We start from the raw sequence: 72,089 nt of genomic DNA on the forward strand, positions 1-72,089 counted from the left end.
AAACAAACATAACAAACAGAAAAACTTAAAAAATAAAAATCCTTCTTTGTTTATATGGTCAGCAATTCGTCAGCAAATCTCTTCTATCCCTATATGGTCAGCTAATTGGTCAGCAGTTTAGCACGAGCCGTCCGGAATTGGTCGGTCCGGCCAGTCTTTTTTCCCAACCACTTTAACTGCACATGCGCAACTTCACTAGCAACCGTGTAAACATAAATGGCGATCATGAGAGGTTCATGAAGAAATTATACGTGAAATAACTGCGTTCTAGTGAAAAAATGACTCTCAATCCATTAGCAAATCCTAAAGGGATTAAACTTCTTTGTGAACTGTGTCAAAAACCAGCTTTTATTCAATGCACAAAATGTAGAGTGACATATTACTGGTAAGTAATATATTTTCGCGAATTTTAATAAATCCTGTTTTATTTACATGCCATATGTAGATATCGATAGCAGCTTATACATTGTTTCAAAGAAACTTCAAGCGTAAGGCCTTTTGTGTCATTGAGTGACTGACCAGGGCTCTGCACAGGCAGTAATCTATTCGGGAAGATCTATTTGTTAAATATAATTAGTTTTCCAATATAGCTATAATAAGAGCTAAGAATTAAGCCATTTCCTCAGAATGTGTGGCCAACCTGAATAAATATTGGAAGTGTACATAAATATTTTCTCTTTAATAAAATATTGATTAGTTATTATTTTGGGCTTTTTGAAGTTGGGTTACTATATTAGGAGACTGTTAACTATTTCAGTTAGGATTTTCTAAGCAAAACTTTTCTCTTTATGAGCCAGATGAAAACTCACAAGAGGAACTTGCACCAAGATTAGTCAAAGGTTGGGTGTTGGAAATCATGGGCTGTCTTAAGTCCCTTAAATGCTTGCAATGCATCCACCGTGCTGTGCAAACAATTACCAGTGCATTACTTTCCTTTCTGTTGTAAACTTTTCATCCAATCCAATTAATTACATTTTACAGTGGTGTTGAACACCAAAGAGCAGACTGGCTTGGAATCCATGAGAAGATATGTCAGAATCTCATTCCGCTCCGACAGAGTGCCCCGTTCCTCCCTTCAGAAGAGGAGAGACAAAACAGGGAAAGACAGCTAGAAACTAAAAAGGTTCAGACAGAATTTTATCAAAATTATTCAATTAACCCTTTCCTTCAACTATTTTAACCTTTTTGTTCCTCAATCCATATCCTCATTGATCCACCTCTATTCATAGCCTCATAGCTGTTTTAGTTTAGGTTATATAACCACGGGATTAACTAACGGCAGCTGGTGTGGCCACTTCTCTACGAAGAAAAAGTTTAATTCATGTTGTTATGTCAAAGACTGTAGACATTACAATAATCAAACGACAAAGCAATGATAGATGCAAAACTCAGTATTACCAGTTGAATTTTTTAAGTATATATGATTTTAAAACTCTAATTCCATTTGATTACGGTATATAATTTTAAATGATAAACGATACTGTTAAAAGTATTGATGATGACTTTTCCAAATATAGTGTATTAACAAAGGCATACTTCATGCATTATTTGAGTTTTAAATGTAACCCATATAGTTGTATGTAGAGGAGCTAAAAGTAAATAGAAGCTTCTTAGATATTTTATAACTGGTAATGCTGAGCAGAAAGAGTTTCAGAATTTAATAAGGTATCTTTTTACTTGGACATTTCAGAGGACCATGATAGACTTAACAAGAACTACAGGCCAGAAGTTATTATTTGAGGGAAAACATGACCAGGCTGTGCCAGCTGCAATGCAGTCATTGAGGTTTGCCATTGATGTACATGGCTTAGCAAGCATAGAGCTGGTTCCCTCATATTTGATACTAGGGGAGGCAAGCATAGGTAAGTTCAGATAGCGTCTAACCCTTTCGGTGCCAAATATATATAGTTATATGTACATACTATTTTATTCTATGTCGTAATAATTTGACAACAGCAGTCTCCAAGGCTATCACATGTTTTGGACTGTACAACAACGAATGGGTTAAATTTAAAAAAGGAATGTTGCTAGGTGTTAGAAGGTGGCCCCTGCCTGTCGCATTTTTGCAACTTTGTCGGCAAAAGGGTTAAAGAAGTATTTCATTGGAAATGTTGTTGTTTTAAATAATCTTTGTTTGAAATTAGTTTAACTACAGGCAAAATTCGCCTTATCAAAATTGTTGGGAAATACTTCAAGATAACAAACGGTTGATATAACCGAAATACAAAAAATGTATAACTAAACCTAAAACATTAAAAAAGTTTGACATTACCAGTACATCGAGATAACAGAGTTTGACATATATAGCGAGTTACAACTGTACAGTCCAACCTCGTTGGCTCGAACATATTGCTGTGCATATTTTTTCAAATGTGTTGGAAAGGGTTAATTGTTATAAATTACGGTGTGTTTTAAAAGACAATATGTATTAAGATACATGCATAATGGTAAACAGTGTTAACAGTTATGAAGTTTAATGTTAATGCATGTAACAAGTTAGTAACAGGAAGTTTAGACATGCTGAGGTAAATGCAGTCTGTAAAATCAAAATTTGTTGCTCCTCATTTTCTGAAGAAGAAAACACATAGTGTAACAATTTATACCAATCTTGATCAATAATGGTTTGAAACACTTATACAACCTAGCCCAGGCACATTGCCATCAATTTTAAACAGGTTAGTGTTCCTAGCTGAGGCAGTTAATGGATCTGAGGTCCCCAGAATGTTCCAAGGCCATCAGCCTTAAATTGTCTTGCATTAATTTCGATGATTAGTAAGAATTTTAAAGGCTGAGGAGACAGTCAACTGTTCTACAGACTCTAGAATAATTCAATGCCGTCACCCTAATGTTTTCTTACATTATTTTCCAGGCTTAGGAAGACTTGAACAGGCTGAGGAGTACCTAGCTCAGGCACAGTGGACAGTTCTGAAGACCCCAGAATGTTCCAACGCCATCAAATCTAAACTGTACAGAAACTTAGGGCTGCTCTATGCTGCCAAGGGGGAATATGATGAAGCACTAAGGCAGCTGGCTAATGATGTAAGAAACAATATGAATTGTGGATTAATACTGTTTTCAAAGAAACTGATATTTGAAATTACTTGGACGGCTCTCAAAATCTCTGGAAAGCTTTTTATTACAGCTATGTACAAGTCATGTCCATGATTGGTTTAACTCTAAATTTTAAGAAATTATTTGTCATATAATTATGTCAATAGAATCATAAATCAGAATTCAATCTGTTTATATAACTTTGCTAATGAAATGACTCTGCTTATTTTGCAATCTGTAATGGAGATTGTAATACTACCGTATATGAACTCATAATATGAAAAGCACATTTCATCAACTTAATGCAATAACTTAATATGTGCATCTATTTTTATATGCAGTTTTCTCTGGTAGAATGTATGTGTTTTTGTTGTATTTACCAACGCATAATTATCTTTTCAGATATATCACGCTAGCGAGGAGTTTGGCACGGATGATATCCGTACATCTGGCGGATATTTCCACATGGGCAATGTATTCTTCCGGCAAGGGAGAATGGACATTGCTGACACACTTTATAGACAGGTAAGTGTAACTGTGATTCTAATAATTCTTAAAGGGACATAATATAGGTTGATTCCAAAAAATCCTTTTTAAATTTTAATGCATTATCGCCTATCATGTTTAATTCTTTGACTTTCAATTATCAAACCAAAAAACAACATTTGATTTGTGTACTGATAAAAAAAATATGAGCAATATTCTGGCACTTTTTTAATTGGGCAATTTATGGCCACTTACCTATTAATGGATTTTTTTTTATAAAGGCTGATATTTTTTATCTTTCCACAAATCATATGGGTTTTTATGCCCCCGAAGGTGGGCATATTAAAATCGCACCATCCGTCCGTCCGTTTGTCTGGCTCAATAACTCGTGTCCGGGCTGTAACTTTCCCTTGTATGGACAGATTTTAAAATAATTTGCCACATGTGTTCGGCATACCAAGACGACGTGTCGCGTGCAAGAACCGTGTCCCTACCTCTAAGGTCAAGGTCATACTTAGTGTTTATTCACAATGGAATGCTACATATAATGACATAGAGTATAGATTATCGTGTCCGGGCTGTAACTTTCCCTTGTATGGACAGATTTTAAAGTAACTTGCCACATGTGTTTGGCATACCAAGACGACATATTGCGTGCAAGAACCGTGTCCCTACCTCTAAGGTCAAGGTAACACTTAGGTGTTTATTCACAATGGAGTGCTGCATATAAGGACATAGAGTATAGGTTTTCGTGTCCGGGCTGTAACTTTCCCTTGTATTGACAGATTTTAAAATAACTTGCCACATGTGTTCGGCATACCAAGACGACGTGTCGCGTGCAGGAACCGTGTCCCTACCTCTAAGGTCAAGGTCACACTTAGGTGTTTATTCACAATGGAGTGCTGCCTATAAGGATACAGAGTATTGGTTGTTATGCTGTAACTTTTTCTTGTATGGACAGATTTGAAAATAACTTGCCACATGTGTTCGACATACCAAGACGACGTGTCACGTGCAAGACCCATGTCCCTACCTCTAAGGTGAAAGATACACTTAGTGTTTATTCACTATGGAATGCTGAATATAAGGACATAAGAATGTAGGTTGTCAAGTATGGGTGGTATTTTTTATGTTCAGAGGCAATTTAAAATAACTTGCCATATGTATTTGTTTGATCTTTAACTTTTCATGTACTGACCTTGTTCATAAGTCAATGTCACATTCAGGGGCATTCGTCACATACTGTGACAGCTCTTGTTTCAGATTATTTTTTGTTTGTTTGGCATCAACCTCTGTTGCAACCCTTTAAGTGTGAATGGCAGTTTTTTTTTCTTCATGAAAATGAGCAAATAATGAGTACCGGTAACATAATTATACTGTACATAATTTACTATCAGGTTGTTTTAAAACAAAAAGGATTAAGGTTTTTTTCCTGAAGGATTTTTTCTTTCAAGGAAAAAGTTCAAAATTAGTGGCTACTTTAAGCAACCTGAAAATGAAGCATTGATATTTGATATAAATTTGGATGCTTTCAGGTGACAGATATCTGGTACTCCCACCTATTCAACATTGTCAAGGTGCGCACGAGAACCCCACCCACTCCAAAAGGTGTGGGGCCACTTATTGTGGAAATGTTCGATGAACAAGAGGACAGCCTTGGTAGGTTCATAAAGATTTTTTTTTTGTTACAAAGTTTACATTTGAATCTTATTGTACTTGTAATTATGTCTTTAAAACAAAATAATTGTTATTTTTTTTTTTTTTTAGCAACAATTTGAAGAAAAAAATGTTTTGACATCTAATATTACTTCATTGGCAAATTTCATATGATTTCTGGTTTTATCAATATAATATTGTCATATTCCTTATGATTCGAGGTCTTGCCTTATTTAGAATTTGCCTGTAATCCTATAATCCAAGGCCTTGTTAATCATGATCTTTTACATTTTCAACCTTTTCTGATCTTTTTGTGAATTTTCCCTTGTTCATCATGGCCTAAACCATTACTATGATTTTTTTCCATGTTGATCATGGAATTTCTCATGCTCATGAACAAAGGTTTTTTCTTGGAGTTGTCCCATGTAAATCATTATGATCTTTGACATTTTCCCCATATTCTTAATGGTCTATTAAAGGCTTTTTTTTAATTTCCCCATATTCATCATGATCTGAACCCTTACCAGGATTTTTTTGTTGATCATGGAATTTTCCCATGCTCATAAACAAAGGCATTGTTATGAACATTTCCATGTTCATCATGATCTAAGGCCTTACTAGGAATTTTTCCATGTTGATCATGGAATTTTCCCATGCTCATGAACAAATGCCTTATTTGAAATTGTCCCATGTTGATCCTGATCTTATACGTAATTCCATGTTCTTGATGGTTTAAGACCTTTTGGGGGATTTTTTCTCATTTTTTTCATGGTCTAACATTATACAAGGCTTTATGATCTTATTATTTCACATTTTAGTTACATTTAAATTTCAAGATCATGGTTTTGAAACTAATTACTTGTCAAATATATATTCCAATTTCAAATGTTTTTACATGAAAATAACCTTAGGCAAAGAAACACAATTATGTAGTTAGGGTTACATCTTGTCCAAAAAATGTTGGGTAGATTACAGATTTTTTATTACCGTAGGCTTATTAGAACGTTATTGTTATCATTGAATTATCTTTATTAAAAAGCTTTTCAAACAACAAAATAAAGTACACATTATTATTTATTTTTTTTAACCAAAAACCTATAAAAAACAAACCCAGAAAGGTCATCGCCTTATTCCTGAATCAGAAGTATTTGTTAGCCCTGATTGTTAAAAATTCCATATTTCAGACGAGGCCCAAGAAGCGGAAGCTGTTCAGGTGCTCAACTCTATCTACGATATGCGGGAACACCAACCTAACCGTCAACCTGAAGATATGGCCAGGGTTTGCCACGGCCTTGCAATGCTGTACTTTGTACTCACAGATATTAGCAAGGTAGAAAGGGTTCATAAACTGAGGTCCATGCATAATTGTGATACAGAAATCAAATGGAAGGGCTATATGGCAAATAATTAAAGCCTGAAGATAGAGCAAGTGTTTGCTGTGTGTCTTGCTCTTGTCATGTTTTTTCATTTTGCTGAAAGACAATCAACATACAAAATAGTTCCTTGTTTTTTCCCCACCATTTTGTGACATGGGCTGGGGAAAATATGTATAATAGATGTAAATAGCTGTACACTAAAATTTAAAACAAAAACCCCAGATCTGTTGATCAATAAATATTAATACAAGTGTCAGTATATCAAAAGTAGAAATTATTGCTTTTTGATTAGGACGCCAGTATTTTGTTTTGTATTCTGGTGACAATTATTTTTCTATGGTCAGTATTAAGATAAATTTAAAAGTCTTTCAGTTTGTACATTTTTTATTTAAAAAAAAAAATACATTTGTATAATCTGTTTGTTTCATTTTTGGTAATATCTGAAACAGTGATAAAAATAATTTATTATCTTAAAATCGATTTCATTTGCTTAAGTAAAGTCAACCTAAACATGAAATCGAACATTTGTTTTTATTCGTTTATTTGTTTCTGTATATAACAATATGGAAGGGCCTCGTTGTTTTACTTCATTGATGGTTCTTTATATGAATCCTAATGGTCAAACTGTCCAGTTAGTGCAGTGGTTAACAAAGGTTTGTTTCCCACCCTGGTCATATATGAGTTTGGTTTGTGGTAACCAAGCCGGGCAAGTGGGTGGGTTTTTTTTTTGGCTACTCTGGTTTCCCTTACAGCACTAGAACACTCACGCGACATCATGCCAACAAGATTGACTTAGCATAAATTATAATAAACTTTATCCACAATCGTAAAGTTTAGGTTTGTGTTTAACATTTTGTTTTTTCTTCTTTTTCAGGCCAAAGAGTTTGGTCGTAAGGCAGTAGTGGCAAGTGAGAGCCACCCAGATGACTCCATGTCTCGCTCCATTATTGAGTTCATGAAAAACTGTGACCGAATATCCATGCTGACTGTCTCTTAGCTTATGTAATGCTGCTGAATATCTTTGGAAAATTGATATATAAAAACAAAAAAAAACATGAAAAACTCAAAATTTCAAAATTCATTTTAGGAATGATTAATATAAATCGTTCGTATTCTCACATGGGTCCGTTATACACTGAGGGACTTTAAAAACGCAACACATGTATTTTGTACATGGCAATTCTTGAGGCTTAATTTACAAGGAAATTACTAGGTTGTTTTTTTTGCTTATCAAAAATAATTTTCAGAGTGCATGTTTTGCTTTTTTAAAGTCTCTCAGTGTATAAGAATATTGGTAAATGTGAGGATAATAAAGAATAGAAATGTAACAGTTTCTTTGAATATTTGCATATCTTTGTTAAGAGATATGATACAAATCCATGTGTCTGGAGGTATTACCTATGCACCAAAAGTATTAAAAATCGTTGTGAGAGACAACCATACATTGAGAAATAAATTGATTTTTTCGTATCTATTTTACTTATTAACGAAATAGATGGGTCTTTGAACTGTACACCAAATAAAATATCCTTTATAGTAAAAATATCTATGTAATAAACCCTGTGATATTTTATGTTTACTGTATTAATGTAACTGCTATTTGTGTCAGCGTATTTTCATGTTTAATATGATTTTGTTTATTTTGATGATTTTTATGTCATTAAATCAATAAAATGATGATTTTGTTCCTTTATGAGTGCCTAAAAATGGAGCAATCTGGGGGATGTATTCATAAGACAGTGTAGTTATTTGAAACCATGACCTGCTACTTTTCATAACATGTATTCTTATGCATTTACTGATAATGTATTATGCAGCCCCAATTAATCGTATTTAAACTATATGCGTTTGGGGGAGGGGACGCGCGTCAGCAGTAATGCAAACAACTCTCGTCTCCGGCGTTTATGCGAACAACTCTGCTCTCCAGCGTTGATGCAAACAACTCTCGTCTCCAGCGTTGATGCTAACAACTCTCGTGTCCAGCGTTGATGCTAACAACTCTCGTCTCCATCGTTGATTCAAACAACTCTCGTCTCCAGCGTTGATTCAAACAACTCTCGTCTCCAGCGTTGATTCAAACAACTCTCGTCTCCAGCGTTGATGCTAACAACTCTCGTCTCCAGCGTTGATGCTAACAACTCTCGTGTCCAGCGTTATACAAACCACTCTCGTCTCCAGCGTTGATTCAAACAACTCTCGTCTCCAGCGTTGATGCTAACAACTCTCGTGTCCAGCGTTATACAAACCACTCTCGTCTCCAGCGTTGATGCTAACAACTCTCGTCTCCAGCGTTGAGGCAAACCACTCTCGTCTACAGCGTTGATGCTAACAACTGTCGTCTCCAGCATTGATGCAAACAGTTCTAGTCTCCAGCGTTGATGCAAAAAGCTCTAGTCTCCAGCGTTGATGCTAACACCTCTAGTCTCCGGCGTTGATGCAAACAACTCTCTTCTCCTCTCCAGCGTTGATGCAAACAGCTCTCGTCCCCGGCGTTGATGCTAACAACTGTCGTCTCCAGCGTTGATGCAAACAACTCTCGTCCCCGGCGTTGATGCTAACAACTGTCGTCTCCAGCGTTGACGCATACACTCTTGTCTCTGGCGTTGATGCAAACAGCCATAGTTTTCGTAATAAATGATCATTTTCAAATCATTTTTGGTTTTGATTTATTTTGGGAGACGGTGAGGGCGTCGCAGGTCTTGTCAACGTAGCTGTCGCCTTTGCGTCAGCTATGATTAAAATTGTCTTCAGGTATATCATTAATTGTAACAGCAATCCGTGTTGGACATCATTAATGAAACGAATAAATAAAATTTAACTATGATTATGCCCCCCTTCGAAGAAGAGGGGGTATATGGCTTTGAACATGTCCATCGGTCGGTAGGTCGGTGAGTCGGTCGGTCGGTCCGTCGGTAGACCAAAGCTTGTCCGAGTGATAACTTAACAATTCTTTGGTCTGTTGTCAGATAACTTGACATGAAGGTTGGGCCTGACCAGTAGATGGCCCCTATTGATTTTAGGGGTCATCGGGTCAAAGGTCATAGTGACATTAAATTGGGAAAAATTGTCCGAGTGATAACTCAACAATGTCTGGACCTATGGCCATCAAAATTGACATTGAGGTCGGGCCTGACCAGTAGATGACCCCTATTGATTTTAGGTGTCATTGGGTTAAAGGTCAAGGTCACAGTGACATTGAATGCTTAAAGGATGTCCGAGAGATAACTCGACAATGCCTGCACTCATGGCCCTCAAACTTGACTTCGAGGTTTGACCTGACCATAAGATGACCCCTGTTGATGTTTGAATTGAGTTGAGTTGACTATGGTTTTGTACTATTATGATCAACTTTTTTTGGAAAAAACTGTATATAAATACTTTTTTACTTCATACGTCTCTTTATATTTCATAGGGGTAATATATTCATCTCTGTATTTTAATTGAAACAACAGCTAAATTAAATTAGTTGAAATTATTTGAAATAAAAGAAGAGAAAAAAAGAACAACAACACAGTTATCTCAGAAAGATGATGTACGGTTTATCTAACGTTTTAATAATTTAATAATATAATAATATATTATTATATTAATACAGGTCAGCAAAAATCAAAGTATTAGTCTATTAATAGAATAAAACCAATTTGAATTGAAAAAAAATACACGAACATAAGATAGGCAATTTCTGTTATCTTCAGAAATCTTATAATGAGAGTGTTTCAAGGTGTCAGCATCTTTCACAAGATTTCCTTAACCAAACCTGTGTAGCGGAAACTATTTATTTTATTTTCGTGTATATGATGATGATGATGATGATGATGATGATGATGATGATGATGATGATGATGATGATGATGATGATGATGATGATGATTGACATTGCATTTTAACTTATTACTGAAACACATTTGTCGTATCATTAACAAAAACATAATAACATATAAAATATATCTCAACATGTTTTATGTGGTATTATTATAAGATTTTTGAAATGTTTTTTTTTGCTTGTTTCTTTTTTATATAATAAACAATACTGAAGAATAAAACGATACATTAAAATGATTTTCAATTACTTTAATAATAGTAATTAAAACGTAGCACAGGAACAGCCCTGTCTTAACGCACTGCCCGAATGCATCACACTGGGAACCATTTAGCTCTTGTATATAAAGGCTAGCTGGCCTCTAAATTGTGGTGGATCCGTGGTCTAGTGGTAACACACTTGACTATCAAGCACGGGGTTCGATTCCCCGTCGCATCACTAAAAATACGAATCGTTTTCCGGGAGGGACGTTAAATGGGGGTCCCGTGTTACAGTGTTATACACTGGTGCTCGCTAAAGAACCAGGATAGCTCTATCCAGGGTTACATTCTGTCGCGCACTATGATCCCAAAACCTAAAATGACTAACAATCTTAACGGAGCACTCGCCGAATGGACAAGGCCCGAGTGCAAGTATAAGGACACGTATCACAACGAAAATGCTCTTCTTGTTCTATGTAAAATCACTCCAGTTCACCACTTTATTATGAATTTGCAGAATAAATTTGAGCTATGACACTATTTTCCAACAAATTATGAACACTTTGTCTGTTGATTTAACACCAGAAAACCATATCAAGATAGTTTTTGAACAGGGTTGTTTTCAGTGTAGCTACAAACTCGACACTCACAACAGAAAATTCCTATTAATAGTTACAAATGTCGCCAGCCGATTTACCACCAAAAATATAGTTTTTTATAAAGTGCAGACTATATAAATTGCAAGCTATGTTTCAAATAACCGAGGTAGATTTGACAAAGCAAGAAGCAATCATAACGCAATATCTATTCAAATAATTTAATCTGTTGAACTTAGATAAAGATAACATTAAAGTTGTATCCCTGCACCAAAAGATGAATGAACATCGAAACGTCAACAAAGAATTACTATCCACTCTAAGCGCATCATTCAATCGCGTGACACAATGATGAAGCCAAGTGAATTTACAGTCGAAGAGAGATAATCCTGTAATGAGATAATGCAGTAAGTTTATCAGGTTTCTCTCCCTTGCCCTTGTAAAGTAAAAGCGGGAAATCCAAGCTTGATTGATTGTCGTGCACATCTGAAGTCTACAGTGATGTTTGTTTTACTTTGTTTTAGAAAACTTGATGGTTTCACTTGGAATCTGATGTTCTGATGGTTAGTATTGATTTGCATTTGTAGTCTTTTGTGTTTGTTTTGGGTTAGCAATGGATTAAAATGATCATTATTTCATTCAGCTGCATTTATTTAGTTTTGTCATGTATTTTTACGACATCAACAGATTTTGTATTTAAACTGAGAATGGCATTTCCGTGATTTTCTTTTAGCCTCTTTCCATTTACTAATATATATGGGTTTGGTTACAGATCATAACATGCATGGATAACAGAAGTCACCATGGGAGTACGAGGGAGTAGGAGTGTTTGATTCCATAAATCAGTAAGTTTCATGTCAATGATTTGTTTTATGATGTACTGTGTTGTTGTTGTTGTTGTTGTTGTTGTTGTTGTTGTAATCGCTTGTATTATATGTGTGTTTTATATGCTTTAGCTATTTAATTTAATCTGCCACTGCACACGATTAAATCATATAAGATATTAGACTGTTTACGATGTTAACTTATAAACATGTTATTATTCATTATCTTATGATTGTTTATATTTATATTTTCAGGACGCTCCGTATTATATCTACATTCGATAATGTTGAATATAGAGATATTGAGGAACACTGTGTTTGTTGTTTGAACTATTAAACTGCTACATATGGTAACCTGGACATATAGAGCCACCCTCGCTTAGGAATTACATATGTATTCTCATCTTAAAACCTGGAATGACCTAGAAAGTTCAATGGCCTCATTGATCTCAATGATCATAAAGTTTCCCTGCTTAAAACATCACGTGATAGCCCACGTGGGAATAACAAACGTGCTAAAGTGCTGATGACTTACCTGACGATATAGAAATAGAAGAGAGTTGGTGACATTATAGACAATAAAGGAAAAAAAGTTTTGAAATTAAAGATTTTATGCTAACTTGATGATGTATGAATATATATAGAGAGTGTACGTCTAGACGGATGTTTGTGCAATTATTTTTGAAAATGGAAATTTATTGAAATGAATCGATTTCTATTGTTGCTGATTTGGTATAAATATGAGAAAATATCGAGGATTTAATAACTTATTTAGGTGTTTCATCTACAACTGTTTGAAATTATTTAAATTTTACATCAATTTAATTAAGAAACTATTTCTCTTTAATCTGTTGTATTTTCGAAGTATTTTTGTGAATAACAAGGCAAACATAGGCAAACTCTTTCTAATGAGTACAGTTTGATTAGTATATATATATATATATATATATATATATATATATATATATATATATATATATATATATATATATATATATAATGGTGAAAACCCGTATTAAACCCTGTTCATACAGCGCTATCAGCGCTTTGATGTTTTTCTGCTATCATCATTTCTGTACAATCACTATCTATAACGTCCATGTGCCACATTCATGGCCGCATCTCTGTGGTCATCTCTCTGAATCCATCCACCCAAGAAAGAGATCCTGCCAAATATCATTCAAAACCACATAATTATCTTCAAATATGACATAAATCATGTATAAACTTGAAAATACATACAAAAATACAATGTACACATCATCAAATGCTACCTGAATGGGGAGAAACATTTTTTTAAGAACTACTTGAAGGGGTACTACGACCCGGAAGCAATTCGTTGTGGGTCGACACCATAAATAAGCTTACATACACACTCAATAGAGTCACAGTGTTGCGGATATGTGGTCTAGTGGTACTTTGCTAGCTTCCGGTCTAATGCAGTTGTGTTGATTTTCTTAGGAGAACCATGACATACCTTTGAATTGATTAAATCAATTTGATTTGAACTGAATTGTAAACAAGTGTATGATTGTCATTTACATGAATGTCTGCAGTTTTCGTTTTTATTATTATTATTGAAACATAAAAGGGAAATAATCAGAATAGTATAGCGTTGTCGCCCCTGTCCTCCATGGCACCTTCTCAATAGTTTCCGTATTGATTCCGCCAGCCTTTAACTTATCGAGCAAACTGGATTCGGATTCCATCGGATACCCCGATGGGTAACATTGGCTAACAACGTGTTAAATCGGGTAAGCCGATGGGTAACATCGGGTAACGTCGGGTAACATCGTGTAACATCGGGTAACATCGTGTTACATCGGGTAACAAGTAAACACACATATAAGTGACACCAAGATATTTATATTCACACCAAATCGTCGATTAGGACACATTTCTTATTTCTAGAGTAAACTCGAATGATTAAAAAGTATCCTGAACGCTCTTTAAGGTGGCTAAATATTATCGCAGAACACGCTCCCCTATATTTACATTTAAAACCTATATTGTCTTCCACCAATCTACCTACTAGAAGGGAGAGATGTTCTTCCGCTCCCCACCAACAAATGTTAAATGCGCTTTTCTATCAAGAAATTTAAACCATACATGTGTTATTTAACTTCTTTAAATTCGACTTGTTAAACATTCTTGAAGAATGACGTCGGTATTTCAATGGGACGCCACATCATAATTTGAATTACCGTCTTTATATGTTGGATTCAATTACGCAAAAATGAGCCCGATGATTCCCATTTTTATTTACCCAAATTACAAATATAAATATTAGCGATACTCTTACGTTTTATTTACCTGGGTAATTTGAAGAAATATTTTGAACTGTACACATATCATACGCTTTTCTATTTGATCATTGAAGTCAAAATGTCATGATATTTTACATAACATCGAAACAATCTTTTGATGTCAAAAGGTTTGAACATATGTTAAGCTTTGTCATGGGTATTCAAACAATTAGATATTTTCACAATAAATTTTCATTTGTAATATTTTAGGTTTTCCCTTGCATCAGCATTAGCAGTTGCAGCTCTAGCAGTAGCATCAACATCAGCAGCAGCACCATCACCACCACTACCAGCACTTTATCATTGAATCGAATAACCTTATCAAAACGAAATTAAATCAAATAGCTGCGTTGTATAAATGCTCCCATTATTTCTGACAGGAACGCCCGGGTAGCTCAGTCGGTAGAGCGTTGGACTATGAATCGGACAACCCGGGTTCTATTCCCAGGCGGACCAGGTCACTTCTGTTGTGATTGATTATGAAATCCTTTCTACCACCATTCGCACTGTACCACTGACCCTGGCATGTACAGAAGTTGTCAGTTCCTTGCAGGGGTGAAGGCACCTAGTACTGGTTAACGACCCAGGATAGGTGTTCTGTAGTTGAACTGTCACTCTGGGACCCTTCAATGTGCTCACGCCGGGACCCGGAGTATAAACTACTAACACCACCACCGAAAGGAACACCTGCATTGTGGACAGACATGGCTGTCAGTTCTGCTCTTAAGGATTCAGGATAGAAGTTTCATGCAGCTTCGAATTCTTGGTAACATGTAATTTACTTTGTAAGGCTTAGTCATTTTCAAAAGATTTTTGTCTCAAAAGTTTCCGACAATAACAAATGACCGTTTTCGGGTTTTCTATCAGTAAAAACTTCACCGTAAAAATCCATATACAGAATATATATTTTCACTTATCCATTTAAGCCAAGAAGGAGTAGTACGTATTACATGGACTCATGTTTCTGGACTAAAATGAGTTATTTTCTGATATTACTCGACAAGATTTCCCTGATCCTGTTGACCTCTTTACGTATAATTTCGCAGCTAAATTATTATCTTGAATTATCCTCGGGTCTTTTTGTGCCAAGTCTTTGTGTGTCCGGCTTGGTGATCACGCACCAAACTCACAAGCGGACATGGGGGTATGCTGCTTTATCTGATGACTCGGTGGAATATATCTAAAATTGTTGATAAGATTGTTATTATTTTCAGATCTTTTTGATTTGATTGTTTAATACTAATTAAATTATTGATATGTTGAAGTATAAATAAACATTGGTTAGAACCCCAAGCTAGGCATAACTTTTCCTCACAACTTTATTTATTGAATAAGTAACTGCAGCAAATTGAAAAACCAAAACAAAGTTGTCGAAAAGAGTTCTGCTTATTTTCAGATCTTTATGATTTGATTGTTTAATACTAATTAAATTATTGATATGTTGAAGTATAAATAAACATTGGTTAGAACCCCAAGCTAGGCACAACTTTTCCTCACAACTGCAGTTTATGGTAAAGAAGAACACTGGCTTATATCATTTATTCAACCGCATAGCCCAGGCACAACACAATGCAAAAGGGATTCTACGGAAGAAAAGACTCTCTGATGTTGGAATAAACTTAGTTGTGTTGTGTAAATGTCCCCAACGGAAGAGACGACTTTCTCTTTTGCCTGAGAATCCAATCAATGTTGGAATAGACTCGGGCGTAACCGGTGAAACCCGCGCAGTTACCGAATGAGGTAAATCCAATCTGGACATGTGTTCCCTGTTTGGTTTTGCACACAAGTGGTCCTCCACTGTCGCCCTGTTGAGTTAAAAACAAAGGTCAGAGGTACCCGTGTGTGGTAGCTGTTTAATAATGATATGAACGGGAAAACATTACTTAGTGTTAGTTCGAGTTCTTACACATACACTAGCTTAAACCGTATTAAATATGCTAGCTGTAGAATATTTAAAGAACATGTGGATTTCGGGGATTGCTTCTTTCCTTATTGAACATGTGGATTGATTTCGGGGGATTGTTTCCCTCCTTACAGAACATGTGGATTTTGGTGGATTCTTCTCTTCCTTACAGAACATGTGGATTTCGGAGGATCGATTGCTTCAGTACCAAACATGTGGATTTCGGAGGATCGATTGCTTCCGTACCGAACATGTGGATTTCGGAGGATAAATTGCTTCCGTACAGAACATGTGGATTTCGGAGGATAAATTGCTTCCGTACCGAACATGTGGATTTCGGAGGATAAATTGCTTCCGTACCGAACATGTGGATTTCGGAGGATGAATTGCTTCCGTACCAAACATGTGGATTTCGGATGAGTGATTGCTTCTTTATCGATCATGTGGAATTCGTTGGATTGATTCCAAAATGGGGAAATTAGGGGATTGTTTTCCTTACCGAACATTTTGATTTTGATGGATTGTTACTTTCCGAACATGTGGACTTCGGGGGAGTGTTCTTTACCGACCATGTGGAATTTAGGGGAGTGTTTCCTTAACAAATATTTGGATTTTGATTGATTGTTACTTACCGAACATTTGGATTTCGCGGATTGTTTTTTTACCGAACATGTGGAAATCGGGGGATTGTTTCCTTACCGAACATGTGGAATTCAGGGGAGTGTTTCCTTACTGAACATTTGGAATTCAGGGGAGTGTTTCCTTACCGAACATTTGGAATTCAGGGGAATGTTTCCTTACCGAACATTTGGAATTTAGGGGATTGTTTCCTTACCGACCATTTGGAATTCGGGGGAGTGTTTCCTTACCGAACATGTGGAATTCGAGGGAGTGTTTCCTTACCGAACATTTGGAATTCAGGGGAGTGTTTCCTTACCGAACATTTGGAATTCAGGGGATTGTTTCCTTACCGAACATTTGGAATTCAGGGGAGTGTTTCCTTACCGAACATTTGGAATTCGGGGGAGTGTTTCCTTACCGAACATGTGGAATTCGGGGGAGTGTTTCCTTACCGAACATTTGGAATTCAGGGGAGTGTTTCCTTACCGAACATTTGGAATTTGAGGGCTTGTTTGCTTCTTGTACTTTTTATGTGTAGGGTACGAGTTGGACCATATTGAGAGATTGTTTTAAATAGCATATGCTAAAACATACTGTGACTGTTGTTGCTGCCTTTTAATTTTATGAAAAGTATTGCTTTATTATTTTTTTAAATTCCATATTTTAAGCTCCTAATTCTTGTCAGGTAATTTTTAAATCAAATTAATTGTTAAAGTGACACTCTTATTCAAAATCAATGCATACATATGTATAAAAACATATGTTTGAGTGATAAACCTTTAACTACTTACTAAATAATGCATTGATGGAACATATTTATTACTGGTAGCAAGTTTGTAACCCTGTATTTAATAACAGAAAACGCAAAAATATTAATGATTGATGAATGCTAAAGATTTACTGTGATCTACTTTAATAGTCTCATAAGGTAGATACACCATGTTTTATGCACATTTCTTTCAAATCAAAATCGGTATCCTTCATGAGAACCATTGCTTTCAACATTCATTAATTCTTTTCACAATATTAAACAATAGTATTAGTAGTGGTAAACCTTTTTGGGAGTAAGAGTGCATCTTTAAAAAATGTGTTTAATGTGGATATATTATGATCTATGTGTCTTTGCACGTATGCACTTGCTAGTATTGCCTAAGAATTTGACCTCTGATATTTTATGTAGTAGTTAGATGATATGAAGTAAATTCTGTCAGAGTTAGTGGAACTAATGATCCATTCTTAATCATTGAAATGTACTAACAAGGCATCTCACAGTCTTATGTCTTTGTATGCCTTTGAGGTTATGTCTCCACAAATCTTTATCATGGCCTGACAGTCTGCTTTCTTTAATTTGTGTCTTTGTATTAAAAATATGTATTATTTTTAATACATATTTTATTTATAGTACTGCATTTATCTCCTATCGATTTTCATGTTTTATGTAACTTGAAACTTTCATTAAGTTGTAAAAACATTAAATCTGTGAGAGTGTAGCTTTAAGAGAAACATTAGTGATTTTAGCATCAAACTTGTTTTATATGTTCTTTTTAAGTTCTAGGTTATTCTGTAATCATTAACCATCATTGTGCCATAGATAGACCTGTGAAAAATTATTATAATGTACTATGTTATATTATTGAATAAAATACTGAACATGTTACGGTATGTTTGAATTTGGCTGATCATTGAGTAGTTGAGGGATTTTTATAGTCATATTTAGATTCCCACTGAACCTGAAAAGGTATACCATGAGGTTTTTTCATATCTACATTGTATATAACAGCGAGTGCTTTCCAATGCTTTAAAAAGATATTTCCATGAAATAAAACAGATATCTGATCATCTCAAACAGTGCACATATAAAAGATAATTTTTCGAAATTTTCCTGTTCTCGCATTATATTGAACTTTAGTATGTACAGGGCTGGGACACAATATCATCGGTGCAATATCCTTAATAAAATCACTTTCATATAGAATGTACATTAAGTCATTTTATAGCCATCTTTTTGTGGATATAGTAAAAGAAAAATGTTTATTTCAATATCATGTTGCATGATGTTTCACCTTGTGAAAGAAGTGAATTTTGAGAATATCATTTGAATATGATATTTCATTGTTTGAGAAAGTGACAATATCAAAAAAATATTTCCATTTTTATGAAATTCAATCCCCTCAGTGACAATTAAACAGTGCAGTGATACCTATTAATTGGTGACACACTTTATTGAAAGAAGAAGAGAGGTAAGCACAGAGCTTAAACACAATGTCGATGACATAATTTCTGAAATGACACTACAGTTTCTGCATACGAATTGCTGCCTTTATATATAAAAGTGATTAAATGGCATTCAACTTAAACCCCCGTTTCAATGTAAGAAAACAATATTGTACCTATGGCTACATGAATTTGGCAGTCGAACGTTTTTACTTATAGGTACAAATTTGACTGACAAATAACAATTTGCAAATCATAGACTAATAGAATATTTTATTTAAAAAATAAGGTAATGTAATGTAACTTTGTGAAAAGTTGTGTATACAGAACCTCATTTTATAATTCTGTCGGCCAATTCATCATGCGAGTACGCTGAGGGTCGATCTAACGTGGAATTATACTTTGTATAATCTTTGCTTGACCGACCACAGACTTTTTCATTGAAATTTCCAGCAGAACAGAATAAAACAGATTTTCATGATCTTTTTTGACACCGAAAAATACAGAGAATTTCCGGTAAATGTGTATAACCCGGTTCCCGGTAGCAGTTGTTACTCCAAGAGAAAGTGGCATTCATGGTAAAACTCATTGCACTTTTTTTCTGCAAAATCCATAACGGCGGATTTTCTAGCGTCCAAATGACCTTTCTGTCGGCATTGGATTATCATATCTATTAAGACCTGGCAGTTTGTCCAAATCCAGGTGTAAAATAGTGAACAATATTACAAAAAAGGGTTTTCACCAGCCGCAGTCAGCGTTGAAAGCCTATTTTACTCGTACAGACGGACGACCGCACTTCAATTAAGCAGACATGAACGTTTTTGTAACATGATGTTGTTTTTTCTCAGAGAAAATGCCAAATATTATAGCATTTAAGGCTATTTGGGCTTTCATCTTTTGTCCAATGTGTTCTTAACCGCTCTTGAATACGCACCGAGATGGTACATCGGTTTAAACCGTTTCTACTCTTTAGCTGGTGCCTAGGAAAAGCGGATAGCCCTCCAACTCAGTTGTTATTGCTGTAACCATTCCGATAGCATATGACTGATTAGCCTTAAACTTGTTTATGAGTTAAACGATACATTTCCAAAATGCCCATTCCCCCGTTTATTGGCCAGGTTTTAGAACCCGCTCTTGAACCTTTTCTGCACGATCCGGGTGTTCACGACTTTTAGCAATCTACCATTCGAAGCATCTTGTAAGACCATACTTTAGCCCATTTAATTCGTGTGCTTATCCCTCAAATTGGCCATAAAAAGTTAAAAACCGTTATCGGGACTTTGCCGTGTATGTCAATTATACCGACACAAGACGTAAAAAACACCTTTTTCTCAATATTTTAAAGCGGCGGCACCTGAGATGACACGGATCAAGAGTGTGCGTCCGTCCACAAGTCTTGAGATCAAAATGGCCATATTTGAACAGTGCAAACCTTATAGGTGAACACATTTCCAACCAGCAGAATTTAGTTAGTACAAAATATACACTTGGATCGAAGTCTGATTTTTTTTTTAACGTGGGATATTTAACATAAATATGGAAGTTGGTCAAGGTCACGAATGTTGTCATGGTCAAGTTATATTGACCTTCAAGCATGACCACAGCCATTACTTTATCTGATCGAGGGTCTAGTTTAATAAAAAGGAGTTAGTCAAATATGACAAATCTACCACAAAGCGGGAAGTTTACTCGGATCGAAGTGATTTGCGTGACTTTAAGGGTCGAGAAACCCTAGATCTACCTCCCTATGGTAAGTTTCAAAACAATCTCTCGAGGGACCAGACTGATCAAAACGGACATTGGGATATCAATTTTCAGAATTTGTACCTTGCTAAAATCATATGTAGCTGAGAGGCCTGTTGTAAGTTTTTCGGTATCGGAAGTAGAGGATTACCTTATATGGAAAATGCTTAAAATAGCACATGACGTATTGCAAAGGTTACGATCTACGCACACTTCTGGAGAAATGACCCGGAAACTGATGCTTTCTGTCACGGAAAGCTCACGAGAGAGATTCGATTCGAATTTCTTGAGATTGAAACTGAGATTTAAGCTTGCTTAGATATCATCGCTGACCAAACTTTAAATCAAAATACTACTCGCGCCTTTTTTTTGAATATAATTGTGACTGAATTAAGTTCCTAGAATTATTTATCGCGTTTTCGCTTGTATTGTGAATCGTCATTTGATTTCGCGACTTTATTTTTAAAAAAACCCAGCAGTATTTGTCTATATTTTCTTTTCTGTCGAGATGCACATCCAGGTCGAGGAGCGTGTGTTTTCTTCCATTGCAGATTCAAGTGGATGTCTTGGTAGTGCGCTTGTGGCAGGTGATTCCAACGTACATCGTATCCAAGCAGCGATTCAAAATTGGTCCACTATTCGATGCCTCCCAGTATCAGGTACACACATTTTTAAAAGGCAAATGGATGTTATTTAAATGATTATGGCGAACTATTTTGCTTCAATATTGCATAAAGATGTTAGTGAATGTATTATGACCCAAATAATCTGCCACAATATTCAACTTATAGTCTCCTTCAGTTTTGCAGACGACATATTTCATCAACCCGAAGACCTTAGCCTTATAGTATCCAATTTGCCCTGGTATATTTGATGGTTATTACTGTAAACACTATGTTATGCACCAGTAAATTGTAACCCCCCCCCCCCCCCCCCCAGGTCCGGGGGAATACCAGGGATAGCCGGTGAAAAGGGCCATGTTTCTACTTTCCAGGTGGCCCCACAGGGCCGGGTGACTGCGGTGTTTTTGTCATAGCGCCAAATTAAGCCGAGATTGGGCTTCATGTAGAGTCTCTGAGGTGCGAGGGCATTTGGCCGGGGTTTAACCATCAGTTCGTTCCCGCAGGGCAGGGATTTTACCCGGGGTTGGCTGGACCGAAAGTCAAAGTCCCGGCTATTCCCCTGACCCTGGGGGCCAAGGTTACAATATTGACTGGTGAATTAGCGTAGCACTATTATCTCAAGGGTATTCTGTGAGGAAAAGTGTGTCCATGCAGTGTTGGCTTTCAACCCAGAACTGCTCGAACCAACTGAGCTTTCCGGACATGAAGGATTTCGTATCCAAACACTCTCTAATTTTCCCCATATTTACATTTAAGGGTGATTCTGGCACTCGGTTCTTTCTTTTCTGACACCAATAAAGACATCCGTGGAGGTAGTGAAAGTACCCAGTGTGGTGGCTGGACACATGAATACCAGAACAATAGCACAGCCCTCTAACCAATTGGCTAGCTGGGCAGCTGGTTTTTACACATGCACACACACACGCATATACACATGCTTCATGCCTTCCACCAATAACCTTTTAGGCTGATCCAGAGATTCTTGCATTTTACTTTTGATATATCCGTATATAAGTAGTCCTGCGAGAAAGAGTGCATCCTGTGTGTGGCTTGAACCCATGATTTGATTGCACTAGCATGGCATTCCAGTGATTAATTTTGTGCAAAGGCTTCTCAAGGCTGTTTCACTGGACCATAAATTTTATTTTTCCCAAATTTTTTTGTCCAATTTCATATTTGCAAATTATGTTGATTTATACAAATTGCAGTGAATTTTATAAAAAAAATCTTGACATGACAAACTTGTTCACAGCATAATGTTTGCATAAAGAAGTGATAACATGTCTATTTACCATTACCCACACACTGTTTACTCCACTCCGCCATTTATTTTGTAGCTTGTTCTTGCTCACACATTTTACACTCCTTGGCCCCAATTAACCTATAAGCTGATTCTGGCATTTTTACCTTTTATTGACACAAGTAAGGAAAACAATTTGGAGGAAATATTGTTTGTTTGAATAATAGCCTTCTTTTGGACTCAAACCCATGGCGGCAGGAACATTAGCACAGTTCTCTAACCTATTGAGCTGGGCTGGTGGTTCTTACCCACACAAGGTACAGATACATGTAGGCCAATATATTGCTAGAAGTAAAAATGTCATATATTGCCTTGTTTCTCAGCCATTTCATCTAAAGGTCCCTGTTAGCTCAAAGTACTTGTTAAAGTGATTGGTGTATACAAAATGTTTTTCTTAAGTTTCTAGTTAAAGACCTTCTTTCTTTTCACTTTTCCTGTTTAAACATCCCACATATCAGTCAAGCTAAACTGAATAAATTTTTTACGTATATGGACAAACAAGAACTCCACACGACCACTTTTTAAACAGTGTATTATGTGAAAAGAAAAGGAAAAATGTTTTTTTATTTAATACCAATTAAATTCCATGCGCCAATCATATCACAAGATATGGTACTGCATATTCCATTCCATATTAATTATTGAATCAAATGTTTCTTGATTGATTTGAACCATCCAATACCAAAATAATATTATTAATACATCAGTCAATTGTAACCACGCCCCCCCCCCCAAGAAATGGTCCTTACCGGGGTTAGGGTTAGCAGTTTGTCCCCACAGGGCTGGGGTTAAACCTGGGATTTGCTGGACCGAGAGTGAAAGTCACCGGTATTCTGGACCCGGGGGGGGGGCGGGGGTCGTGGTTAAAGAAAACATAAAAACAAAAGCTACCATTGTTCAGTTTACCTCAATTGTAGGAGCCAAGTTTGTGAATGACAAGAAGGGATTTGTGGCAGTTCTGCAGCTTTCATTGAAGAAGGAGTTTTACCCATGTGTCTATATTCATCTTGGCTCCAATGATGTTCAAGCCAGAGAGGATGTGTTTTATAGGTACACATTAAATATGTTTGATTCTATTACGTACGAAGCAGTCTTTTCAATAAGCTTCGTCAAGGTACCAGTTTTTAAAAACTCCCTTTGGCGTACTCTATTTCAATGACACACATTTTGTCTACTAAGTAACAAAACAATTTATGAAATTTTATTTAATCTCCTTTTCCTCAAGTTTTAATGTTATGAAATATGCCTGATTCAAGAAAGTTATGACAAAGTGTTATTACGACTTTATAATGCTTTATTTGAAGAAGTCACTACTTGTTTGCCTTGGCTTTATTAATAGTCTAATAATGTATGTTTATTTCAAAGGAGAGTCACTGAGGTATGTGATAGTATCCACGAGACGAGTCCGGAAACTGAGATTGTTTTATGTTCTATTCTGCCACGAAAAAAGAATGACAGACGAGTATCTTCAACATTAGCGAGAGTCTTCAACAGATGGATCCAGAATGCTAACACCATGCTAATGGACATTTCAGAGGCCATCCCATACATCAGATTCCTTGGATATGGAGCTCAGGTATAAATCAACAAAATAAGTTTATGCAATACAGAAATAAAAGTTGTAGATATTTGGCAAATTTAAGATGATCCTTATTTATATAGACAGGTAGAAATATGTAACTGTAATGCATTTTTATGCCTTTGTGGATATGGGTTGTCATAATGATATTGTTTATTTCATTGGTATACATATATCATTATTATAAGTCACGTGACCTGCCCATGTTAATTTCTCATATTCCCATCATGGGCAATTTCGTACTGTCACACACTGACAGTATCGTTTTGACCGGTTGACATGATACTGTCACATAGCACGCACGTCTTAAAACAGGCATTTTTTGGTTTCCCAAGTCTGAGGTGGTAAGCGCTTATTAAAATGTATTGTGAATCTGGTTACAACCGGTGTTTGCCTTATTTCTAAACAACATTTGCAACAAAATGACAGCTAAAGTAAACAAACAATAATTACAGAATAAATTGATTAAACTTGAAAGTTGTGTTATTGTAAAAATCTTATATATCATGTATATAAATGTAACTGTGTTCGGTATAATAAAATAAATATTGCATGGCTTCCAGTGTGACAGTACATATTGTCAACATTCGGGTAAATACTGTTACCCTCGGCTTCTCCTCGGTAACAGTATTTCCCTCATGTTAACAATATGTACTGTCACACTGGAAGGCATGCAATATTTATATAATATTCACCAACTTTTTCAAAAACAGTATATGAGCAATATCATTATTTTTGTTTCTGTATCTCCGTTAACAAGATAGTATATTGAAAAGCAAAGATGAAGACTTAATATTCCAATGATTGAAAAGTTTGTTAAACCATGCATTCTGTTTTTATATACAATTAAGGAATGTGCTGATGTGTTGGGTCGTGATGGACTTCATCTGAGTCGTGTTGGTGGTAGACATTGTAGTCAGGTGATTGAGGAGGATGTGTATTCCTGGAGTGAAATAGCCTATCAGCAGGATGTACATTGGAATGAAGACATACGCCAACCACATTCAGCAGAGATTGATGCATCAAGCTTTGACCAGTGGTATTTGTTTCAAATATATTACAATTCAGCTGAGTTAATTAGTTTTTTGCCTGTGTAAAATATCCGAATATTGTCATTACCTCAGTGTTGTTTAAGGGTATAAGATGAACATGTCGTGTTGATGAATTAACATGAAATATTTTACAATGATAAGAATTATATTAAATGTTGGCATTGTTCGATACTGTCTCACTTAATTGCTTGTTGTATGATGCAAGGTTAAGTATGACTCTTGTTCGGTTTGTAATATGTTAGTCAGTTAAAAGAAGGATGTCCATTTAATTATAGTTCATATGGTGTTCCTAACTCCCTACGTCTGAGATATTAAAAACAATATTTTCCTGGTGCCTTATTTTTAGCTCTGACTATTTTCAAAGCCTGGCAGCTGCTGTTGAACCAGTCAGTGACCAGAATGTCCAGGCCAGCAAGCAGCCTCTGTACTCGGAAATAGTCCGTTTGGTAAATACAACACTTGCTCTAAATGGATGTCATTTGCTAGATGAATAGTTATAATTTATCAAAAGCATTGAATTCTCTGATAAGATGCTTGTGTTGGTTGGTAGATATAGGATGTTCATTCATAAGTTACCATTAACAGGTAATTCAAACAATTATGAACCTTTTCTAATTTGATATTCGTAACATTTGGTCAGTCATCAAGTTAGTCTTTCGGATGAACAAGCCCGAATTCATGTATAAATGCTTGGCATTTGATTTTTTTAACAAGCCCTGCAGTATAAAACCCAGAAATTGAGGAAGCCAAAACACATTTTACCAGTGCAGGGATGGGGCTTGTGCTAATATATATTTTATCTATTTTGTGTCGAAAGTAAATTAACACTTATTTACTAAGGCAAAAGTGGTCAATGTCAAGTGTTTTAACCTTAGCATGGAAGAATCAAATATGTTGTGTGTTTTTTGCCTTAATTCCTATTTTGTACCACTGTTCTTTTTATTTTGAAAATGCCTCTATTCAGAGGAGATAACAAAGGTTATTCTTAATTATAGTGACTTCATAAAACAGATGAACTGAACTTCATATTATGAGGAAAAGGAACATTTGTTTTATTCTTACAGCCAGCAGCTGAAGTTCCAGATGTTACCTCAGTGCAGCATAATGTGAAGTTACCAAGGCGCAATGTATTGAAGGTCTCTGTTATGTTTGTTTTGTACTTAAAATATATATTATAACATAATTATTTAATAAATATAGGTAATAGTGCAAAAAAAACTTATGTCAATCTGAGATTCCTGTGCTGGTGTTCTTTTTGAAAGCCTGTTAAGCTGTTTCAGATGGGCAATGCAACAATTTTAATAAAATTTAATGAGCATTTACATAACTAAACTTAAATACATTCATTGATGAAAACATTTAAAGCATGTCTGTTTCTTGTCTACCTTTGGTAGGGACAAGGGTTAAACAACCTGAAACCGCAATTAATACAATTTTCACTAAGTATAGAACATATTACCCAGATTTAAATGCGGTTCAATGTGAGGTTTTAGAAATTCCTGCACTAGAGAGGCCATCTAAGAAGAGGAAAAGCACAGCCTCTGTGAAGGTGACAAAAGATGTGGAGCCATTGAGTGTTATGCAGGAATCAAAAAAATCTATGTATGAACAATTTTCTATTGATTTAATAGAGGATGGAAAGATATATATTCAGGTAGCTGAGGAAGACACCATGATATGTTGTATGAATGATTATAATGATTCTGGTTCTTTAAGAAAAGAAGTGTATGTTTATACCACTTGGCTAAAGCAAGAATCTGGAGACTACTTCCATTGTACCTGCAGTATATATAGAACTTTATTTGATATAGCTCATAGCCAAACTCTAAATTATTCAAACAGGAATAGCTGCATGCACTGTACATTCCTTAAGTGTATTGTTCTTCCAAATCTACAGATAGATGAAAGGGCTACAGAAACCAAAACCCGTAAATTTGTTCAGGAGGGAAAGCAGTGTGCTGGCAAGGATTTGATTGAATTAAGTGACTTTAATGGTACACGGAAATTTTCAGTTTTGGCAGAAGGAGAGACTAAACCTGTTTTTTTATCACTGAGTCACAACAAGGCCAAAGCAAATTATACTGTGACCTGTCACAATGGCGAGTGTCAATCAAAGAAGGGACACAAACGATATTTAAATAACTTGAATTCTTCCAATCTTTGCAGACATTTATTTGTGCTGAAACATAATCCAGAATCCTGGATTGATTTGCATGAAAGAAATGCCACTAATGAAACTTTTTTAGATGACCAACTACTAGATGATGAAACAAATGATGATGCTGGTGATGGTGATCCTGTTGATACTAATGACAATTTTGATCCTGAAACAGGTCTATGGAAGTATAAGTGTGAGAGCAGCCATCCAGCAGCAGCTAGAGAGAGTGATATGTTGAGGCGTAACATCATCAAACGCGACGGATGGAATGATTTGACCTTGAGTAGGCAGGCTGATGGTTCATTGAAGGGTCCCAATTTCTATCCAGATATGCCAGACAATACATGCTGCTGTGGATCTGGATGGTTGAAGCGAGATGATGATCCAGATTACTCTGAAAACGGGAAATTGATTCCTTTAGGTCGAGTTCTTACAGTTTACACACAGTTTGCGCCTGTGCAGTGTGATGTTTACAAAAGAGTCTGTTACAACCCGATAGACGACAGTCGCTGTGAACTTGCATGGAATGAAGGCCAGAGTGAATCAATTCATGTTTTTAGTAGTAAAACAGCTGCAGGTGACGAAATAGGATGGGAGTTTACATCATCAGTAATGAAAACTGGTTGCACTTTTTCAGCATACTGTCAGATGAAGGATGAACTTTACAGAACTCGTGACCCAAAGGCCAAGTTTATGGATGCAACAGTTTTTTTAAAATGGTGGTTTAGTTGGGCAGCTAATATGAACATTGATTTCAGACAACCATGTGACATTTGTAGGTATGAGCCTAATAGACTGTGCTGTGATGGAACCAGAGTAGGCGTAGGTTTCCGTCATTCAAATTTCACAGAAATAAGTAAACCTGATAGTTCTTTACAGACACAGCAAACATTGCATCGACGGATGGACAGATGTTACCTGAAGAATAAGCCTGGAGTTGAAAAGAGACAGATGATCGCTTATCGTGAAGCATTGGATAATATAGCCCGAACTACAGTTGCAGAATTTGAACCGTTAGATATTCCAGAAAATAATGATAGAATTAATTTACTTATGCAGGCTCTACCTGAGGAGGCTCATCAATCATTCCAGCGATTTACTCGAGGGATGTCAGAATTTGAAAGAGTAGCTTATGCATCTGTCCTTAAGATGTTGGCTACAACAGCATCTGTGACAAGCATTTTGTCACCAGAATATGCACTTTTCTTGCAGGAATTTCTAACTAATGAAAATCTTTCAGATTTTGAGTTTAACAGACAGATGTATGAGATGAGATCATTTGCTCCAGAAATACGGGACTTGATCGCAGAATCGATGTTGAACAATAACAACATTCTACCTGATGACATTAAACTTTTTCTAGTTCATCTTACTAATGAGTCTCTAAACTTACCAGTTTATGCCCCAGAGGATGCTACTTTTCAATTCGGAACATACAACCCTGAGAAGCTGGGCCGGGCTTATTACTTCAATGAACATGGTGTTAAACTGAGGAATGTACGCAAATTTCAGATAGATGAGGACCGAGCAGGCAGAAACAATGACCATGATGATGAAGCTATGGACTTTGAGCGATGCAGAAAGATTTACTCAAAAATACAACAATCAGCACCCGGCACATCTAACTTGTTTCTTTGGTTTTGTCCAGATCACGGTCATTGCTATGGATTCCACATGACAGTGGCTGAAGGCAGAAAAGATCCATCAGCTTCATTATACTCTCATCTAGCCAAACCTCCACAAGCAGTGTTTTATGACTTTGCCTGTAACTTACAGGAATATTGCCTCAACAGAGAGAGTGGGTACTACAAGAATGTTAGATTTTTTCACGATATTTTTCATGGTTATTCACACAAATGCTCTACTTCTTTTAGAAGCTCTCGACTTCAAGGATTTGAAAGTGTGAACTCAGAAATCTGCGAACAGTTCAACAGCTTCATCCAGATTCTGAAGAAATCAGCAAGACAAATGACACAATCTCATTTCTGTTTCTATCTTCAGTTCTTTATTCATGAGTGGAACAGGAGAAAAAGAGTTGCTTACAAGAGGAAAATCAGCACTGCACTAGCTGGGCTTTTATGAAATGTATAACAACTTTGATTTTCAGAGAGCTGTGCATCATAAAATGATCAAATGAACTATGTTTAATTTATATTTCATTCACTTCTTATATATATTTGTTTGACTTTCTCATTTGCGTATACTTTTGACTAGTAATTATCACTGCATCTGCAATTGTTTTCGGTTTCTGCTGTGTTTGTTAGTATGTTTCAGTTTGAGCGAACAGACTCCAACTTTGGCTTCCAGCTTTGCTGTTGAGAAAGGTCAACAAGTTCCACCAGAAGTTCCACCAGAAATACATCACGTCTTTAATGTATGTTAATAATTATTTACATGGTTGTAAACTAAAAGTTCAAAGCATAAATATCTTATATATATAATTACATAAAGAAAAATGTTGATTGTTTATAAAGCTATGAATTAATATGTTTGTTATAGAAATTCATATCCCTCTTTCAGGTTTGAGGCAGATTTTCCACAGCGTCTTCATCCAATCTACTTGTGTCGGCATGTGCAACTACTTAATCTGAAGGCTTGGAGGGAATTGTAGCTCAGTGCTTCATCCTTTATGTGGATAAACAAAAGGGAACCAGAAGGATCGATCTAAAGACATTCTTTTCATAAATCTGTTGGTGTCAAACAATATAATTTTGATTGATCAGTCTTCTTAGTGCCTGTAGTGAACAGTATGTATTGTATTATATGTAGTATAATAATCAATTAAGTGTTGATAAATGTCTTACAATTATCGTATAACCCTTTATATCAAGTTTTGTTATTTAATTGTAGAACAGCAAAAGAAACATTTGTGGATTTTAAAAGATAAGGCAGAGGCTATGTTTACACTGTAAATGTTCAACTGGTGAATTCCATTATTTGTTGCAATATCTAGATTTTGATAATGTAAGGAATGATTTCTGATTAAAGTATTACAATAGGAATCCAATCTCTGTTATGCTTAAAGATGCACTTTTACTCCCAAATTAGATATTCCACAGTTTATATGATTGTTTTTTATATAAAAAAATAAGATTCTTATGAAGGATACAGAGTTGAATTTGAAAGAAGGTTGCAGGAAACATAAAGATCATAATCTTTTAGCACTCATAATCTTTTAGCACTCACCAATCATTTAATATTTTTAATTTTAGGAATTAAATACACAGTTACAATATTGTTATCAGGAATCAATATTTTCCATAAATGCATTATTTAGTAAGTAGTTAAAGGTTTATCAGTCGAAATGTATGTTTCATACATGTGTATATTTTGATTTTGAATAAGAGTCACTTGAAAGATTTAGCTAAAAATGTTAGAAGAAGAAACTGAAATTGCCCAATTCTGTACAAATAATTAAGGTCATACATTCGCTTATACACATTTTATCAATGTGGAATGTTAACTTAAATTGTTTCTTAAGTATGATATAACAATCTATATTGCATAAGTAATTGAAGATATTGTTAAATACCACTTGTATGTGTACATGCTGGGTACCCCTTGCACATAATGAAAGCTAGGTATGAATAATATACGATTTTAAAATAATTGCAGTAAAAGACGGCAGTAAACTGAATGGAAGCTGTACACACACTTATAAGTACACCTTCACGTGCTGTTACACAACATCTCATGTAACTACTGAGAACACATGTTTACAGTACATATATTACACTGCTTTATTTGGACTCATTTTATAAAAAAAACCCATTTAATTCCTGTTTTGTTATTATTTGTTATAAATCAAATGCTTGAAGTCATGTTTTATGATCTTATAATAAAATTTTATTACGGGTCTAGTTGTTCGTTGTAGCATTGTTGAGTGAACGTCTCTGATTTTGCCTCATAATTAATGAATTTCACACGAACATGTGTATGGAACCTTCTGTAATGTTTGTGATGTATGAGATTTGCTGTTTGGAGACTTTCAGACGGAATTCTTTCCTTAGAATTAGAATGTACCATTGTTTATTATCGCAATGTCTGTTAACATTGCCAGCAAAGCACAATAGTAGAATATGGAGTCTGCAAAGAAACTGGAGCAAGTAAATGAAATGCTAATTATTACAAACTTTCAGTCGTTTATGGAACAAAATGTAATAAATGCCTCATTGGCCAAAGTCAAAAGCTAATACACAAAAAGGTAAAAGGTAAGCCTGATAGATACTTTTTATTCCTCCATGAAATGAAGAGCAAAACATTGATATATATACTAATAATGACACATATTATGAATTACATTTAACACAATAATATTCAAACAATACGAGTAAACCAAACATGCATATTATGTACACAAGTAGACAAACAGAATAAAATATCAAGTACTCTCGAAAGATAACAAAATTAAGCATTGGTAAGAAATATTTAGATTTAGAGCAGCCCTCTAATCCTAGGTATAATTACACACATGAATGCAAAGCTAGTACGAAAAACGAAATAACTAGGAAAGCAAAGTGTGATTTTACAATATACCTAATTCTGGATCAACTTAATTCAACAAGTTATTGACACAAGCTACATATGATTTTAGCAAGGTACAAATTCTGAAAATTGATATCCCAATGTCCGTTTTGATCAGTCTGGTCCCTCGAGAGATTGTTTTGAAACTTACCATAGGGAGGTAGATCTAGGGTTTCTCGACCCTTAAAGTCACGCAAATCACTTCGATCCGAGTAAACTTCCCGCTTTGTGGTAGATTTGTCATATTTGACTAACTCCTTTTTTATTAAACTAGACCCTCGATCAGATAAAGTAATGGCTGTGGTCATGCTTGAAGGTCAATATAACTTGACCATGACAACATTCGTGACCTTGACCAACTTCCATATTTATGTTAAATATCCCACGTTAAAAAAAAATCAGACTTCGATCCAAGTGTATATTTTGTACTAACTAAATTCTGCTGGTTGGAAATGTGTTCACCTATAAGGTTTGCACTGTTCAAATATGGCCATTTTGATCTCAAGACTTGTGGACGGACGCACACTCTTGATCCGTGTCATCTCAGGTGCCGCCGCTTTAAAATATTGAGAAAAAGGTGTTTTTTTACGTCTTGTGTCGGTATAATTGACATACACGGCAAAGTCCCGATAACGGTTTTTAACTTTTTATGGCCAATTTGAGGGATAAGCACACGAATTAAATGGGCTAAAGTATGGTCTTACAAGATGCTTCGAATGGTAGATTGCTAAAAGTCGTGAACACCCGGATCGTGCAGAAAAGGTTCAAGAGCGGGTTCTAAAACCTGGCCAATAAACGGGGGAATGGGCATTTTGGAAATGTATCGTTTAACTCATAAACAAGTTTAAGGCTAATCAGTCATATGCTATCGGAATGGTTACAGCAATAACAACTGAGTGGAGGGCTATCCGCTTTTCCTAGGCACCAGCTAAAGAGTAGAAACGGTTTAAACCGATGTACCATCTCGGTGCGTATTCAAGAGCGGTTAAGAACACATTGGACAAAAGATGAAAGCCCAAATAGCCTTAAATGCTATAATATTTGGCATTTTCTCTGAGAAAAAACAACATCATGTTACAAAAACGTTCATGTCTGCTTAATTGAAGTGCGGTCGTCCGTCTGTACGAGTAAAATAGGCTTTCAACGCTGACTGCGGCTGGTGAAAACCCTTTTTTGTAATATTGTTCACTATTTTACACCTGGATTTGGACAAACTGCCAGGTCTTAATAGATATGATAATCCAATGCCGACAGAAAGGTCATTTGGACGCTAGAAAATCCGCCGTTATGGATTTTGCAGAAAAAAAGTGCAATGAGTTTTACCATGAATGCCACTTTCTCTTGGAGTAAACAACTGCTACCGGGAACCGGGTTATACACATTTACCGGAAATTCTCTGTATTTTTCGGTGTCAAAAAAGATCATGAAAATCTGTTTTATTCTGTTCTGCTGGAAATTTCAATGAAAAAGTCTGTGGTCGGTCAAGCAAAGATTATACAAAGTATAATTCCACGTTAGATCGACCCTCAGCGTACTCGCATGATGAATTGGCCGACAGAATTATAAAATGAGGTTCTGTATACACAACTTTTCACAAAGTTACATTACATTACCTTATTTTTTAAATAAAATATTCTATTAGTCTATGATTTGCAAATTGTTATTTGTCAGTCAAATTTGTACCTATAAGTAAAAACGTTCGACTGCCAAATTCATGTAGCCATAGGTACAATATTGTTTTCTTACATTGAAACGGGGGTTTAAGTTGAATGCCATTTAATCACTTTTATATATAAAGGCAGCAATTCGTATGCAGAAACTGTAGTGTCATTTCAGAAATTATGTCATCGACATTGTGTTTAAGCTCTGTGCTTACCTCTCTTCTTCTTTCAATAAAGTGTGTCACCAATTAATAGGTATCACTGCACTGTTTAATTGTCACTGAGGGGATTGAATTTCATAAAAATGGAAATATTTTTTTGATATTGTCACTTTCTCAAACAATGAAATATCATATTCAAATGATATTCTCAAAATTCACTTCTTTCACAAGGTGAAACATCATGCAACATGATATTGAAATAAACATTTTTCTTTTACTATATCCACAAAAAGATGGCTATAAAATGACTTAATGTACATTCTATATGAAAGTGATTTTATTAAGGATATTGCACCGATGATATTGTGTCCCAGCCCTGTACATACTAAAGTTCAATATAATGCGAGAACAGGAAAATTTTCGAAAAATTATCTTTTATATGTGCACTGTTTGAGATGATCAGATATCTGTTTTATTTCATGGAAATATCTTTTTAAAGCATTGGAAAGCACTCGCTGTTATATACAATGTAGATATGAAAAAACCTCATGGTATACCTTTTCAGGTTCAGTGGGAATCTAAATATGACTATAAAAATCCCTCAACTACTCAATGATCAGCCAAATTCAAACATACCGTAACATGTTCAGTATTTTATTCAATAATATAACATAGTACATTATAATAATTTTTCACAGGTCTATCTATGGCACAATGATGGTTAATGATTACAGAATAACCTAGAACTTAAAAAGAACATATAAAACAAGTTTGATGCTAAAATCACTAATGTTTCTCTTAAAGCTACACTCTCACAGATTTAATGTTTTTACAACTTAATGAAAGTTTCAAGTTACATAAAACATGAAAATCGATAGGAGATAAATGCAGTACTATAAATAAAATATGTATTAAAAATAATACATATTTTTAATACAAAGACACAAATTAAAGAAAGCAGACTGTCAGGCCATGATAAAGATTTGTGGAGACATAACCTCAAAGGCATACAAAGACATAAGACTGTGAGATGCCTTGTTAGTACATTTCAATGATTAAGAATGGATCATTAGTTCCACTAACTCTGACAGAATTTACTTCATATCATCTAACTACTACATAAAATATCAGAGGTCAAATTCTTAGGCAATACTAGCAAGTGCATACGTGCAAAGACACATAGATCATAATATATCCACATTAAACACATTTTTTAAAGATGCACTCTTACTCCCAAAAAGGTTTACCACTACTAATACTATTGTTTTAATATTGTGAAAAGAATTAATGAATGTTGAAAGCAATGGTTCTCATGAAGGATACCGATTTTGATTTGAAAGAAATGTGCATAAAACATGGTGTATCTACCTTATGAGACTATTAAAGTAGATCACAGTAAATCTTTTAGCATTCATCAATCATTAAATATTTTTGCGTTTTCTGTTATTAAATACAGGGTTACAAACTTGCTACCAGTAATAAATATGTTCCATCAATGCATTATTTAGTAAGTAGTTAAAGGTTTATCACTCAAAACATATGTTTGTTATACATATGTATGCATTGATTTTGAATAAGAGTGTCACTTTAACAATTAATTTGATTTAAAAATTACCTGACAAGAATTAGGAGCTTAAAAATATGGAATTTAAAAAAATAATAAAGCAATACTTTTCATAAAATTAAAAGGCAGCAACAACAGTCACAGTATGTTTTAGCATATGCTATTTAAAACAATCTCTCAATATGGTCCAACTCGTACCCTACACATAAAAAGTACAAGTTGTATTTAAAGATAAATTCATGGTAAGTAAACAGCTACAAATTTAAAAGAAGTGACACTCTTATTCAAATTAACATTTTCTGTTTTTTTTTTAACAATGTATCTTCTTACATTATGATGTAATATGTGCTTGTCAAAAGCAATAGAAAAATCAATTTAAAAAGTAAACAAGAATCGTGATGTGACAATAATTGTTTTGTTAAGGATTGGCAGAAGAAGTTCAGTTTCAACTGCTGTCTTCTATTTTTATAACAGTGACCTAGATCCTATGCGCCCAAAACACAATCTCATGAAAGTTCTCAATAAACTCTTCCTATATATCAAGTTTGGTCACAGTATATCAACCATAACTTATGGTATTCAGTACCAAAAAGTAATATTTTTTTAGTAACAGTGACATTGACCCTAAGGGGCCCAAGGCATTCGAATGAAAGCTCTCCATTAACTTGTCATATATACCAAGTTTGGTCACACATTGTCACCCCTTACTTATTCAGTACAAACTATAATTGTACTTTTCAGCAATACTGACTTTGACCTAGATCATAACCCAAAACACAATAAACAAGAGCTGTCACAGTATGTGACGAATGCCCCCGAATGTGACATTGACCTACGAACAAGGCCAGTACATGAAAAGTTGATCTTGCCTTTATGTGTCAAATACATATGGCAAGTTATTTTAAATTTCCTCTGAACATAAAAAAATACCACCCATACTTGACAACCTACACTGTTATGTCCTTATATTCAGAATTCCCTTGTGAATAAACACTTAGTGTATCTTTCACCTTAGAGGTAGGGACATGGGTCTTGCACAGGACACGTCGTCTTCGTATGTGGAACACATGTAGCAAGTTATTTTAAAATCTGTCTTTACAAGGGAAAGTTACAGCCCGGACACGACAACCTATACTCTATGCTTATATGCAGCACTCTATGGTGAATAAACACTAAGTGTGACCTTGTCCTTTGAGGTAGGGACACGGGTTTTGCACGCGACACGTCGTCTTGGTATGTGGTACACATGTGGCAAGTTATTTTAAAATCTGTCCATACAAGAGAAAGTTACAGCCCGGACACGACAACCTATACTCTATGTCCTTATATGCAGCACTCCATTGTGAATAAACACTAAGTGTGACCTTGACCTTTGAGGTAGGGACACGGGTCTTGCACGCCACACGTCGTCTTGGTATGTGGAACACATTTGGCAAGTTATTTTAAAATCTGTCCATACAAGGGAAAGTTACAGAGCCGGACGGACGGACGGTGCAATTTTAATATGCCCACCTTCGGGGGCATAAAAAGTCTGTATGAACTTTCATATAAACCAAGTTTGGTCACAATATGTCGACCTTTAAGTTAATCAATACCAGTTCTTTTGCTTTTAATAGTAACTTTGACCTTTATATTGATCCCAGAAGCCTAAAACGCAATCTCATGAAAGGTCTTCATAAAGGCTTCCTACATACGAAGTTTGGTCACTATATGTCAAACCTAGCTAAAATTATTTTACACATAAGGTGACTTTGAAGACCCTTCCACCAGCCCGCCCAAACAATTAGCTTTCAAAAACCCTGTTAAGAATATATAAATGTGCCTGACATAAGAAATAAAAATGAAAAAAGGGCAATAATTTGTATTTAGTTAAAATGGAGTTATGTCACCTTATTGTAAGATGTTCATCATTAATTGTGCAAGGTATTAAGTCCATTGAATGAAGGCTATTGAAGTATTAACCTCATTATGTAATGACCCTGAACAACTGTATGGAGTATTAAGTGACTTTAATGAAGGGTTTTGCAGTTATGAGTGAAAATCCCAACTTGGTCTTAAACTTTAACCGGACGCTAAAGCCAAAGCAGATGCTGAGGCGAGTGGTATAACCCTCCTTATTATTCAAATAGTCCAGCTAAAAATGTTGATAAGGTACATACCAGTTTGATATTTTGTCCATTTAAAAATATAACCACTGGAGGGAAGGCATTTATTAAGTTTTTATGCCAACCCCATACAAAAGCAAATGTGCCTTTTGGGGTGCAAATTAGCAAAAAAGCCCAACCATATATTATTAAAAATCTGCCAAACCCGGTGGTTATATGTTTTAGGAGAATAGCCCTAAGTGTTAATTACACTAAATATCGCCTTATTACAGCTTTGTTATTGACTTAAGACATGAGATGTTTATAATGTGTATTAGAGAGGTCCAATATCTATCGTTTTTGTTTAAGTTTAAGTCCCAGTCTAATCAAGATATCAAACTGGTATGTACCGGTACTCCCATATTTTATTGAAATGATTCCAATAACACCCTTATCTCTGTTACTTAAAAATACAGTTGTCATAACAGAGCCCGTCCTCTTTAAGTCCACATTGGCAGTGAGATTAAATTAAAATGTGATTCTGTTCATTCTTCTTCAAACAGCATTCATCGTGAATCTCGGACATCTTTAATCTATTGGAAATAGAAAGAAGACCTTCATAGAAATTATTTCCATTTTCAGTTTTATGTATTTCATCATTATGGCAATTAAATAATAGTACAAATAATATCAAATTATTATAAAGATGATTTTGACTTCTGTCATCTTCATTGCATCTAATCCATCTACATTATACTATCCTTTTACAATTGACATCTTTTTTAAATATATATATATATATATAAATACTGAATGTCTAATAAACATTACCTGTAAAAGTGTCATGACTTGCACCCATATCTGTTTTAACTGAGTCTGTATCTGAAAAGAGTGCATAAAATCAAAGCTTCACATACAAATTAGCTTCATGTAATAAAGAAATATATAATGATGCTATGAAGACAAACATGCACTTATAATAAACTAGAGGCCTATGTTCTACTGGCTGGGTTTGTGTGGTCAACATCACTGTTTTCGAAAAGAACCAACCCCTTATGGATTCTGAATACTCATTTTTTCATAAAGGCCCATAATCTTATCATTTCAAGGTTTTTTGAAAGGAACCAAGCTCTAATGGATATCAAAATACTGTACAAGTTTCATCAAGATACAATCAAAACTGAAGACTGTATCTTGTTAACCAGCAACTGCTTACTGACACACTGATTTTTTTACTATCAAGGCCCATAATCTAGGCATGCATGGGCGGATCTGGCTGGTTTTCAAAAGGAACCAAGCTCTTATGGATATGTAGATACTGTTCAAGTTCCATCGAGATACAATCAAAACTGAAGGCTGTATCATGTTAACGAGCAACTGCTTACTGACACACTGATTTTTTATACTATCAAGGCCCATAATCTAGGCATGCATGGGCGGATCTGGCTGGTTTTCAAAAGGAACTGAGCTCTTATGGATATGTAAATACTGTACAAGTTTCATCAAGATACAATCAAAACTGAAGGCTGTATCATGTTAAAGAGGAATTGTTTACAGACGCACGGAGGCACATACTACGTACACACTACCATCGCATAAGACTAAATGACTAAACAATAAACCAGTCCATTAGTTGAATAATTAAATTATATGATTTGTAATGTTCAGTCAACATTTAATGTATTGCACAAGCTCATGGTTGTTTAACATGTTAAACTTGTTAGGAATTAAATATCCAGTTAATAAACATATTATTCTTTGGGTTTAATTGCTGTAACGTTTGTTATTCAAATTAAATGACGCAACATGTTCAAATGGTCAATTCAGCCCATTTCTAAATTTACCATTACCTGGTATGTTTGAATTGTGTTGACCAGGTGGATGAGGTTAATGGAGCAATGGATGATAAAGGAACTGATTCAGAAAATTTATTGAAATTAATTCTTCTTGTATATTTATGTTTTTTCCCATTAATGATTTTTAAAAAAAACATAATTTCATTGCTTTTAAAGTATAAGCATGACAGCAAAAACAAATACTATAAATAAGCATATATATGAGAGACTGTCCAAATTTCATTAATCTGCACATTTGTAGAATTCATCATGAAAAATGGGCACATAATATTTGTTCTTTCTGAAGTTAACTGTATTACAAAAATTGTAATCAGATTTTGACTAGATTATGTACTGAACACATATGCCATGTAATAAAATAAAACTATGCCCTACATTCCTGTTTCAGTTCTTGTTTGGAGCACACCCAATATCAATGCAAAAGGTGCATCGCACATTTTTGTTCAAGATACATGTTTACAAGCGGCGCCATGTATAAGGCATTTTGAATAAAAAAAATTTCCTTTTGTAAGTAAATGATTGAACACATCAATGAAATGACATACAGAATTATCATATCAACATTACAACAAGTTTATAATACTACTTGTTTTCCTACCACAGATTCTTCATGTTCTTTATGAAAAAGAAATTAAGAAAGTAGTGTTCATACATTTTGAATTTTTAATCCAGTGTTCTTTCTTACAATGAATGTAGTCAAATTATGTAGGGTTGAAGTATGTAGTTGCATTGAAAACATGAGAAAAGTAATGGGACATAAATCATTCAAAAAAATTGTGTGCCTATGACAATCCTTTAAAAGAAAGAAGTTTGGAAGAAATTTATATACATAGAAAAAACATGATTATTTCATTTGTAGTACCGGTAATTCTTTTGCAAGGCCCAGAATCACGCAATGCATATCATTTGGTAAACAACACATTTTTCAGGCATGTGGGAAAAGGCTGTGACCTGTACTTTTGTTTTTAAACTAATATACGATACATTTAAGGAGGTTGCAATTATAAGTAACTTCTACTTCAATGAAATCGGCTCGGGTTCATATAAATCAGAAAAAGAAAGATACAGAAATCGAAATGTTATATACTTAATACTCTGTGTACAGCACTGATGATGATTGAATAACTGGTTATATACAAAACATTCCATATAATTTACATTGCATCAGGGACCCACCATCATCTTCAGTTTAAGGGGTTTCATGCGCTGCAGATCCTTGACGTGTGCAAGCTGCTATTGCCCTTCTCTCCATTTCTATCTCATTGGCTGCAGGCTGAAATTTTTTAGTCTGCTTAGCACATCATAGCCACTTGGCAGAAGGTGGAATGAATTAATATTAACTTCAGTTATTATTATATGCAGTTATGACAGTATACTATCCAATGTTCTTCTATTACTTTTGATGAAAGGTTCTCTTCAAAGGACAAAAATGATAATCACAATTCTAATTGAAAAATATTTGTAAGTCATTACATGTATGTGTACCTTTTTTTCTCACAACAAGAAGTCTGCACAGTTCAAACATTTATACGTTCTTAATGTTGTTACTTGGGATGCCTCCTAGGATGGCTCAAGGCACCTGCAGAGAAACAATACTTGTCAGATAGAATATGCATTCATATAAAACATTGGTTTATACACTCTTTTTTATCTCACTATTTGGACCAGATATAATACCATAGTTTTATGATAAACATTAGGTTTATCTTTAAAGATCTTCCAACATATATTTATCCATATAAAGCACATAAACAAGGCAACCTGAAACTTAAGGATTTGATAAGAAATCCTCAAGTTTGTAAGCAGACAAAGTTAATTTGGCAATATTTGGACACATTGGTTAGAGTCTCATTGTCAATTAATGAAATAAACAAATGTATGGAATAAAAATACTCTGTCAATCAGACAACAGGTGGGATTTTTCTTGTTGCTTGTGAAAAAATACAAAATACTTAACTGTTGTTTAATGAAATACCTTCTTTTTCATCAGAGGATTGATAATTATAAATCTAAGACAATGTTAAACATTGCATTATCACTAGTGTACGAGAATGATAAAATATATGCTATATTTCAAGCAACTCCAGTTATACCCCATCCCCTAAAGATCAGCCAGTGTTATATACTAGTACCTCTTCTTGACTTTAAGCTGAGAACAGTCATTAACTTTTTTTTCCTTTTCTTCTTTATGCAACAAAGTTTAAAATAAAATTAAGTGCACATTACACATCATTACAAAATATTTGAATTAGCTTGACACATCTACTCTAGCTGTTAAATAGATACATGTGGTTTACTTGTAACATTTTTGCTACCAGTAATAATCAAATATATTATCAGCTTTGACAGGTTATAATTTTCACCTACTGTAAAACCATTTTCAATTTTGTGTGGTATGAATCTCATTCATAATCCCTTGTATTTCCCACGTTTTTACAAATGCATCTAAATCCCATCGGAAAACATCCTCTTGTATACATTGATCGTATACTGAGGGCAATATACCAGTACTATTTTGCAAATATGTTGGTCAGTCAATAACAGTTGATTTGCACTACATCTGAGTGCAATTATTGTTTGTATCAGAATTTTAGGTTTTTATTTTTGTCTTCTTTGATCCAACAATCTGATCAATTCATCAAAAAATGAAAAAAGAAAGATTGAATTAATGCAAGCCATTTAAGTTCAAATTCTATGGAGATTAATTCTGTTACTACTATATATTTTAATGTTTAAAGTAACACTCTTATTCAAAATCAATACAAACGCATGTATAAACAAAAATAAAGTCTAAGTGATAAATCTTTATCTTCTTTCTAAATAATGCATTTATGGTGAATGCTAAAGATTAACTGTGATCTACTATGGTCTCATTGAAATACTGTGATTTCTGCACCTTTCTGTTAATTAAACTTGGTACTTTATACATGAAAACCATAGATTTAAACATTTTTTCATACATTTGGTATATAAAAACAATTGTACCAATTGTGATAAATCTTATTCGGGAGAAAGAGTGTGCCTAGTTTATCATGCAGATTTTTTTTCAAAAGTTTACAAGCAAACTTAAGAGAAAAACATACAAGTACTTTACATAAATGATAAGCATTCTTAGGATAGCAGTAAGCCAGTTACTATCCTCACAAGAGACAATGCTCATCAAGGAATATAAATGCATAGGAGTGATTCAATAAAGTTAGCAACCATCTTTGATTTTGTCAAATCAAATATAGAAATCTCACTTTCAGATAGCTTTGAACATAACTGTAAACGAGAAGTTGAGCTAGACACAGGAAAGGACAGTGCGATTTTAATTTTTTTCACTCTCGGGGGCATAAAAAATACACCTCAGAAATCAGTGAGATAAATTGGTTTTACTTTAACTTACCCATAAGAACTCGATCAGGCCAAAGAACATTTGGATTCCTCTTCACAAAGAATGGTGGGAATGAAAGATGGTGTGTACTGTCCCTTCTGATGCACTGTATACAGGAATGATACATGTCTATTTATCATTGTTATCACTAACTACATGAAACATGGCTTGAAACGGGCCAATTTCAGCACAATTAAGAGAAAATAAATAATATTTATATGACCATAGAAAAATTGTTTGTATTTTGAAAGTCATTTTGAAACTCATATTCTTCACAAAATTGCAGTGTCCATTCATTTTCACTTAAGGCTTGATGGGATAAAATAGTTTTGAAACTATACCATTGAATTGCTTTCAATATTTTGGCTTTCCATGTCAAATATTTATTGTTATCATAGATGCAAATAAGTCATTGCCTTAACACAAAAGTAAGTACCTAAACAAGTAAATAATCAATTGAAAAGAACTCATATTGATAATTGGCTCCAAATGTAATCTTCTGTAAAAATCAACCTTGCCTTTGTGAGCATATCCCTGGATCTTTCCTGTGATGTTCCATCCTGAACATACTTTGGCTTTCACCATTCTGGAAATGCGGACAATGGGCCTGTAACAATTCAAAACAAAATTTTACAACTATAATATTAAATTGGGGTGGGGCATCATTTCAAGATCTGTTCAAAGACACAATTAAATCAGTGCCTGAATGTACAACAAGGCAATCCAAAGGACAGCTATATCCCCTGCAAATAACATTCTCGGATATCTGAACATAACGATATTTGTTATTCATATTGTGTGTACTAAGTGTAGGACCTTTAAATGTTAGATGTGACCTTGACCATTGAGTTATGGACACAGGTCAAGGTCACTGCAAATCATCCCAATGAGGACACATTTCTACCAGGTAATATGGTAATCCATTCCTGCAAGTTATACTCCAGACACGAGCATGTGTACTATGGCCTTTAAATGTCAGATGTGACCTTGAACATTGAGGTTTGGACCTGGGTCAAGGTCACTCCACATCATCTCAATGACAACATTTGTAAAAAGTTATATGGTACCCATCAATGCATTTGAAATATGGACCCTGATCAAGTTCACTGCACATCGTCTCAATAAGGACAACATTTGTACAAAGGAAAATGGTAATCCATTAATGCATAAGTAAGTTAAAGCCCGGACACGAAATGTTATGGACAGACAGACGAAATGCATTCCTATAATCCTCTCCCCACTCTGTTGCGGGGGAATAAAATCAGAAACTTTTTAACAATCATCATTCAATGTCCGTGGACTGGAGTTACAAATTCAAAAATATTACAACTTAAAGCTGCACTCTCACAAATTTACCGTTTTTACAACTTTTTTATTATTTGTCTTGGAATTAGCAAACTTTTGTGTCAATATCTGCAAACCAGTGATGAAAGACCGTTGGCAAAATGTCACATCGCAGATTTTCATATTTCCATTCCAAATTTAATGTTTTATGGCTTAGACGATTTAAAAAAATGCATAAACATCAATTTTGGAGAGGAAATATGAAAATCTGCCATCTGATCTTTTGTCATCAGTCTTTTATTACTGGTTTTCTGATATTTACGCCAAAAACTGCTCGTTCCAAGACAAAAATAAAAAAGTTGTCAAAACGTTCAATCTGTGAGAGTGCAGCTTTAAGTCAATTTACAAACTATCAAGGTACTGAGTATCAGTGAAAGTGGCTTAAACTTTGGCTTTCAAGGGGCTTTCTCACGTAAGAAAAGTAAGATGCTGGGTTTCAAATTTGGCCACGCGGGTTTGAACCCAGTCTCCTACACATTTTTTTTTATATCAAAGCGTTACACATTCTATTCGATAATTGTCCAGACATCAGATGGTCAAAAAACCCAGTAACTTCTCAAAAACAGCATAGAAATTTCCTTGTGAGCTACCATGAGGCAGACCATTTATAATGAAGATAAACCCAACAATTATGTCACATCACTGACACAAGCACAGTTTACCTGTTTAGAAATAGCACATAATGGGTTCCCAGTTAAAAAAAAGCATGGAATGATATGACCGTGCAAGTCATGTGATCATTTCATATCTTAAACTCAACTTTAAAGCATTGTAGCAATACATATAGCCCGGAATTAACATAACTGAGTTTTCCCATGCCGGTACAAATAAAAGGTGAATTTCAAGCTATTGAAATGCATGTAACAGTCCAATGACTCTATTGTTTCCAAAGTAACGTGTATATATTACAACGGTTTAATTTTGTTTGTACCGGAGGATTAGGTTGGGTAAACCAGAATAGCTATAATTCCGGGCTACAACTATTTGCTGTGACTTTCAGCAGAGTTGACCTTCACTGTGTCTATGTCGTGACTAGCCTTTCAGTATACTAACCAAATCTGTGATATTTATATATATAATATATGCAAATTATATAGATGAAAAGCATTCCTTTGGCTGCCATTTTAGAGCACCTGCTGACACTGTATAGAAACACCAAACCTAATTGTACCCAAAGACAAAGCAATAATAGTTCCCATAATTGGGTATTGGAACCATGAGTTCACTGGACCACTTTATTGACTTTTACAGCAGGGTATGTATTGATCTGTAATTCATTTTTTTTTCACAACAATATATAAAAGTTATGTAAATTCTAGACAATATTTTTAATTGTGTGCAATTGTATTATGCGGTGTCCCTTTAAAAGATTAATAGTTTCATATCTAAATCATGCTCCAGTAAGAGTACTTAATTCTTTTAGGTATTGGATTTGTATCAACGCTGTTAATAAAACAGTACTGTCATATAATGAATACCACTGACACCAAAATGTGTGATTTAGGTGTATAAAATAGTGTTTTTGTTTACTAAATATGTGTCTGTTTTGATGGATTTCTCCAACTGTTTGAACAAACTAGTTTGGTCGTTAGCTAGTGAAAAGGAGTATAAACATTGTTTCACTAAAAGCAATATATAGGTACCCTATGACTTGATATCAATATTATTCATGTTTGAAGTGTGTGTGGACATTTTTTTTAAAAAGAAAAGATTACTATTACTATCTTTTGACTTTTCAATGTTATAACCCTAGAGGGTATTTAGCCTTTCTCGTATGCAAGGCTCACGCCTGTCATTTTTCGGCTGTGAATTTTAACAAATTCACAGACAGGCTGAAAAACAGACATTTTTTTCAAGTATTCTGTTTGTCATGTATAGTATACTATGAGAAATACGTCCCTCAAACTGTCTGAAGAGTGACAATATTAAATTTTTGAAAAAGATGATCACACAAGTTAAATTGCACCAGTCAATTGTAACAACAAATTCCCAGGTCTGGGGGGGGAAACCAATAACTGGTGCATTGCATGCCACTTCCATGAGACAGAATTGTCATATTCGGAGGCAATTGTGCAGAGACCATGAAAATACCGTCATGTTTACATGTTGAAATTAGACTTGGAAGATAAACAACCCTGAATGCTTTATTTAACATGAACACCTTGAGACAACCACCTTATAAAATAGAAAAAAATAGAAAAAGATGTAGCAAAAGGCAGATGTGGTAAACAAGAGTCCAGGTGCAATACCCTAGCTCTTTTACAAAGAGACCCCTTAGTTCCTTCACGGGCTAGGTGTGAAGCACTGATACACAGGGTGCAACTTACCTAGACTAAACCAGTACTGAATACACTACTTTTTCAAGCACTACACTGCCAGGCACCAGACAAGGGAGCTACATGTACTTGTACCAACTTTTAAAGTATTTCAGTAAGAAGTGGCTTGGGAGTTTGAACCCTGACCTCCAACTCCTTAGGCGGACAACTTTACAACTGGGCATCGGAGACAGTTATAGATATCTACCGGCAGTATTTATTTACTGTGACAATTCACAAACATGTCTTTTTCATTTCTTAACTCCTGTGTACATGGTTGTAAACATCAGTTTTTTGGAGCATTTTAAATGTTTGACAACTATTTCCTCATGATAAATTTTATTTTGTCCCATTACATGACAAGCAACCAACAATGTGGCTCTTACTTCTAAATAGAAGATTCTGATGTTGGTGATGAAATTCACATACCGTGACGTCAACTTTCATATAACCTGTTCTAATAGCCCCACAATAACTTACTGAGATGAAAAGAATTCAAACAGGAGTTATAGCAGGGCAGCTTAAAGAATAATTATGACATTACTGGTTGACCATACGTGGTATATTTCCAAACAGGGCACAAATACTGATCACCTACTAATTGTAACCAGCCCCCCCCCCCCAGGTCTGACTTTCGGTCCAGCCAACCCCGGGTAAAATCCCCGCCCTGCGGGGACAAACTGATGTTTAAACCCCGGCCAAATGCCCCCGCACCCCAGAGACTCTAAATAACGCCCAATCTCGGCTTAATATGGCCCTATGACAAAACCACCACGGTCACCTGGCCCTGCGGGGTCACCTGGAAAGTAAAAACACGGCCCTTTTCCCCGGTATACCCAAAGACCTGGGGGAACCGTGGTTACAATTGACTGGTGCATTATTTGATGAATACAGTTCATTAATTTCATCTTGTTTGTTGAGTACTTTTTAAAAAAAAAAATGCCATTTAATGTAAATACGCTTAAAAATCATAATGTAGCACACGCGGGAATGACCTCAGAAGATTCATGTGCATTTTTGAGGTTTTGTGGTTATGTTAACTTCAAGATATTTATAAATATAAATAATCTTAACATTTGAATTGCAATTGTTCCAAAAAAACATTTGAAACAATAAATAACTTGAGTGAGGCTTATGCACCAGTCAATTGTAACCATGCCCCCCCCCTCCCTTTCTGGGGGATAGCGGGGATTTTGACTTTCAGCCCAGCCAACCCCAGCTAAAATCCCCGCCCTGCGGGCACAAACAGATGGTAAGATCCCCGCCAAATGCCCCTGTCCGCCAGGGACCCTAGGTATATTTAAAGCGAAGACAAAACCACCTCATTCACCCGGCACTGTGGGGCCACCTGAAAGGTAAAAACATGGCCCACTTCCCCAGCTATCCCTGGTATATACCCCACCCACACCCCCGGACCTAGGGGGGCCGTGGTTACAATTGACTGGTGCATTACAGTAGTGTTTATTCAAAATAGCATCGGTAATATTTATAATTGTATTACCATGCAAGGAAACAGTATATGTGCCCTCCATAGCATAATTTTAATGGTGTTTTTCTTTCCATAATATGAACGATTTTTTTACATAAAAAAATATTAGGACGGGAATCTGTTGTCACATTAACCAAAGATGTTTCATACGAAGTTTTAACTTACAACAAAAAAGATAAGTGTGAAAAAACACTTAAAAAGTGTACGGATTTGTATCCTTAGCCTATATGTAGTCAAAGTAAAAACATAAAAAGAACTAACAAATATTGAAATAAAAAACATCAATTATTATTTTGGAATTGGATCGATGCCATTTTCACCGTTGGCTACGACGCTAAACTCAATTGAACAAAGTATTTAAATTACACACATTTAACACCACTTATCTTCTCATGATTTCATACAAACATGCAACCAAGTATGCGTAAGTCTCGTTACCGGCAACACATTTCCTTCTTCTAGGCAGCCATTTTTGTTACAGTCAGCATCACGGTAGTGTAGCACCGCGCATGCCCACACCACGTGACTATTTTAATATTCCATATATGGTAAAAACCGAAAAACTTACCACAGCCTAGTGAGCTTGTGTCAATAACTTGTTGAATTAAGTTGATCCAGAATTAGGTATATTGTAAAATCACACTTTGCTTTCCTAGTTATTTCGTTTTTCGTACTAGCTTTGCATTCATGTGTGTAATTATACCTAGGATTAGAGGGCTGCTCTAAATCTAAATATTTCTTACCAATGCTTAATTTTGTTATCTTTCGAGAGTACTTGATATTTTATTCTGTTTGTCTACTTGTGTACATAATATGCATGTTTGGTTTACTCGTATTGTTTGAATATTATTGTGTTAAATGTAATTCATAATATGTGTCATTATTAGTATATATATCAATGTTTTGCTCTTCATTTCATGGAGGAATAAAAAGTATCTATCAGGCTTACCTTTTACCTTTTTGTGTATTAGCTTTTGACTTTGGCCAATGAGGCATTTATTACATTTTGTTCCATAAACGACTGAAAGTTTGTAATAATTAGCATTTCATTTACTTGCTCCAGTTTCTTTGCAGACTCCATATTCTACTATTGTGCTTTGCTGGCAATGTTAACAGACATTGCGATAATAAACAATGGTACATTCTAATTCTAAGGAAAGAATTCCGTCTGAAAGTCTCCAAACAGCAAATCTCATACATCACAAACATTACAGAAGGTTCCATACACATGTTCGTGTGAAATTCATTAATTATGAGGCAAAATCAGAGACGTTCACTCAACAATGCTACAACGAACAACTAGACCCGTAATAAAATTTTATTATAAGATCATAAAACATGACTTCAAGCATTTGATTTATAACAAATAATAACAAAACAGGAATTAAATGGGTTTTTTTTATAAAATGAGTCCAAATAAAGCAGTGTAATATATGTACTGTAAACATGTGTTCTCAGTAGTTACATGAGATGTTGTGTAACAGCACGTGAAGGTGTACTTATAAGTGTGTGTACAGCTTCCATTCAGTTTACTGCCGTCTTTTACTGCAATTATTTTAAAATCGTATATTATTCATACCTAGCTTTCATTATGTGCAAGGGGTACCCAGCATGTACACATACAAGTGGTATTTAACAATATCTTCAATTACTTATGCAATATAGATTGTTATATCATACTTAAGAAACAATTTAAGTTAACATTCCACATTGATAAAATGTGTATAAGCGAATGTATGACCTTAATTATTTGTACAGAATTGGGCAATTTCAGTTTCTTCTTCTAACATTTTTAGCTAAATCTTTCAAGTGACTCTTATTCAAAATCAAAATATACACATGTATGAAACATACATTTCGACTGATAAACCTTTAACTACTTACTAAATAATGCATTTATGGAAAATATTGATTCCTGATAACAATATTGTAACTGTGTATTTAATTCCTAAAATTAAAAATATTAAATGATTGGTGAGTGCTAAAAGATTATGAGTGCTAAAAGATTATGATCTTTATGTTTCCTGCAACCTTCTTTCAAATTCAACTCTGTATCCTTCATAAGAATCTTATTTTTTTATATAAAAAACAATCATATAAACTGTGGAATATCTAATTTGGGAGTAAAAGTGCATCTTTAAGCATAACAGAGATTGGATTCCTATTGTAATACTTTAATCAGAAATCATTCCTTACATTATCAAAATCTAGATATTGCAACAAATAATGGAATTCACCAGTTGAACATTTACAGTGTAAACATAGCCTCTGCCTTATCTTTTAAAATCCACAAATGTTTCTTTTGCTGTTCTACAATTAAATAACAAAACTTGATATAAAGGGTTATACGATAATTGTAAGACATTTATCAACACTTAATTGATTATTATACTACATATAATACAATACATACTGTTCACTACAGGCACTAAGAAGACTGATCAATCAAAATTATATTGTTTGACACCAACAGATTTATGAAAAGAATGTCTTTAGATCGATCCTTCTGGTTCCCTTTTGTTTATCCACATAAAGGATGAAGCACTGAGCTACAATTCCCTCCAAGCCTTCAGATTAAGTAGTTGCACATGCCGACACAAGTAGATTGGATGAAGACGCTGTGGAAAATCTGCCTCAAACCTGAAAGAGGGATATGAATTTCTATAACAAACATATTAATTCATAGCTTTATAAACAATCAACATTTTTCTTTATGTAATTATATATATAAGATATTTATGCTTTGAACTTTTAGTTTACAACCATGTAAATAATTATTAACATACATTAAAGACGTGATGTATTTCTGGTGGAACTTCTGGTGGAACTTGTTGACCTTTCTCAACAGCAAAGCTGGAAGCCAAAGTTGGAGTCTGTTCGCTCAAACTGAAACATACTAACAAACACAGCAGAAACCGAAAACAATTGCAGATGCAGTGATAATTACTAGTCAAAAGTATACGCAAATGAGAAAGTCAAACAAATATATATAAGAAGTGAATGAAATATAAATTAAACATAGTTCATTTGATCATTTTATGATGCACAGCTCTCTGAAAATCAAAGTTGTTATACATTTCATAAAAGCCCAGCTAGTGCAGTGCTGATTTTCCTCTTGTAAGCAACTCTTTTTCTCCTGTTCCACTCATGAATAAAGAACTGAAGATAGAAACAGAAATGAGATTGTGTCATTTGTCTTGCTGATTTCTTCAGAATCTGGATGAAGCTGTTGAACTGTTCGCAGATTTCTGAGTTCACACTTTCAAATCCTTGAAGTCGAGAGCTTCTAAAAGAAGTAGAGCATTTGTGTGAATAACCATGAAAAATATCGTGAAAAAATCTAACATTCTTGTAGTACCCACTCTCTCTGTTGAGGCAATATTCCTGTAAGTTACAGGCAAAGTCATAAAACACTGCTTGTGGAGGTTTGGCTAGATGAGAGTATAATGAAGCTGATGGATCTTTTCTGCCTTCAGCCACTGTCATGTGGAATCCATAGCAATGACCGTGATCTGGACAAAACCAAAGAAACAAGTTAGATGTGCCGGGTGCTGATTGTTGTATTTTTGAGTAAATCTTTCTGCATCGCTCAAAGTCCATAGCTTCATCATCATGGTCATTGTTTCTGCCTGCTCGGTCCTCATCTATCTGAAATTTGCGTACATTCCTCAGTTTAACACCATGTTCATTGAAGTAATAAGCCCGGCCCAGCTTCTCAGGGTTGTATGTTCCGAATTGAAAAGTAGCATCCTCTGGGGCATAAACTGGTAAGTTTAGAGACTCATTAGTAAGATGAACTAGAAAAAGTTTAATGTCATCAGGTAGAATGTTGTTATTGTTCAACATCGATTCTGCGATCAAGTCCCGTATTTCTGGAGCAAATGATCTCATCTCATACATCTGTCTGTTAAACTCAAAATCTGAAAGATTTTCATTAGTTAGAAATTCCTGCAAGAAAAGTGCATATTCTGGTGACAAAATGCTTGTCACAGATGCTGTTGTAGCCAACATCTTAAGGACAGATGCATAAGCTACTCTTTCAAATTCTGACATCCCTCGAGTAAATCGCTGGAATGATTGATGAGCCTCCTCAGGTAGAGCCTGCATAAGTAAATTAATTCTATCATTATTTTCTGGAATATCTAACGGTTCAAATTCTGCAACTGTAGTTCGGGCTATATTATCCAATGCTTCACGATAAGCGATCATCTGTCTCTTTTCAACTCCAGGCTTATTCTTCAGGTAACATCTGTCCATCCGTCGATGCAATGTTTGCTGTGTCTGTAAAGAACTATCAGGTTTACTTATTTCTGTGAAATTTGAATGACGGAAACCTACGCCTACTCTGGTTCCATCACAGCACAGTCTATTAGGCTCATACCTACAAATGTCACATGGTTGTCTGAAATCAATGTTCATATTAGCTGCCCAACTAAACCACCATTTTAAAAAAACTGTTGCATCCATAAACTTGGCCTTTGGGTCACGAGTTCTGTAAAGTTCATCCTTCATCTGACAGTATGCTGAAAAAGTGCAACCAGTTTTCATTACTGATGATGTAAACTCCCATCCTATTTCGTCACCTGCAGCTGTTTTACTACTAAAAACATGAATTGATTCACTCTGGCCTTCATTCCATGCAAGTTCACAGCGACTGTCGTCTATCGGGTTGTAACAGACTCTTTTGTAAACATCACACTGCACAGGCGCAAACTGTGTGTAAACTGTAAGAACTCGACCTAAAGGAATCAATTTCCCGTTTTCAGAGTAATCTGGATCATCATCACGCTTCAACCATCCAGATCCACAGCAGCATGTATTGTCTGGCATATCTGGATAGAAATTGGGACCCTTCAATGAACCATCAGCCTGCCTACTCAAGGTCAAATCATTCCATCCGTCACGTTTGATGATGTTACGCCTCAACATATCACTCTCTCTAGCTGCTGCTGGATGGCTGCTCTCACACTTATACTTCCATAGACCTGTTTCAGGATCAAAATTGTCATTAGTATCAACAGGATCACCATCACCAGCATCATCATTTGTTTCATCATCTAGTAGTTGGTCATCTAAAAAAGTTTCATTAGTGGCATTTCTTTCATGCAAATCAATCCAGGATTCTGGATTATGTTTCAGCACAAATAAATGTCTGCAAAGATTGGAAGAATTCAAGTTATTTAAATATCGTTTGTGTCCCTTCTTTGATTGACACTCGCCATTGTGACAGGTCACAGTATAATTTGCTTTGGCCTTGTTGTGACTCAGTGATAAAAAAACAGGTTTAGTCTCTCCTTCTGCCAAAACTGAAAATTTCCGTGTACCATTAAAGTCACTTAATTCAATCAAATCCTTGCCAGCACACTGCTTTCCCTCCTGAACAAATTTACGGGTTTTGGTTTCTGTAGCCCTTTCATCTATCTGTAGATTTGGAAGAACAATACACTTAAGGAATGTACAGTGCATGCAGCTATTCCTGTTTGAATAATTTAGAGTTTGGCTATGAGCTATATCAAATAAAGTTCTATATATACTGCAGGTACAATGGAAGTAGTCTCCAGATTCTTGCTTTAGCCAAGTGGTATAAACATACACTTCTTTTCTTAAAGAACCAGAATCATTATAATCATTCATACAACATATCATGGTGTCTTCCTCAGCTACCTGAATATATATCTTTCCATCCTCTATTAAATCAATAGAAAATTGTTCATACATAGATTTTTTTGATTCCTGCATAACACTCAATGGCTCCACATCTTTTGTCACCTTCACAGAGGCTGTGCTTTTCCTCTTCTTAGATGGCCTCTCTAGTGCAGGAATTTCTAAAACCTCACATTGAACCGCATTTAAATCTGGGTAATATGTTCTATACTTAGTGAAAATTGTATTAATTGCGGTTTCAGGTTGTTTAACCCTTGTCCCTACCAAAGGTAGACAAGAAACAGACATGCTTTAAATGTTTTCATCAATGAATGTATTTAAGTTTAGTTATGTAAATGCTCATTAAATTTTATTAAAATTGTTGCATTGCCCATCTGAAACAGCTTAACAGGCTTTCAAAAAGAACACCAGCACAGGAATCTCAGATTGACATAAGTTTTTTTTGCACTATTACCTATATTTATTAAATAATTATGTTATAATATATATTTTAAGTACAAAACAAACATAACAGAGACCTTCAATACATTGCGCCTTGGTAACTTCACATTATGCTGCACTGAGGTAACATCTGGAACTTCAGCTGCTGGCTGTAAGAATAAAACAAATGTTCCTTTTCCTCATAATATGAAGTTCAGTTCATCTGTTTTATGAAGTCACTATAATTAAGAATAACCTTTGTTATCTCCTCTGAATAGAGGCATTTTCAAAATAAAAAGAACAGTGGTACAAAATAGGAATTAAGGCAAAAAACACACAACATATTTGATTCTTCCATGCTAAGGTTAAAACACTTGACATTGACCACTTTTGCCTTAGTAAATAAGTGTTAATTTACTTTCGACACAAAATAGATAAAATATATATTAGCACAAGCCCCATCCCTGCACTGGTAAAATGTGTTTTGGCTTCCTCAATTTCTGGGTTTTATACTGCAGGGCTTGTTAAAAAAATCAAATGCCAAGCATTTATACATGAATTCGGGCTTGTTCATCCGAAAGACTAACTTGATGACTGACCAAATGTTACGAATATCAAATTAGAAAAGGTTCATAATTGTTTGAATTACCTGTTAATGGTAACTTATGAATGAACATCCTATATCTACCAACCAACACAAGCATCTTATCAGAGAATTCAATGCTTTTGATAAATTATAACTATTCATCTAGCAAATGACATCCATTTAGAGCAAGTGTTGTATTTACCAAACGGACTATTTCCGAGTACAGAGGCTGCTTGCTGGCCTGGACATTCTGGTCACTGACTGGTTCAACAGCAGCTGCCAGGCTTTGAAAATAGTCAGAGCTAAAAATAAGGCACCAGGAAAATATTGTTTTTAATATCTCAGACGTAGGGAGTTAGGAACACCATATGAACTATAATTAAATGGACATCCTTCTTTTAACTGACTAACATATTACAAACCGAACAAGAGTCATACTTAACCTTGCATCATACAACAAGCAATTAAGTGAGACAGTATCGAACAATGCCAACATTTAATATAATTCTTATCATTGTAAAATATTTCATGTTAATTCATCAACACGACATGTTCATCTTATACCCTTAAACAACACTGAGGTAATGACAATATTCGGATATTTTACACAGGCAAAAAACTAATTAACTCAGCTGAATTGTAATATATTTGAAACAAATACCACTGGTCAAAGCTTGATGCATCAATCTCTGCTGAATGTGGTTGGCGTATGTCTTCATTCCAATGTACATCCTGCTGATAGGCTATTTCACTCCAGGAATACACATCCTCCTCAATCACCTGACTACAATGTCTACCACCAACACGACTCAGATGAAGTCCATCACGACCCAACACATCAGCACATTCCTTAATTGTATATAAAAACAGAATGCATGGTTTAACAAACTTTTCAATCATTGGAATATTAAGTCTTCATCTTTGCTTTTCAATATACTATCTTGTTAACGGAGATACAGAAACAAAAATAATGATATTGCTCATATACTGTTTTTGAAAAAGTTGGTGAATATTATATAAATATTGCATGCCTTCCAGTGTGACAGTACATATTGTTAACATGAGGGAAATACTGTTACCGAGGAGAAGCCGAGGGTAACAGTATTTACCCGAATGTTGACAATATGTACTGTCACACTGGAAGCCATGCAATATTTATTTTATTATACCGAACACAGTTACATTTATATACATGATATATAAGATTTTTACAATAACACAACTTTCAAGTTTAATCAATTTATTCTGTAATTATTGTTTGTTTACTTTAGCTGTCATTTTGTTGCAAATGTTGTTTAGAAATAAGGCAAACACCGGTTGTAACCAGATTCACAATACATTTTAATAAGCGCTTACCACCTCAGACTTGGGAAACCAAAAAATGCCTATTTTAAGACGTGCGTGCTATGTGACAGTATCATGTCAACCGGTCAAAACGATACTGTCAGTGTGTGACAGTACGAAATTGCCCATGATGGGAATATGAGAAATTAACATGGGCAGGTCACGTGACTTATAATAATGATATATGTATACCAATGAAATAAACAATATCATTATGACAACCCATATCCACAAAGGCATAAAAATGCATTACAGTTACATATTTCTACCTGTCTATATAAATAAGGATCATCTTAAATTTGCCAAATATCTACAACTTTTATTTCTGTATTGCATAAACTTATTTTGTTGATTTATACCTGAGCTCCATATCCAAGGAATCTGATGTATGGGATGGCCTCTGAAATGTCCATTAGCATGGTGTTAGCATTCTGGATCCATCTGTTGAAGACTCTCGCTAATGTTGAAGATACTCGTCTGTCATTCTTTTTTCGTGGCAGAATAGAACATAAAACAATCTCAGTTTCCGGACTCGTCTCGTGGATACTATCACATACCTCAGTGACTCTCCTTTGAAATAAACATACATTATTAGACTATTAATAAAGCCAAGGCAAACAAGTAGTGACTTCTTCAAATAAAGCATTATAAAGTCGTAATAACACTTTGTCATAACTTTCTTGAATCAGGCATATTTCATAACATTAAAACTTGAGGAAAAGGAGATTAAATAAAATTTCATAAATTGTTTTGTTACTTAGTAGACAAAATGTGTGTCATTGAAATAGAGTACGCCAAAGGGAGTTTTTAAAAACTGGTACCTTGACGAAGCTTATTGAAAAGACTGCTTCGTACGTAATAGAATCAAACATATTTAATGTGTACCTATAAAACACATCCTCTCTGGCTTGAACATCATTGGAGCCAAGATGAATATAGACACATGGGTAAAACTCCTTCTTCAATGAAAGCTGCAGAACTGCCACAAATCCCTTCTTGTCATTCACAAACTTGGCTCCTACAATTGAGGTAAACTGAACAATGGTAGCTTTTGTTTTTATGTTTTCTTTAACCACGACCCCCGCCCCCCCCCCCCCCCCGGGTCCAGAATACCGGTGACTTTCACTCTCGGTCCAGCAAATCCCAGGTTTAACCCCAGCCCTGTGGGGACAAACTGCTAACCCTAACCCCGGTAAGGACCATTTCTTGGGGGGGGGGGGGCGTGGTTACAATTGACTGATGTATTAATAATATTATTTTGGTATTGGATGGTTCAAATCAATCAAGAAACATTTGATTCAATAATTAATATGGAATGGAATATGCAGTACCATATCTTGTGATATGATTGGCGCATGGAATTTAATTGGTATTAAATAAAAAAACATTTTTCCTTTTCTTTTCACATAATACACTGTTTAAAAAGTGGTCGTGTGGAGTTCTTGTTTGTCCATATACGTAAAAAATTTATTCAGTTTAGCTTGACTGATATGTGGGATGTTTAAACAGGAAAAGTGAAAAGAAAGAAGGTCTTTAACTAGAAACTTAAGAAAAACATTTTGTATACACCAATCACTTTAACAAGTACTTTGAGCTAACAGGGACCTTTAGATGAAATGGCTGAGAAACAAGGCAATATATGACATTTTTACTTCTAGCAATATATTGGCCTACATGTATCTGTACCTTGTGTGGGTAAGAACCACCAGCCCAGCTCAATAGGTTAGAGAACTGTGCTAATGTTCCTGCCGCCATGGGTTTGAGTCCAAAAGAAGGCTATTATTCAAACAAACAATATTTCCTCCAAATTGTTTTCCTTACTTGTGTCAATAAAAGGTAAAAATGCCAGAATCAGCTTATAGGTTAATTGGGGCCAAGGAGTGTAAAATGTGTGAGCAAGAACAAGCTACAAAATAAATGGCGGAGTGGAGTAAACAGTGTGTGGGTAATGGTAAATAGACATGTTATCACTTCTTTATGCAAACATTATGCTGTGAACAAGTTTGTCATGTCAAGATTTTTTTTATAAAATTCACTGCAATTTGTATAAATCAACATAATTTGCAAATATGAAATTGGACAAAAAAATTTGGGAAAAATAAAATTTATGGTCCAGTGAAACAGCCTTGAGAAGCCTTTGCACAAAATTAATCACTGGAATGCCATGCTAGTGCAATCAAATCATGGGTTCAAGCCACACACAGGATGCACTCTTTCTCGCAGGACTACTTATATACGGATATATCAAAAGTAAAATGCAAGAATCTCTGGATCAGCCTAAAAGGTTATTGGTGGAAGGCATGAAGCATGTGTATATGTGTGTGTGCATGTGTAAAAACCAGCTGCCCAGCTAGCCAATTGGTTAGAGGGCTGTGCTATTGTTCTGGTATTCATGTGTCCAGCCACCACACTGGGTACTTTCACTACCTCCACGGATGTCTTTATTGGTGTCAGAAAAGAAAGAACCGAGTGCCAGAATCACCCTTAAATGTAAATATGGGGAAAATTAGAGAGTGTTTGGATACGAAATCCTTCATGTCCGGAAAGCTCAGTTGGTTCGAGCAGTTCTGGGTTGAAAGCCAACACTGCATGGACACACTTTTCCTCACAGAATACCCTTGAGATAATAGTGCTACGCTAATTCACCAGTCAATATTGTAACCTTGGCCCCCAGGGTCAGGGGAATAGCCGGGACTTTGACTTTCGGTCCAGCCAACCCCGGGTAAAATCCCTGCCCTGCGGGAACGAACTGATGGTTAAACCCCGGCCAAATGCCCTCGCACCTCAGAGACTCTACATGAAGCCCAATCTCGGCTTAATTTGGCGCTATGACAAAAACACCGCAGTCACCCGGCCCTGTGGGGCCACCTGGAAAGTAGAAACATGGCCCTTTTCACCGGCTATCCCTGGTATTCCCCCGGACCTGGGGGGGGGGGGGGGTTACAATTTACTGGTGCATAACATAGTGTTTACAGTAATAACCATCAAATATACCAGGGCAAATTGGATACTATAAGGCTAAGGTCTTCGGGTTGATGAAATATGTCGTCTGCAAAACTGAAGGAGACTATAAGTTGAATATTGTGGCAGATTATTTGGGTCATAATACATTCACTAACATCTTTATGCAATATTGAAGCAAAATAGTTCGCCATAATCATTTAAATAACATCCATTTGCCTTTTAAAAATGTGTGTACCTGATACTGGGAGGCATCGAATAGTGGACCAATTTTGAATCGCTGCTTGGATACGATGTACGTTGGAATCACCTGCCACAAGCGCACTACCAAGACATCCACTTGAATCTGCAATGGAAGAAAACACACGCTCCTCGACCTGGATGTGCATCTCGACAGAAAAGAAAATATAGACAAATACTGCTGGGTTTTTTTAAAAATAAAGTCGCGAAATCAAATGACGATTCACAATACAAGCGAAAACGCGATAAATAATTCTAGGAACTTAATTCAGTCACAATTATATTCAAAAAAAAGGCGCGAGTAGTATTTTGATTTAAAGTTTGGTCAGCGATGATATCTAAGCAAGCTTAAATCTCAGTTTCAATCTCAAGAAATTCGAATCGAATCTCTCTCGTGAGCTTTCCGTGACAGAAAGCATCAGTTTCCGGGTCATTTCTCCAGAAGTGTGCGTAGATCGTAACCTTTGCAATACGTCATGTGCTATTTTAAGCATTTTCCATATAAGGTAATCCTCTACTTCCGATACCGAAAAACTTACAACAGGCCTCTCGAATAGTGCGTGATATGTATATGAAGGTTAAATCTTGTGTAAAATCGTTGTCATCATATTCTGAATACTTTAGCTATGCTGTCGGGTTGCGTCAGGGTGAAGTTATGTCCCCTTTGTTATTTTCTTTATTTGTGGAAGATATTGAATTGTATTTACAAAATGATATTAATTCAGGATTACAAATAGATGATATTGTCATAATTATGCTATTATTTGCTGATGATATGGCCATTGTAGGAAAATCTCATGAAGAAATTCAAACCCATTTGGACAATTTGTCAAATTACTGTAATACCTGGGGATTAAAGGTGAATATTGATAAGACGAAAATCATGGTGTTTCGTAAAAGAGGCGGATTATTTCCCAATGAAAGATGGACTTACAATGGCCATGATATACAAGTTGTTGATGATTTTAATTATTTGGGTGTTGTTTTTAATTATACTGGAAATTTTAACCTGAACCAAGAACATTTGAATGGCAAAGCACTTAAGGCAATGAACGTATTATTTTGTAAATGTCAAGATTATGACTTAAAACCCAAAATTATGTGTCAGTTATTTGACGCATTTGTTGGTTCTATTTTAAATTATTCAGCAGAGGTTTAGGGGTATACTAAATCAAAGGAATTAGAAAGAATTCATTTGAAATTTTGTAAAAGATTATTGAACGTTAAAACAAACACTTGCAATGCCACTGTTTACGGAGAGTTGGGTAGATATCCATTATATATTCATAGATATGTGCGTATATTGTCTTATTGGTTTAAGGTTGCTAACAGTGATAATATTATCATAAAATCTGTATACAAACAGGCTAAGAGTGATAGTAATAAAGGTTGCCGTAATTGGGTGTATAATGTTAAAAAGATATTAAATGATTATGGTTTTAGTTATGTGTTTGGTGATAATTACAATATTGATGTTAAATCATTCATAAAAAAATTCAAATGTAGAATTATCGATACTTTTAAACAAGATTGGTATAGTACTATAGAAAATAGCACGGTGTTAGATGTGTATAGACATTTTAAAACCTGTCTGGAATATGAACCTTATTTAGATATTTTACCAAAGAGCTTACGTTTTTTCTTTTGTAGACTACGACTGTCCGTGCACCCACTCCATATTCAAACTGGTAGATACAATAGAAATAACGTTGTACGCAACCAAAGATATTGTTTGTGTTGTAACTCTAATGACATCGAAGATGAATATCATTTTATTTGTGTTTGTAAATCCTTTAGCAATTTAAGAAAGAAATATATCAACAATTGTTACTTTATAAGACCTTCTGTATTTAAATATATGCAGCTGTTGAAATCTAACAATAGAACTGAACTGATTAACTTATGTCTGTTCGTTAAAAATGCTCTCAAAGAAAGATCCGCTTTGATTAATGTTAGAACATAATTCTATTTAATGTTCATCCTCTGATATATATATTAGTTTATTTAATTTAATTACTTAGAAGTATTGAATACTTTTGTACATATATATTTGTATATATATACTCATTTGTTTGCATTATCTGTTACTTTACATACACGTTGACATTATATGTTATATCATTATGTGTTGTTGACGATGTACATTGTACAAGTCAAAATAAATTGTCTGTCTGTCTGTCTGTCTGTCTGATATCCGGATACTCGGATATTCGCTTCCATCCCTACAATTCATCTATTAAACTTGTTAACGCTGTACAACAGGAATGGTTTTTCCTAAATCCAGACTGTTAAGTGTGTATAATGTTTGTAGAATGGAAGTAATCTTGAACTTGGTTTGCAATGTGCCTTTCAAATATTTTTGATAAAATATATTGATTTTAGGGGTCATTGGGTTAAAAGTCAAGGTCACAGTGACATTGAATGCTTAAAGGATGTCCGAGAGGTAACTCGACAATGCCTGCACTCATGGCCCTCAAACTTGACTTCGAGGTTTGACCTGACCATAAGATGACCCCTGTTGATATTTGAATTGAGTTGAGTTGACTATGGTTTTGTACTATTATGATCAACTTTTTTTGGAAAAACTGTATATAAATACTTTTTTACTTCATACGTCTCTTTATATTTCATAGGGGTAATATATTCATCTCTGTATTTCAATTGAAACAACAGCTAAATTAAATTAGTTGAAATTAATTGAAATAAAAGAAGAGAAAAAAAAAGAACAACAACACAGTTATCTCATAAAGATGATGTACGGTTTATCTAACGTTTTAATAATCTATATATATTATTATATCAATACAGGTCAGCAAAAAATCAAAGTATTAGTCTATTAATAGAATAAAACCAATTTGAATTGAAAAAAAATACACGAACATAAGATAGGCAATTTCTGTTATCTTCAGAAATCTTATAATGAGAGTGTTTCAAGGTGCCAGCATCTTTCACAAGATTTCTTTAACCAAACCTGTGTAGCGGAAACTATTTATTTTATTTTCGTGTATATTAAGATATATTATATTGTGAATTGGTGCAGCCATTTTGAAATAATGGAAGGGGACTTCGATGGCACAGAGCGGACATTTGCAACACTTATTTTAATTATGGCCCCAACTAAGTAAATATTAACAGAACAAAGAAGAAAAAAAGATGATGATGATGATTATGATGATGATGGTGGTGATGTTGTGGTTGTTGTTGTTGTTGATGATGATGATGATGTGATGATGATGATGGTGGTGGTGATGTTGTTGTTGTTGTTGTTGTTGATGATGATGAGGAGGAGGAGGAAGAGGAGGAGGAAGGATGTGGATGATGATGATGATGATGATGATGATGATGATGATGATGGTGATGATGATGATGATGATGATGATGATGATTGACATTGCCTTTTAACTTATTACTAAAACACATTTGTCGTATCATTAACAAAAAACATAATAACATATAAAATATATCTCAACATGTTTTATGTGTAATTATTATCAGATTTTTGAAATGTTTTCTTTTTGCTTGTTTCTTTTTTTATATAATGAACAATATTGAAGAATAAAACGATACATTCAAAGGTTTTTTAATTACTTTATTAATAGTAATGGACAAAACCCGAGTGTAAGTATAAGGACACATATCACAACGAAAATGCTCTTCTTGTTCTATGTAAAATCACTCCAGTTCACCACTTTATTATGAATTTGCAGAATAAATTTGAGCTATGACACTATTTTCCCACAAATTATGAACACTTCGTCTATTGATTTAACACCAGAAAACCATATCAAGATAGTTTTGTTTTTCAGCTATCATCATTTCTTTACAATCACCATCTATAACGTCCATGTGCCACAGTCATGGCCGCATCTCTGGGGTCATTTCTCTGAATCCATCCACCCAAAAAAAGAGATCCTGCAAAATATCACTCAAAACCACATAATTATCTTCAAATATGATATAAATCAAATGTAAACTTGAAAATACATACAAGAATACAATGTACACATCATCAAATGCTACCTGAATGGGGAGAACATTTTTTAAGAACTACTTGAAGGGGTACTACGACCCGGAAGCAATTCGTTGTAGGCCGACACCATAAATACGCTTACATGTACACACACTCAATAGAGTCTAAATGGTTAAAGAAAAAATCATAAAAAATCCCGATATTGCAGATATTTACGCAAAAAATTGCTTGTTCTAAGACAAAAATAAATAAAAAAAGTTGTCAAAACATTCAATCTGTGTGAGCGCAGCTTTAATTAAGGCAAAGAACACTACAGAGTTCTGCAGAAAATTACAATTTTACATCATTAACCGTATAATAAACTGAAACAATGAAGTATGACCATAACTTATCAACCAATAATGAATAAATATGATTGCTTTAAAGTGAAAAGAGCCAATAACCTGGTGATCTTGCTATGGGTCCACAAAACTGTCATGTTACATTTTTTTATCAACCCTCAAACAGGGTTCAATGTACCTGGCTTAAACATTGAAGTCGATAATTTCATGCACGCTATTATGTTTAACACTGATGTATCAAAATGAATAATTTGCTTTCTATGAATAAAACAACAGTTTAAACATGCCTGACAAGTGATGGGGTAAGAAAACTGCCCGCGGCATTTTCTACCAGCATAAAATATATACAAGCAAATACAAATTCACCGTAATTATTTCCCTTGCATATCTTTCACACAGGTCGCTGGTTATTATAAGAACATTTCTATTTATGTTCAGTTATTTACGAGTGTATGACAATGTATCGCTAAGATCAGGAAATTCACTTGAATACTAAGCAAGTGTCGGAAATCAAATTAGTTTTTATTTGTAAATTCGAATAAACTTAGTCTAACATTTCCAGTCTTACTATTTCTGTAATAAATCCCATTCTGACAAAGAATAAATTATTCAAAAATATTGAGATGACAATGCATTTGCTGTTTGGCCCAATCAAAATTTGCCAATATGCCAATAATTCTACAGGGGGTGTATTCACTTGTGTCTTGAGTCTGATTTTAAGACTCCGACTCAGAATTCCAAATATTCATTAAGTGGTAAAAATGCTATCACAGAAGCAAAAATGTTAAAAATCGTTGTACCTGTTACAAATAAAATATTCTACTATCAAACAGACATTTTTTTTTTATTTTCTTATAAATTTTATAACAGATATTTTGAGACAACTAAGATTTAAAAAAATTGAGCCTGCGTCTAAAACTCCGACTAAAGACATTAGTGAATATCATTCTTCTACACCAGAGTCATGATGCTAGTTCAGTAATTTTATTAGAATTATTTTCACCGTCTCTATCTTCGGAATCAAGATTTATTTTTGACTTCGGGAAAAATACCAAATCATGCTAAAATAGCAAATATTATAGCAACTATACATGATTTTAATGCATACATTATGCTGTAAAAGAGCTAGTCTTGTCAAGATTTTGTTTATTTTTTAATAAATTCATTGCTTATTTATTCATTCACAGGATTTATATTCAATTAATTGGGAAAATGTCATGAATTTTGGGGGAAAATGAACACTTTTTCGCTAGAGGAAGCAGCCTTTAGAAGACAGTAAATTGCACCAAAACAAAAAGTCACATATCCTATGTGTACAACATGCAGAGTTATGAATTACCCTAAACTAATTATGAAATAGCTTCCGTGTCCATACCCTATAAAAGGATGCATTGAATTTTAGTTACACTCTGGCTGTTAAGTCTTTTATTTTGGGTGGATGATTTATATGTATCAAAAACAACAGTTTAAAATGAATAAAACATGCCAGATGTATTAAACTAGTGCCCTTTTATTGCAACACTTAACAACTACAGCAACGAAAGTCTAAGAGACCCAGGAGTTGATTTCTCCAACAATCTTAAACCATCAGCTAATCTTATTAAAACAAAATTAAGCTAATCCAGATATTTTTCTGTTTTAACATTTTCTGTTTAATTAATGTTCTTATTGTATAATATTTTAAGCTTAATTACGAAAACAGATAATGTTAATCATTCATATTTGAATCAGTTTTAATAAAGTTTATTATCTCGTACATAAGACTGATTTTTAAGACTTGCACAATTGTTCAAGGGGGATAAAGCTTGATAAAAGTTGTTACATGAGTGCTGGAACTTTTTTAAACTTTTTATTTATTTTTTTGTGAGAATATCTTTCATAATAACACCTTTATGGCAAATGTTAAAGTGTTAAAATGTTTATGCAGACATTATGAGATAAAACAGTACCATTATTATGACTCAGTGAACTGACAATGTGAATTTGTAATTGGTCTTATTTTTCAAATCAGGTCAAAGTTTTCGAAGACACATCAATCATGTTATAGTCTAAATTGTTAACATAAGTGCATTCATTTATTATCATGATTTCATGTAGAAATTGAACAGAAAGTATACATAGAATTGTATATACAATAAGTCTGATTTCGGTTGTCCGGTTAGCGCAGTGGTAAGCACACTCGCTTCTCACCTAGGTGACCCGGGTTCGATTCCCGGCTTGGGCGCTTGTGAGTTTGGTTTGTGGTCACAAAGCCGGACAAGTGCGATTTCAAAGTTAACTCCCAGCATGCCTCAATGGTGTCTGATTCCAAACTTACAGACTTTACAAGCTCTTTCAAAGTAAAGCTTCCAACCATTCCAAAATCCCACCGAAAGCTTGCTCCGAAGCCTTTCAAGAAACTCACAGCTGAGAAAGAGCAAGGAAATGGAAAAATGGACCCAGCTCGGCCTGATTCAAGTACCGATGCTACAACTTACAATTATGTGCTGGGTTCAATTCCCAACAGTGAATCAGCTGAAGAACTTACGTCAGCTGTATCTAGTCAACAGTCATCTATTTTTTCTAATGATGCTTCACTTGCCATTTCTATGAACATCACACCTAGTCAGTTTCCATGTGCCACAGATATGAACACTAACAATGCCATGTTGTCTGCAAGTTTGCAAGCTGTGGGCCAAACCTTGCCATCTATGTTACAACCAGTGCCATCTCTGACCCCAGCAATGAGCTCAATGCTGCAAGCAAATCTCATAAACTACATGACCTCTATGACAAACTTAGGCACTCCTGTGTCTAGCGCTTCCAACTTACCAAATGGTGCTATAAACCCTTTTCTAGTCAATATTAAACAAGAACCGTCCAGTCATGACTTACAGAGCCAGAATGTACTCGCGTTTTCTTAAGCATTCCCCTTGATAGCTCCGCCTCTCGAGTTTTCACCCCAGGGACCAATTCCAGGTCACTCTAGTCAGAGCAGCCACTCCCCCTCACAGAGCAGCAGCCAAGGTCACAAGGAGAGGTCACCATTCGCAAAAGACCAAAATGCCAATATTCAAAAATCACTAGATATAGAGGCAAAAATCAAAAGAGAAGCCTCAGGTCGTGTACAGGCAAATCATGAAACACTTGGACAGGTTCAAAACAGAATTATGGAGAGAGCTAAAAGTCGTAAAAGCGCTCACACAATGCGTGTCCCACAGAGGAATGAGACAAATGTAATTGACTTATCGAAAAGTGTGAATGATATAAAGCAGGAAAACTTTTCTGTCACAAAAGAGGGTTTATGTGGAAAGCGCTCCATTGATGATCTCATAGACCGAAAGGTTATGTCATCTCAGACATTCAAACGTCTTCAGACACTAAACCATGTGATCCAGGGCGATGTCTTCCAAAAAGCAAAAATTAGGCTTGAGAAAAATAATGTGGAAAATCTTAAGAGTGGTTCTGAAGAAATTGCTCTTAATTTAACAACACGCAATTCACAATTTTCTAAATTCGATTCTGACCAACAGACGGATACCCAACAAAGTTATTTCAAGCTGGCCGGCTTGGAAGGAAGGGAGGCAACTTGATCTTCCTCATGAATTGACCAACGGGCATGAACCAGACTTGCAGGAACCAATGGAGTTGTCTCCTCTTTCTGCTCAATATGGCTCAACCAATGGTAATAAAGAAAACGAGGGACTCGACATGGTAAATGGTCTGTGTAACAGCGCCATCAATGGTATAACTGATGCAACAAGTTCTCTAACAAAAAGTGAAAAGGTAAAGAAGTCTTGTTGTATTTTTGAAATCTATTGCCTTAAGGCGACTATAAATTAATAGCTAGATATTCATTCCCACCCAAAATCTTTATTCGGCCCCTTAAATTTTATTGACTCAAATAAAAATGTTGATCTAGGGTCTGTATTTGCATATCTGTCCAAACTGTCCGGGAACAGCGTTTATTCATACCTACAGTGTCGCTGTATAACATTCAAATGTAAGAAAGGAGATTTTTACAAGCATGTTCGTGGTTCATCTAGAAACACATGTATAATGTATATGGTCTCTTATTCAACAGTGAAAAAAAACAGTTGTCTAGAAATTATTTTTAAAAATGTCACACGCAGCACCCCCTTTAAAAAAGGGATGAAAATCTAAAAATTAATTTATATTGCCAAAAATGCCTGCTGGTTTTTTTTTATCATAGATGAAATGAATGAAAGGATTGTATCGTACACACCTGTATATGATTTTGTTTGTTTTACTTTTATATTTGACATACTTTTTTTATACAGTGTTTCTAACGGCTTATAATGGTCAATCAGAAAAATAGCTTGGGGTCTGTTTGAGTATGAGGGATTCTTGCACAAAAGAAGGGGCTTATATCCCTTTTGAAATTGTTTCCAAAGTCAAATTTATATATTAATTTCAAGGTACTTGCTTCTGTTCTTTTTTATGCAAATGTTCAACAAACAATTTTTACCTCTGTACAATAGTCTGGAGTTAAAAAGATTAATCCTGAACTATAAAACCATTTTTTCTTAGAAATTCCTCATACCATGCATGCCTGGCTTTCCAGGGGATTTTGGTTTGAATTCCAGGGGATTTTGATATAACAAAAGGGGATTTTAACACAGCGAAATCTTGCACAATATCTGCATTTATAATATAAGAATAAATATAGAAACACACTCTAATTACAATAATTTTTGGACTTAGTCATCATAGACCTTCATGGAATTTCACACTCATAATAATATGGATGCTTTCCACTTTAAACTTTGAGCTAGAGTTAAAAAGATTTTTTTTTTAAAAATCTCTATTCCAGGGGATATTGATCCCCCGGCGGGGGACCAGGGGATGGGTCGGAATTCCGGGGGATTTTGCCCCCCGTGGAGGGATGTGTCATGTATGTCATACTTGCCATTCCATTTGGTATGGTTAATGCTGACAAGTTCAATCATAAATCCAATATGGGGATGGGGCTGGTGGTAGGGGATTCCCCTGGGTTTGCGCTCGATCCCGACGTGAGGTGAATATCTCCCAAAAATTAAAAAAGTAATTGTGTGTGATTGGGAAAAATGTAGACAAGAATGCTTTGTTCATTACTAGAACTGCTCTTTAACTGTCTATCAAATGCTCTTAATGTTTAAGTTGTAAATGGGAAAATATTCAATGCAAATATACACACATTCTATACAATAATGCTCATTATTTATTCAAATGAGAATGATTTTCATTGATATATATTTTACTCATTAACTTAATACATGGTTGCAATGAATATGTTAGGGGGGGGGGGTGAGCTTATTTACCCTCGCCATCGGGTTATACCCATGCTGCGAGCACGCTACGTTTTACAGTATTTCTACAGATTTAATAACATTTAAAACATCTCGTCTTTAATCGTAGCGTGGGTGCTTTGGACTGTATATATATAAATATTCCTACACAGTATGTATAAATCTCTGGTTAAAAATTCAATATTTAAATAATATCTTAAGAATCTATCACATACGCATTAAAATCAAACACTTCAAATACATCATATACAAACATTTTAGGCTCAGCCTACATTTAAAAAAAAAAATGTCTAAATTTTAAAATTCTTTACAATAGTAAGTGTTTATATATACAACGTATCCTTGGCATTATAACAACTAGCTAGTGAGAAATTTTATTTATTGTTTTTAAATGACAGATTTCTCACTAGTTAGTTTCCTAAACCACCCCCACCAGAGATGGGGGCGGTATATGCTGGTTTGCACTGAGGACTATGCCTCAGTGCGTTTGCCTGATTTTTTTTTTCTTTTTTCTTTTTCTTTTTTCCTTTCTCCTTTCAGTGAATTCTTTTTTTCTTGTTTATAATACAACAGCGATATTCAATAAAAAAATAAAATAAGATAAAGAAAAGTGTGTTATACATGTATATATAAGTGTCCAACTGTTGTTGTTATTCTTCTTTTTTTTCTTTTTCTTTTTTGGACTATTATCGCTGTGTAACCAGGCAAACCAGGATGGAGAATATAACAATTCCCAGCTTAAGACTCCATCCTATGGTGTTACAATATGTGAAAGCGTTGCCAATGATTGATTAAATTATGAAATAAAATATAGATTGGTTGATCCTCCAGGGTGTATTTAAAATATCGCTATTAATATTAGAGCCGTTTCCGGATGGTAGTTTAGTACTGGCATAAACAAAGACTTTACTAACTATAAGAAAGAAAACGATCCTTTTCAGGGCCACTGTTAAAATATTATATAATAATTTAAAATGTTATATACATTATTTACATAAAAAGGATTCTCATCCCGGAGGAACGGTAAATTTATAATATACAACGGCTGGTGAATTATAGACAAACTCCCCGAAGCCCTTCTTCCCATAAATGTATGGGGTTTAATGCTTGAAAAATAAAAAAAAAGAATTAAATGTGAATGCCTGTGCTATTCTACAGGGGTGGCTCCGTTCAGTATTACTATTTTTCCCACCCCGGGATAGAGAAAAGAACGAGTTCGCCGGGTGCCATGAATTAGGCTACTTGAATACTCTCCATTGAAGGAGATACCATGTGGGAGGAAAGTGTCACGTGACAAATTCACTCAATGGCGGAGGATTAAACAGACGGACTATTTAAGGGTAATTTTACCGTTAAATTCACAATGATTGTTAAATAAAACACACACCACTAGTAGTATTTATACGGGTCAGAGTGTGCACAATTATATGACTACGATATATACTACTGATCGATAGGTATTTCTCACGATCGAGAGTACAAACTAACTTGATCAATGAAAATCACGTGACCGTTGGAATGTGTTTCCCACGGTGAATACTATAAAGATTATAGTAAACAAAATTGTAAGGCTACTATTTAAGCTTTTAAGATTTAGTTGTGGTTGGTCAAAGTTTTGTTACTAATTTCCAACCAGTATAATTTGTTACTAAGAATATTTGGCTAGACCTTGTATTATTCACTTAGTTTTTCAATTTATGATAGATAATTAAATGTTATTTTTGCTAGGAGTCTTGGGGTACTGAACGGAACCGTCCCGACACCTGACCTGGGTAGGGTAAAGCTGCCGGTAAAAGGGGTAACATTAATATTTAAATAAGATAAAATATAAATTAAATATGTAAATAATAGCTTAGATTATATATATATGATGTTCAAAAATGAACAACATATAAAGTAGACTGTTCCTGACAGTCAGGGTTCCCGCTGGCGATCGCCATTGTCGCCATTTGCGACAAAATCGCAAAAGTGGCGACAACTTTTCAAATTTGGCGAATTTATGGCGACAACGATTTTTTTCTAAAATATTTTCTTAAAATGACGGAAGTGGTGACCATGCGGCCTGCATGATAATCGATTCTGTCACTGTCATAAATCAAGCGCATCTGCTGGTGCGACAACAAAAATTAATCCGATAATTAGGGCAAGCAGTCACGGCCCAGTCAACACCTCGCTAATTATTGCAGAATTTTATTGCTTTCACGGATAAACAATGACATCCTTTAACTGTTATGTCTCTTATTAGCAAACAATTTTAATATTTAGCTCAACAGCCTTGTTGTTGCGTAATTATCGTGTTAGTGCAAATCGTAGAATTTTGTGTTGTCTGAAAGTCACGTGATATGCAAATTTCGTAATGACGTTTACGCGCTAAAAATAGACTTGCTTTCGGTTTTGTCGCAATTTGTAATTGCTATAAATGCAGCATTCTAAGAGTTCAAAAAGTGTCAAAAAGATTAACAGAAATCAAATAAATAGGATTAAACCCCATTTGATAAGGCTTCTAATATGTTGGCTGGAGTAAAGAGTAGGTAGACAAATTTCTATTAGGAAAGTTATGGCCCTAGTTTGACAATGTATATTTCTTTGAGTTTCCATTTATTTTAAATTTATCTCATAATTTCACAAATGTATTCTTTTATTGTATGCAGGCATTAGACTGAAATCAACATATTGATGTTTATGTCACATTTTTTGCAATATTTTTTTATTTATATACTAGTCCATATACAATGAATTTTGTCAACAGAATAACAATTTGCTATTAATATCTTGTGCTTCATGTACAACAAAATGTTATGATTTGCACGACAATGTGCTAATTAAATGCAATTTAAGGCTCTTAAATTGCTTAAACCCCATGAGCTTCAGGGGGCTTCGCCCCCTTGGCCCCCACAAGGGCGCTGCCCTGGACCCGTAAGGGGGCCTATCGCGGCCCACTTAACCCCCCTGCGAAAAAGTGGCGACAACTTTTTAGAACCCAGGGGGAACCCTGACAGTATTTAATAGAGAATGCTAAATCCAGTTGTGGGGCAATTAATTAAAAGTGCCGACAGCTTCCAGACAACCGACCTTTATAAATAAAAATAAAAATATAATTAAAAATAATGTAACATAATGTATATTATGATATACAACACATTGTATATTATGTCTAAATTTTGTCGGTTATCTGGCAGTCAACCAGGAATTTGGCAAGTGACCTGAAGACAGACCTTTGGGCAGCCTTGCTGGGGTTTAGAATATTGTTTATATTATAATCCAAACCAGAAAAAGTTAGGGCTGCCCTAAGTTCTGCCCTCTGGCCCCTGTAAGTGTCACAGTGTAACAGAATGTGGGAAGTGTCACAGGTCACTCCACACCGAGCACAGTTCGGATCACTTTTGAGAATAT

General features: G+C 35.0%; 6 protein-coding genes and 1 long non-coding RNA gene across 8 annotated transcripts in view; 3 read left to right on the top strand and 4 right to left on the bottom strand.

Annotated features, from left to right (window-relative positions):
* Positions 1 to 205: 205 nt before the first annotated feature.
* On the top strand, positions 206 to 8,247 carry LOC128246667 (zinc finger MYND domain-containing protein 12-like). The gene is made up of 8 exons (XM_052964983.1): positions 206 to 385; positions 982 to 1,123; positions 1,691 to 1,862; positions 2,870 to 3,039; positions 3,454 to 3,576; positions 5,073 to 5,196; positions 6,378 to 6,523; positions 7,444 to 8,247. Exons 1-8 carry the CDS (start codon positions 279 to 281, stop codon positions 7,564 to 7,566), a joined length of 1,107 nt encoding a protein of 368 aa, XP_052820943.1. The 5' UTR covers positions 206 to 278; the 3' UTR covers positions 7,567 to 8,247.
* Positions 8,248 to 20,908: 12,661 nt separating this feature from the next.
* On the top strand, positions 20,909 to 27,746 carry LOC128246124 (uncharacterized). Its single transcript, XM_052964321.1, has 7 exons — positions 20,909 to 21,455; positions 23,637 to 23,769; positions 24,085 to 24,295; positions 25,150 to 25,337; positions 25,715 to 25,796; positions 26,415 to 26,501; positions 27,684 to 27,746. The coding sequence occupies exons 1-7, from the start codon at positions 21,305 to 21,307 to the stop codon at positions 27,744 to 27,746; spliced, it is 915 nt and encodes a 304-aa protein (XP_052820281.1). The 5' UTR covers positions 20,909 to 21,304.
* Positions 27,747 to 27,772: 26 nt separating this feature from the next.
* On the top strand, positions 27,773 to 31,358 carry LOC128246666 (uncharacterized). Its single transcript, XM_052964982.1, has 2 exons — positions 27,773 to 29,882; positions 30,029 to 31,358. The coding sequence occupies exon 1, from the start codon at positions 27,839 to 27,841 to the stop codon at positions 29,588 to 29,590; it is 1,752 nt and encodes a 583-aa protein (XP_052820942.1). The 5' UTR covers positions 27,773 to 27,838; the 3' UTR covers positions 29,591 to 29,882; positions 30,029 to 31,358.
* Positions 31,359 to 35,501: 4,143 nt separating this feature from the next.
* LOC128246669 (uncharacterized) lies at positions 35,502 to 42,842 on the bottom strand. Of its 2 annotated transcripts, XR_008263322.1 has the most exons (5): positions 42,747 to 42,842; positions 40,844 to 40,937; positions 40,535 to 40,631; positions 38,334 to 38,384; positions 35,502 to 38,095 (listed from the first exon to the last, which is right to left on the bottom strand). It is a non-coding gene; the product is annotated as an uncharacterized LOC128246669 (long non-coding RNA). The 2 variants fall into 2 exon arrangements; XR_008263323.1 differs by lacking the exons at positions 40,535 to 40,631; positions 40,844 to 40,937; positions 42,747 to 42,842 and adding an exon at positions 39,353 to 39,413.
* A 6,350-nt stretch (positions 42,843 to 49,192) lies between these two features.
* Positions 49,193 to 53,772, bottom strand: LOC128246665 (uncharacterized). Its single transcript, XM_052964979.1, has 2 exons — positions 50,669 to 53,772; positions 49,193 to 50,522 (listed from the first exon to the last, which is right to left on the bottom strand). Exon 1 carries the CDS (start codon positions 53,619 to 53,621, stop codon positions 50,961 to 50,963), a length of 2,661 nt encoding a protein of 886 aa, XP_052820939.1. The 5' UTR covers positions 53,622 to 53,772; the 3' UTR covers positions 49,193 to 50,522; positions 50,669 to 50,960.
* Positions 53,773 to 53,793: 21 nt separating this feature from the next.
* Positions 53,794 to 59,642, bottom strand: LOC128246125 (uncharacterized). Its single transcript, XM_052964322.1, has 7 exons — positions 59,096 to 59,642; positions 56,782 to 56,914; positions 56,256 to 56,466; positions 55,214 to 55,401; positions 54,755 to 54,836; positions 54,045 to 54,136; positions 53,794 to 53,806 (listed from the first exon to the last, which is right to left on the bottom strand). The coding sequence occupies exons 1-7, from the start codon at positions 59,244 to 59,246 to the stop codon at positions 53,794 to 53,796; spliced, it is 870 nt and encodes a 289-aa protein (XP_052820282.1). The 5' UTR covers positions 59,247 to 59,642.
* A 12,208-nt stretch (positions 59,643 to 71,850) lies between these two features.
* LOC128246126 (uncharacterized) overlaps positions 71,851 to 72,089 on the bottom strand; it is a 1,080-nt gene continuing 841 nt past the window's right edge. The window contains exon 1 of the mRNA XM_052964323.1: positions 71,851 to 72,089. This exon is cut by the window's right edge and continues 841 nt beyond it. Within this exon, the coding sequence (XP_052820283.1) occupies positions 71,851 to 72,089 (239 nt within the window).

This window comes from Mya arenaria, chromosome 9 (genome assembly GCF_026914265.1).
Source record: "Mya arenaria isolate MELC-2E11 chromosome 9, ASM2691426v1".
Classification (NCBI taxonomy): Eukaryota; Metazoa; Mollusca; class Bivalvia; order Myida; family Myidae; genus Mya; species Mya arenaria.

Coding starts and splice junctions, on each gene's coding strand:
- LOC128246667 (XM_052964983.1), top strand. CDS start 279: ATGACTCTCAATCCATTAGCAAATCCTAAAGGGATTAAACTTCTTTGT. Junction 1,863..2,869: donor ACTAGGGGAGGCAAGCATAG/GTAAGTTCAGAT, acceptor ATTATTTTCCAG/GCTTAGGAAGACTTGAACAG. Junction 6,524..7,443: donor TACTCACAGATATTAGCAAG/GTAGAAAGGGTT, acceptor CTTCTTTTTCAG/GCCAAAGAGTTTGGTCGTAA.
- LOC128246665 (XM_052964979.1), bottom strand. CDS start 53,621: ATGCAGGAATCAAAAAAATCTATGTATGAACAATTTTCTATTGATTTA.
- LOC128246125 (XM_052964322.1), bottom strand. CDS start 59,246: ATGCACATCCAGGTCGAGGAGCGTGTGTTTTCTTCCATTGCAGATTCA. Junction 56,467..56,781: donor AGAGAGGATGTGTTTTATAG/GTACACATTAAA, acceptor TTTATTTCAAAG/GAGAGTCACTGAGGTATGTG. Junction 55,402..56,255: donor TCCTTGGATATGGAGCTCAG/GTATAAATCAAC, acceptor TATACAATTAAG/GAATGTGCTGATGTGTTGGG.
- LOC128246666 (XM_052964982.1), top strand. CDS start 27,839: ATGCCAGACAATACATGCTGCTGTGGATCTGGATGGTTGAAGCGAGAT.
- LOC128246124 (XM_052964321.1), top strand. CDS start 21,305: ATGCACATCCAGGTCGAGGAGCGTGTGTTTTCTTCCATTGCAGATTCA. Junction 24,296..25,149: donor TCCTTGGATATGGAGCTCAG/GTATAAATCAAC, acceptor TATACAATTAAG/GAATGTGCTGATGTGTTGGG. Junction 25,338..25,714: donor GCATCAAGCTTTGACCAGTG/GTATTTGTTTCA, acceptor CTATTTTCAAAG/CCTGGCAGCTGCTGTTGAAC.